This window comes from Acinonyx jubatus, chromosome D2 (assembly GCF_027475565.1).
Source record: "Acinonyx jubatus isolate Ajub_Pintada_27869175 chromosome D2, VMU_Ajub_asm_v1.0, whole genome shotgun sequence".
Taxonomy (NCBI): domain Eukaryota; kingdom Metazoa; phylum Chordata; class Mammalia; order Carnivora; family Felidae; genus Acinonyx; species Acinonyx jubatus.
In genome coordinates, this window is record NC_069393.1 from 75549497 (window position 1) to 75621585 (window position 72089).

Below are 72089 nucleotides of genomic sequence, written 5' to 3' on the forward strand. Positions count from 1 at the left end.
ACTGAAATATATGAAAAGATAGAAACTCTAGGATGGAAATTCTAGAACAATAAAATAGCCAAAACTAATAACTTAATAGAGGGCTGTAGCAGAAGAGTAGACGTAACTGAAAAGAGAATCAGAAGACTCAGAAATACAGTAGAAAATGGCCAGGACTGAAGAAGAGAGAGAAAGGGTATTGAAAAGTACAGAAAACAATATAAAAGCCATATAGGACATAATGAAAGGTCTAAAATATGTGCATTTGGTGCCCCAGAAGAGAAGAAAGGGAACGAGGCAGAAGCAATATTTGAAGAGAAAATGGCTGGGCATTTTCCAAAACTAAAAAATAATACCAAGCCACAGATTCAAAAGAGACTATGAATGAACCCAAGTAGAATAGATACAAAGAAAAATCACACCTGCAAGAAAATACAATAAACACATTACAACAAAATAGCTAACACCAAAGACTAACACAAAATCTTAAAGCAGACAGAGGGGGGGAAAGGCACATTCTCTATGTTGCTAAATACACAAATACCAAATGCCCCAGCACTCTCATTTCCAGGTATATACACAAAAGAATTGCACTACTCTCTCCAAAGCCTTAGGTAAGAATACTGAGGGAAGCACTCCCTGCAGCAGCCAAAAACAGCAAGCGACCCAAACGACCCATCAGCGACAGAACAAATTATGGTAATGTCCTATAACGGAATACTATACAGCGATTAACAGTGAAAACTGCTCCACTTACAATATAGATGAAACTCACAGATACAACATTAAGCAAAGGAAAGAAGAAACAAAGAGTACCTAATAGATGATTCTGTTTTTATTACAGTTTTTTCAATAGGTAAAACTAATCTGACTTACTAATCTAGAGGTCGGAGTTGTGGTTAACTCTGGGCAGCCATTTTTTGGTCTTAGAATGGCACAAAAATTGTGCTAGAACGCCACAGATAGTCTATATCTGGAGCTTTGTGGCAGTTACATACGTGTGTATGTACATAAAAATGAATTCAGTCAGAAGCTTAAGATCTGGGCTCTTTACTGTATGTAATTTATACCTCAGTAAAAAAAAAAAATGTAAAAACTGAAAACACAACTGAAGACAAAATAAGGATGTTTCTAGAATAACAAAAATTAAGAAAACTAATCGCTCACAGACCTGTATTAAAGAAAATACTAAAAAGAATTGTTTTTGTTCTGCTTTGTTTTGGGGCAGAAGAAAAATGACCCCAGATGGAAACTCAGTAATGAAGGAAGAAATGAAGAAAAATAGAAAGGACCATTTACGTTACACGGATAAATATAAATATAATGATAATAATAAATACTTTTGAAAAGTAACGTGTAGAATTTAAATGAATGACAATAGTAAAAATGAGGAAAGGGGGTAGATTTTTAATATTTATTTGAGAGAGCGAGGAATACAGAATCTGAAGCAGGCTTCAGGCTCTGAGCTGTCAGCACAGAGCCCGACGTGGGGCTTGAACTCATGAGCCACAAGATCATGACCTGAGCTGAAATCGGATGCTCACCCGACTGAGTCTCCCAGGCACCCCAAGGATGGATTTTTTTTTAAATTTTTAATGTTTATTTATTTTTGAGAGAGGACAGAGCATGAGCAGGGGAGGGGCAGAAAGAGAGGGAGACACAGAACCCGAAGCAGGTTCCAGGCTCTGAGCTGTCAGCACAGAGCCCGATGCAGGGCTCAAACTCATGAGCTGTGAGATCACGACCTGAGCTGAAGTCGGATGCTTAACCTACTGAGCGAGCCACCCAGGCGCTGCCCCGCCTCTGCTTCCCACACATAGATTTTTAAGTGTTCAAAGATCTTAGCATTATCTGGAGGGGAGAAAGTATTAATTTAAATTAGACTCTAGTTAACAAGAATGCATGCTGTAATATCTGTATTAGCCACTAAAAGAATACACAAGTTATAGCTAACAAAGAAGGAAACATGGTATGATTTTTTTAACTTTAAAAAAACACTTAAAACAAATGGGAAAGTACAAAGTAAAGATAGGTAGCGATCAAAACACATCAATAATCACATTTATTGAAAATGTTTTACATATTTTCATTAAAAACATATATCTTTACATATCATACATAATATATATTATTATAGTATATATATGCATTATCTTATAAGAGACAAACATTAAATACAAGGACATAGAAAAGTTTATAGTAAATGCTGGGAAAAAAATACTAAATGTACTACGTAAAAGTCAGTCAAAGAAAGTAGTATGTTAATATTATATAAGATAGACTTTGGGGCGCCTGGGTGGCTCAGTTGGTTGAGTGTCTGACTTCGGCTCAGGTCATGATCTCACAGTTTGTGAGTTCGAGCCCCACGTCAGGCTCTGTGCTGTCAGCTAGGAGCCTGGAGCCTGGAGCCTGCTTTGGATTCTGTGTCTCCTTCTCTCTCTGCCCCTCCCCCACTTGTGCTCTGTATCTGTCTCTCAAAAATAAATGTTGCCAAAAAAAATTAAAAAAAGAAAAGATAGACTTTAAGAAACATCATTAAAGAGGGCTATTCCATAATGATAAAAGCACCAAACCAAAAGGCAGATACAACAATTATAAATGTGTATGCATCTAATTATATGGCTTCAAATAAATAAAGCAAAAGTCAATAGACCTAAAGGGAGACATATTCAAATTCATAATTAGAGTTGATTCTAATAGAGACTATAATTGAGACTCTATCAAATCTTTCTCCATAACAGACAGAACTCTGAGACAAAACAGCAGTAAGAACATAAGAGACCTTAACAAAATAATGAACTTGACTATTCAGATGCAGATATAAATACAGAGATAGAGAACGTATATATATTAATGGATATATAGAACACTAAGCCCCAAAATGGAATATTTTACTGCAATGAAAAGATATTGCTACATTCACATAATGAAGACATTTCACCACCAGAATGAAATTATACACTAAAGGAAGATCTACTATACGAACCCCAATAATACAGAACGTGCAGAAGCAGGCAAAATCCATTGATGGCGATAACGGTCAGAATAATTGAACTTTGGAGGATATGCCTGGGATGATGCCAAAGGCAGCCTTCTGAGGGGTCATTAATATTCCAGTTCTTGAGCTAGGTAATAATTATAGTGGTGCTGATTACCTGGATGTAAAAGTTGATCAAACTCTGCATGTAGGATTTATCCACTTCTCTTCATATACCCCACTTCAGCAAAAAGTGTGCTAGAACTACCTTACGGTCCAGTAATTGGACAAGTAGGTATTTATCCAAAGAATACAAAAACACAGATTCGAAAGGGTACATGCACCCCAATGTTTATAGCGGCATTATTAATAATAGTCAAACTATAGAGAAAGCCCAAATTTCCACCAGCTGATGATAAAGATGTACCGTGTGTGATGGGTGATGGGTATTAAAAAGGGCACTTGTGATGAGCCCTGGATGAATGGGCTGGACCACTGATGAGAAGTGTTTGTCCGAGGTCTCAAGACACCTCTGTTTTAGAGAGAGCTTCACAAAGGAAATCCAGTTGAAAAACTAATTATCTTGGGACACTTGAAGTTTCAATTCACAGTAAGTTGTTTCTCCTCCAAGGGAATTTTCACTTAAAACAAAAATTAGCAGAGGGGAGAAACACTTCACCCGAAGGCTCTCATAACTAATATTGAATTTCTAGTCAGAATGTGAAAGAATAATCTCACCCATTTGAGGTGAAAGTCTGGCCCATACCAGACTTTACCGGAAAGTATACAGCACGTGAAAACAGGCATACACATATCATCATCGTGTTTTTGTAACGTTCAAGTAATTTTTAACAATTCCCCTACACACATACCCCCACTAAAATGGCCACACAAACCAAAGACCACTAAAGTATAACGACTGAAAGACATGGCTTTTGGAGCCAGTCTTCCTGGGTTTTCCAATCCCAACATCTCCACTTAGAAAGACATACTTGGGGCGCCTGGGTGGCTCAGTCGGTTGAGCGTCTGACTCAGGCTCGGTCATGATCTTGCGGTTCGTGAGTTCGAGTCCCGCGTCAGGCTCTGTGCTGACAGCTCAAAACCTGGAGCCTGCTTCAGATTCTGTGTCCCCCCTCTCTCTCCGCCTACCCCTACTTGTGCTCTGTCTCTGTCTTTCAAAAATGAATAAATAAACATAAAGAAAATTTTTTTTTTTAAAGAGAGAGATACTTTATGCAAGTTACTTCTCTGGACCTCCATTTCATCGTGTGTAAATGGAGCTAATACTGCTCCTTCTCTTTAAAGAGCTGCTATGATGATTTAACGAGAGTCAGCCTGTAGAGACTTAAATCAGGGCTTGGCCCATGAAAAGCTCTAAGTGGCAACTACTCTATCACTATTAACTCTACATCCAGTCTGGGAAGAACAGATTTGTCCAATGCATCAACTGGAATCAGCTTTTCACTAGTGCTCCGTCATCAGAATGATTACTGGTGTTCAGGATGGTAAATATAAAGCATTATAACCACCTTGTATAATTTTCAAGTTAAAAATGAAATTCTGTGCGGCCGACTTTTAACGTCCTGTGAATTTTATTGGGTCCGACCCTGAGTATTCAGAATCTCGACGGGGTACATACAGTAATTCCGTTAACCAGACCCCGTAATTCAACAGAACACCAACAGCCAACCATATTGACTACCAGCGTGTTAATGGTGGAAAGAGAACATGAGACTCTCCTTATTATCTGACACTGTGATGATGTCCGCACCATTTAGGAATCCCAAACGTGGATTATTGAAAATGCTCTCATGAGGGAACAAAGGAAGTTCTAGACTGTTGGTAAAAGCACTAGAAATACGTCATGTCATTCCCATGACCACAGCCACCATATCATCACATGCTAACCACGTGAACGAATATCTGACTCAACTAAGTGACTCCCCACCACAAGATTCGCCTTTTAAAAATACTCTAAACATACGCCTTCTCTCATCAAATATTACCTACCGCCAACAGCGCTTTACATTTCTTTTTCAATGCTTCCTGTTTTGTTTTAAAGTCATTGTTTTCTTGGGTTTGAAGCTACTCATTATATTTCCCATTACAGTTTACAATAATTCACTTGTGCCATTAACACCTGCTGTATTGTAGACGTGTTAACTACCTGGTCTTCTCTCATTATGTTGAACTTGCAAATGATTAAATCCTAGAAATGGCCAACTTTTCAAGATTAAGTTGAACCATCTGAACTCAGTTGCTTTACGCACGTGAGAGCACCGACCATGTAAATCTCAGGCTACGCTTTGTAAGCTTGGAAGGCAGTTGTCTTCTCCTAATTTGGAACTATGTTGGTCTGTTTCACAGGCAAGCAAAATCTCCTCATATTTCATGGTTGTTAATTTGTCCATTTAATAAAGATGTGTATTTTAACCATCATCGTCTAAAAATACACATTTTTGAGTTAAGGCATCCTGGGCACAAATTCAGTGTGCCTCTGTCCAGTGCTATGTTAGAGTTTCATTAAGCCATAATTCAAAGTAAAAGAGAAATGTGGGACCATGAACTAAAAGATTTAATTAAACCGACATTAAAAGAAAGTTTTTATTGTTTATTGGTTATTGTTGCCATTTCCATTTTACAGATTCAGAAACTGAGGCATCGAGGTGGAGACACAGAACCAGGGATGTGAACCCAGGTAGTCTGACCTCAGAGCTCACGCTTTTTTTTTCTTTTTTTAATTTTTTAATGTTTATTTATTTTTGAGAGAGAGAGAGAGCGCACAAGCAGGGAGGGGCAGAGAGAGCACAGAATCCGAAGCGAGCTCCAGGCTCTGAGCCGTCAGCACAGAGCCCGACGCGGGGCTCGAACCCAGGAACCGCGAGATCATGACCTGAGCCGAAGTCGGACGCTCCACCGGCTGAGCCACCAGATGCCCCTCAGAGCTCACGCTTTTAAGCCAACATGCTCTACTGGGCAAACAATTCCAATTTGTGGCAAAAGCTATAAAGAAAAGTTAAGATGTAATCGTTTCTATTACTGTGGCTGTCTATTGGGCCACTGGCGGGGGCGGAATCTATTCCAGAAACAGTGGTCAGGAAAGGCATCTGTAACCTAAAAAATGGTGCGGGGAAGAGCAAAAGGAGGAACATTCTAAGAGGGGCAGCACGTGCGACGGCCCTCAGGCCAGTGTGACTGCAGCACAGAAGGGTGGAGTCATGCAAAGAGGTCGAAGAGGCAGGCCAAAGTCCAACGAGGCACATGGCCTCGAAGCCCTTGTTAAGGAGACGCCTGCCTCGTATGTGTCCCCAGAACCTGACACACAGAAGGTGCTCAAAGATGGATGAACCCTTACGTTCAGCTACAGTTAAACCGTTTAAAGGCTGAATCACTTATGGTGGAGGCTGGGGACTACGCAAGAGGACCAGACCCATTTAAGACCAGACAGCCAGTTGGCTTTGATTAGCCCACACATCTGCAAGGAGCCCATCCTCGTGTGAACCGGGATCAACGCTGAGTCAGTCGTGTACTCAACATCTGGTTTCCTTCCAGCTCAAAACAGGAACTTTCCATTGCCGCTGGTCACCAGCATCCTTTCTAGTCCCCAAAGGACCTCAGCAAACCCGGCACACTAATTGGATCAAGTCAGGAATCAAGGTTCCAATTAGACCAGGTCGCTCTTCTTCGTGACAGCTCCCAACAGGCACGTCCAAGAAGTGGTTCAGCCCTAGACCCAGGACCCATGGGACAAGATTTCCTTATTGTGCCAAAGTCAGTCCAGGGTCCGGTTGGATTTTCATCCAGATACACGCGGGGATTGCTATCCCGAAAGCCTCCGGGGCCTGATGATATAATTCATGGTATATATCCCCACACTCAGGCCAAAACCAAACTGCCTGGGCCCTTCAGATATTGCTCCGCTGACGGTGACCATGAGCCAGCCTTCGGCCAAGTCAGACTACACATTCTTGGCCTTGAATGTGCACAGCCCTCTTGCTCTTGAAGCCTTCGTCACGGTTTTGAGCCTTCCTTTTGGATCCTTCTTCCTCCTACCCCGGGCTCCCTCCAAGTGCCTGAAACATTCCAGATCTGGGCAAACAAGGGCCTTGTGGCCCCAGCACAGTCCGGCATCATGCGCCCCCCCCCACAGAATGACCCCAACTCTCTGTGACCATCACCCCACTCGTCACCTGTCTTCAACATCTCGTGTGCAACGCGTGGGTGGCAAGTCTGGGGTGCCCCGGACGGCTCTGCGAGAGTAACACAACACCTTCTTCTGGGGCCCCGTTCTCTCCTAGTCACCGGAGAGGTGGGAGTGGGGAGTTTTGAGGCCATCGTCCTGATTTATGAGCCTTGTCTCTGAAGCTGATGGTTAACTGCTGTAGCACTGGCATAGTAAAGCCAAACTTAAATAAGCAATCACAGAGCACGTGGATGGTCTTCACGCACACCCTGGAAGGGGGCTCCCGGAGGCGTTGTTGAAAGGGCCCAAGAGAACTGGGGGCCCGGCCAGGTGCCGGGGGCTGTTCCCAGGGTGACGTCAGGAGCCCTCGACGCAGTACAAAGCACCACGGTCACAGGTGGGTTTGGCCTGGCCTCCGGAAAGCAGGTTCAGAAGGATTCACGCTCAGATCCTCTCAACCTATTTAAATACACGCTGGTGCCATTAGAATTCTTTTTGTTTGTTAGCAACTTGTTGCACGTAGATTCTCATTCAGCCCCTGCCTTCCTCCAACTGCCTCACGTGTCTGTTCACAGGACAGAGGGGTGATATCTATACGTTATTTTAAACTGGTTCAGCGGGGAAAACCCTTCATTGTGCCTTTATTGTTCTCAGGAACTAGGTGAATTGGTCTCAGAAACAGGCGTCAGCACCAAAAAGAGATTTTAGAGCTTCTTTAAAAATGCAGCTCTGACACGGAGAATTTATTGCTTTGATTAAGCAAGCACAGTCTTGTTGGCTCTGCTGTGGTCTTTCCTTCTATCAAGAAAGGGCCAAGAAAGCTCAGTGTATGTTGTAGCATTCTTTATTGATTTCCATAATTGATGTCTGAGAATCTCATTTCATCGCTAGGTACTTTAACTCCTGCGTTTTAAAACACGGATCACTGGCTTCTTTGTGTTGAGAAAATGTTGCCCTCTTCACTACAATGAAGGCACATTCCTGGCTCCCTAAAAACCCTTAATGACTTAATAGCATTTAAAACCACCCTACTGAGTCTTTAATTATATCAAGCTACTGTAGTGGCGAAATTAACTAAATTGTAACTCCTGCAGGAATGACCTAGGTGACAAGTGGGGTGAGTTTCCAACATCTGGCCAGCTTTTCCAGCAATTTATGATGGATGGGGGTTTATTAATAAAAAACAGCTGAATGGTGGGGGACTTGCTTTTGGTGTTTACTTTGTGTCCTAGATGTATGACAACACCTGAACCCTTCTCATCATGATTAAATAAGGGAAGTTTTATTTTTTTTCCCCCTCGGTAAAGTTCAGATTTGCAAATAAAATTTATCTGGCCTCCCTTAATAATTTATCTACCCAGGGCTTTAACTGGCTAATAAGCCCCATGCTGGTGTAACTAGTATGCAGTTCGAAGGCTCTCTTCCACAAAATGTGGCAAGACAATTTTTAATTCAGGGTTCCCTCCCTCGTGTGTTGCTGTCAGTGACGGAAGCACACAAAAGAGCAGTAAGTTATTAAGAATATATTTTAGGGGCGCCTGGGTGGCGCAGTCGGTTAAGCGTCCGACTTCAGCCAGGTCACGATCTCGCGGTCCATGAGTTCGAGCCCCGCGTCAGGCTCTGGGCTGATGGCTCAGAGCCTGGAGCCTGTTTCCGATTCTGTGTCTCCCTCTCTCTCTGCCCCTCCCCCGTTCATGCTCTGTCTCTCTCTGTCCCAAAAATAAAAAATAAAAAACGTTGAAAAAAAATTAAAAAAAAAAAGAATGTATTTTAGAGGAAAACAATCGTGCTGGGCATTTGAATGTGAAAATATAATAATTCGGCAAGACGAATCTTTGTATCAAACAAGGTCGTGTACGGGAAGTAAAATAGCATAAACTGCTTGGAATATAATAAACTTAACACACATAGAACATATTCATCAGAGGAATAATAAAGTACGAGATTACCTATGTTGTTTGGATTTTTTTCAAAGATGCCAAGATGGTAAGTCTGGTGATATTTGGGTTTTCTTTTTTTTTTTTTTTTCTTCTCATCGTTAGATAGAGAATAGTTCTTACGTACTTAAATACCCCAAAGCCAAATTGCTCACGCAATGGCATTTCGTTTCAGATATTTAATTTTTTTTTAATGTTTATTTTTGAGAGAGAGAGAGAGAGAGAGAGGGAGGGAGGGAGGGGCAGAGAGAGAGAGAGAGAGAGGGAGACACAGAATCGGAAGCAGGCTCCAGGCTCTGAGCTGTCAGCACAGAGCCTGACTCGGGGCTCAAACCCATGAACCGTGAGATCATGACCTGGGCCGAAGTTGTCCCCTTAACGGACTGAGCCACCCAGGCGCCCCTCGTTTAACATGTCTTAAGAGCCACTCCCATGAGCATGTCTACAATCAATAACTTCATGCATCAGATAAGAAGAATGGAGAGGAAAACGGACACCTATCGCAGGCAAGCTTGTGGTCGCCAGCGAGGCCCAGATGTTTCAATGATCTCAGGATGATTTCAGTGACATGCCTTCTTGTGGATGCACCTAAACCCAAACAGCAGAAACAAGTGCAAACCGCTTGAGCTCACTGCCGGCCGTATAAGGTCAAGTCCAGATCCCTCCGCTCTTGCCAACACGTCAACAGAACATTTAGTCTGGCTCCTTGCATGCAAGCTACAGAGGGCCATTAAAGTAATTAATTATACAGATAATCCAGCTTTTTAAAAACTCCACTTGCCCCAATTATTTGGCTAGAACAAGAAAATTTAGGTGGAATTGCAGGGGCGGGGGGTGGATTATTTTGTTATTTTATTCCTTTGGTGCCCTGAACGCTTCTCACAAGGGCTTGAAGAGCCGGGAACACGCAGGCCCCAGGAATGCCCGTGGCCGGCTCTCTTATCTGGAATTTATTTTCTTAAGTACTCTAACAAGGGTAGCAAGTGTGAACATCTGTCTCAACATAGAGTCACAGACTTTATTTTCACCAGGAAACATTTGCCTTCCAAATACTAATGGGTTGAACTCGCTATTTAGTTTCTGTCGGCCCATCACGCTGCACCACGAGGAGACAGGATTTGCTGGGCTTGGGGAACATGAAGGAGCCACTTGGCTTATTTTGGTGAGGTGACCGTTTGTGGGGCCACGCAGGTCGGCCTGGGAATGGACCGTGACGGAGGTAGAGGAGGGCCATGCCCACTGACGTATCGCTCCGCTCCTGCTGCGAGGGGATGGCAGGCGGCCTCTGCTTGATCCCTCAGGATAAGGAAGACATTGCTGAAGTCAGTTGAGGACGATGGTCCTGGGGGTGCGTTTCTCTGGAGGAAGCCAGCAGCACTGCGCCTGGATCGGTGGTAAATTTTGCCAAGTCCCCTCGCAGGATTAAAGGCTGAAATCGTGACTTTTTGTAACAAACAGAGCCAGTGGCTTTAAAAAATAATAATAACAACAGAATTGAAAAAGAGTCAAGGGGTGCCTGGGTGGCTCAGTTGGTTGAGCGTCCGACTTTGGCTCAGGTCATGATCTCGCGGTCTGTGGGTTCCAGCCCCACGTCAGGCTCTCCATAAACACATACATTAAAAAAAACAAACAGTCAATGAACAGATGCTTTCTGCCCAGTCATCTATCAGGGCTGTGCACGCACCAGACAGGATGGCAGGCACTAGGACAGTGATGCTCAGACTTCAATGTGCAGAATCATCTAGAAGCCTTCTTTAAGGGCAACCTCTCCAGGCTCAGAAATCAGGATCTGCAGGGTGAGGCTCCAGGTGATTCTCAGATAGGTGGTCTCCAGACCACACATTGACTTCTACAAGGCTTTGGAGATGAAAGATGAATTTGCTTTTATTTGTTTACGTCTGTCTCCTCTAGACTGTAAGATCCTCTAGACCAGGGGTTGGCACATTTTTTCTATAAAGGGCCAGATAGTAAATATTTTAGGCTTTGTGGGCCAAGAGGCCACATGTTCTGCCATTGGAGTGTGAAAGCAGCCACAGACAATAATACATAAGCGAGTGAGTGTGGCGGTGGCGTGGCCATGGCCCAGAGAACAGGCAGCATGCTGGATCCGGCCCAAGGCCATAGTTTGCCAACCACGCCGTAGTGCAGGGCCCCGATTTCACTAGACTTGGTACCCCACACCCAGCACAGTGCTTGCCAGAAGGGACGGCCATGGCTGACAAACATCGGGCGCGTGAGTTACTTGGCCATGGTTCTTGACGCAGGAATATGTATTCTGGTCCGGAAGACACCTGGCAACATAATACGTTACCTCGGTAGCAGAAGAGCCGTAAGAGATTAGTGGGAATATTGAGGCGGAAGAAATTTCAGGAGTAGGGGTACCAGAAATGGCAAATAAAAATACAGGACGCACGGTTCATTCTGAGAGCCAGACAAACAATCGCTAAGTTATTTGGGCCATGTACTGAACAATTATTTGTTGTGTTTCTGAAATTCAGATTTAACTGGGCGTTCTACATTTTATCTGACAAGGAACCAGGGGACGTCTATAGCGGGGCTGATATCTGAGCAAAGTCGAACAAGGAGGTGGGAAAGAAGGGCAAGACGTTCAAACGACAGGTTGTAACGCGCAACACAGCACAAGGTTCTGGCCGCCATTGCTTGTCTAAAGAGGAAGTGTGGGGGCGCCTGGGCGGCTCAGTAGGTGAAGCCTCCGACTTCAGCTCAGGTCATGATCTCACGGTTCGTGGGTTCGAGCCCCACGTCGGGCTCTGTGCCGACAGCTCGGAGCCTAGAGCCTGCTTCCGATTCTGTGTCTCCCTCTCTCTCTGCCCTGCCTCTGTCTCTCAAAAATGAATAAAAATCTTTTTAAAAAAAAAATTAAAGATGAAATGTGGCTGCAGAGGGTGAAATTGCTGGAGGTGCCCAGCATCCCACGTTAGAGGCTTTGATCCCAGGACAAGGGGTCAGACTCAGTCTTGTAGATGACAGGGAGGGAACTGAGATTTTTAAGCACAGGGGTGACTGTTTTCAGTGGCTCCTATTTAAAGGTACAAGTGTGCTCCCTGGGTTTTGCTACTAGATTAAATCCCGGGCGTCCTTGGACCTGGTCTCTCTCTTCTAGGCCATGTTGGTTACATTTTGTTCATTATGAATTTGATGATTAAAACACACACACACACACACACACACACACACACAGACACTCACACTCCTACACACTAACTTACACTTACTCAAACACACACAACAAACAGTGGCAATATAGTGGGGGGGGGGGTTTAAGTTTATTTATTTGAGAGAGAAAGCGTGTGCATTTGTGGGAGGGGCAGAGAGAGAGAATTCCAAGCAGGCTCCACACTGTTAGCGCAGAGCCCAACGCAGGGCTCAAACTCATGAACCGTGAGATCAGGACCTGAGCTGAAATTAAGAGTCGGATGCTTAATGGACTGAGCTCCCCAGGCGCCCTGGCAATATAGTGCTTTTAATCAAAGAGAAAAAAATGTGACATCAGCGAGACCATTGTCACCAATCAGAGATAAGGGCTCAGGTTCCATGCAGCAGACTGTGGGCCTCCCTGGAGCCCTCTTCTGTCTACATTGCTTATTGGACATGGCCTGAGGACCACGCCATGGACTGGAGGCCAGAGGCCAGCTCCAGAATGCCAACCTGCTTCTGTGTCTGTCTGTTTTATGGTTTCTGCCCAATTGGAAGCCTGGCTCAGCCCCCATCTTCACGGGGCAGTCAGAACACATGGTGCAAGAGATCCTCTGATCACTAACATGATTGGGGGAGAAACAAAGTCAACCATTGGCTGCCTTCAGTCAAGAGGAGTCTGAAAACAGGCCCACTCTGGTCCCATGATGCTCCTGCCTGACAACCTGTCAGCATGAGCTTGGCTGAGAAGAGAATGAGGGGCAGAATTCCAAGGTGATGAAGGGGTGCCTTTGGGGGATGTTTCTGAGATAGACTCTCTAGGGTTTTGTGACTAACTAGACAGTGACAGGGGAGCAGAGAAGGAGAGAGAGGTGTGCTGAGCAAGTATGAAGTTTCTAGATTCAATTTAGTGATAGCACTGGCACAACCTAGAAAATACAAAAGGAGGCTCAAGTTTGAGGGTGGGGAAATTGCGCAAGTCGATTTTGGAAATGTTCCTCCCGCAGAGCTTTTCTAATCCAGAGAAGACATTCAGAATATACATAGTTGGACATATGGTTCCAAAACTTGGAAGAGAGAGAGATTTGGGAGCTGTCACTCTAGTTGTGGCCCCAGACGTCATGCGGGTGGGTCAGAGCCCACAGTGGGGCGAGAACAGGGAGAGAAGAGAAGGGGCCCCCAGTGATGCTGGGAAGAACCTTGGCCCTTATGAAATAATCAGAGAAGGAGGAGAACAAAAGTCATGGAGACATACAAGACAGACAAGACAGATAAGACAAGGCAGAGTGGTTTAAAAATCTTTCCAAGGTGACAGTTTTGTCCTGGGCCATAACTAAGGAGAAAGGGTCGAGGTAAAGAGAAAGAGCCAGGTTTAGGAGCAAAGCAACCACCGGTGACCGTAGCAAAGCTCCTATGTGGACGTGGCGGGGACCCAAGGGGACCTCAGCCCTGTCCTGCTCAGCATTTTGATTAATGCCACAAATGAGCACATTGCTTCATTTATTCCAATACTCATCGAGCGCATACTCTGTGCCGGGCACGTCCTAGACGAAAGCTTAGTAAATCAGTGAATGAGATCAAGCTGGAAGGGGCCTAGGTTAATTCTGATGGGGGGAAGCTACAACCATCAGCCTCTCTGATACATTGAGCCAGGACTACGTTAGCCTATTGGCAAGCCAAACTGGGTGCTTTCATGGCCTGATGAATTAGCAAATGATAATAAATGCTAACGCAGTCTACTTCCAGGAAGCTGCCCGTCTGAATTAGAAGGAAGTCGGAGAAGTAATTATTTTAACGGCAAGTCGTTTCGTAACTCTCAAGTACTAAAATAATTCATACTTTGCTGGCATCCCTGCCACACAGGAGTCCTTTAGGAAACTCTTTATGGAAAACGCAATCTGATTTCTAACTAATATATCAATTGGATAGCAATAAATTTTGCCTCGGTGCTGCCGAAGCATTTGCTTTTTCGCGGATTAAGTATTCTCTCCGAAATGTCGGTTACAGTGTTCATGTGCTTTGTAGTCGAGTATCCAGAAAAAAAACAACAAGATCTTTAGAGCCAGGCTGACAGGGTTCAAATCCCAGCTTGGCTGCTGTACCAGGGATGCGATTCAAGCAAGACTGCCCAATATTGGAGCTTCAGGTTCCCGCATGGTAAAGTGGGTACAGGAATATCGGTCTCAGAGGGTTCTTAAAATTAATTATATAGTAACCGGCATATAATCCACACTGAATGTTCTCATAACGAATGTCAGCTGTTGTTAGTCTCAGACACTAAGGCAAGGGGCCTCAGCCCCGGTCTTTCTAAAGTTCGAAAGATATTCAGTACAGGACTCCAGGCGCTAAAAGAAAAATGACCCGGACACGGAAGGATGCTTCATTGCCATAAAACTCAGCCGCAGATAGCAGCCAAAGAGAATTTGCATCAGTTACTAGAGCCTTGGCTGGATTGGCCTGTGTCCCTCCCTCGCCTATGGGGAGCCACCTGGTGCACGAACGGCCCGTGGAAGACACAGGTGTAGTAAGTCTTGCCAGGAGTCACAGCCAAAGTCACAGGGAGACACTGAGCACTGCCCAAGGAGATGAGGTCAACCAACCCTGCCTCCTTCTGCAGCCAAAGCTCTTCTCCCTTTGAAGGAGCTGGGGGAGGTTCCAACAGCCAGGTCCCCCAAAAGCGATGAGGTAGCCTTGGCCCAGGATCCAAAGTCAAAGCGGCAAGAGAGCCACCACCCACGGGCATCACAAGGCCGAACCTGTCTCACCAAAGACATGTTGCATCCTTCCCTGGCTAAGGAAATAGGAAGACTGGGAAGAAAAACGTACAATTCACTTTTGGTTTTAAAGAAAGGCAGCCAAAATTCTATTGAGCAGGATCTTGGGGCATTCTGGCACCAATTTTTAAATTTTTATTTTTCTAATCATCTTAACGTATGCACGGGGCATCCAAAATGTGCAGGGGATGGTGTTGGGCTCGGTGAGTAAAAGAGGGAGAGAAAGATAAGAAGGTCACAACCTCTTATGGGAAGGGGCTTCCCATCTGGTTGGGAGATGGGATAAAACACATGAAGAGAGCATAAGGAACCCACAGGCAGTGGCTAGACATGAGACCAGCATTCCGAGTTTTTATGTTAATCCAGTCCCTGAGGAGGGAAAAGCAGGCTCTAAAACAAAGTGGTCCTGACTCAACCACGGCCCCATGCCTGCCGTATGCGGGGAAGAGGGGTGGTCACCTTGGCCATGACCGTTCCTGGTAGTTCTGGTTGCCATGGAGAAGATGACACAAATCCAGGGTGCCACACTCAGCAACTTCCCGCATTTGGGGGAGTCTGCGGGAAGGCTGAGGTAGGAGCAGAAGGCTACTGATCCAAAGCTGGGAGCACAATCGAAAATTATCCTCGCTTTGAGGTGCCCGGGTGGTTCAGTTGGTTAAGCATCTGACTCGGTTTCGGCTCAAGTCGTGATCTCACGGTTTCGTGGGGGGGAGCCCCACGTCGGGCTCCTCCACACTGACGGTGCAGAACCTGCTTGGGGTTCTCGGTCTCCTTCTCTCTCTGCCCCTCCCCCACTGGCACTGTCTCTGTCTCGCTCAAAATAAATAGACTTAAAAAAAATTTAAAGTTATCGTCGCTTTGATTTGCTTTTAGTGACAATGGGTGTATTTGTTTTTTATCTCAACCAATGACAAAAGAGGACACGAGGGGTTTGTTTTTTGTTTTTTACTTAGCGGAGGTGGCACGGTTTTAAAAAGGCAGGGGAATGGCCGTATTCACTTAAGAACCCTCTGAGGCAGAAAGCAAGTCATGGGGCCCCTGGGTGTCTCAGTCAGTTAAGCATCGGACTCTTGATTTCAGCTCAGGTCGTGATCTCATGGTCATGGGATTGAGCCCCACATCAGTGGAGCCCACTTGAGGTTCTCTCTCTCCCTCTGCCCCTCCTGCACATGTGTGCACTCTCATTAATAAGGAAGGAAGGAAGGAAGGAAGGAAAAGAGAGAGAGAGAGGAGGGAAGGAAGGAAGGAAAAGAGAGAGAGAGGAAGGAAGGAAAAGAGAGAGAGAGGAAGGAAGGAAGGAAGGAAGGAAGGAAGGAAGGAAGGAAGGAAGGAAGGAAGGAAGGAAAGAAAGAAAGAAAGAAAGAAAGAAAGAAAGAAAGAAAGAAAGAAAGAAAGAAAGAAAGAAAGAAAGACGGACTGTAGGAAAACCTGGGCCTTCAATGAATATCAACTGACTGAAGGTATAAACAAGTGAGGAAATTTGACGCACAGATTTCAGGTGTCCCGTCTGTTCTATCCAGAGGAAAGGGCACATGAGGAAAGAGGGTCCTATCTGTGGGTTTGCCTCTGAAAATGCAACATACAAGGAGGAGACAGGAGAACAGGGGCCCCCCCGACAAGCCAATCACAGCTTTCCTCAGATTCCCACCTACGCCCAGGTTCCAAGAGTGTCTTAGAGCTGCGTCATGAAGCCCATGCCGTGACAGGTGACAACAGAGGCACAGGAAAGGCCGTGGGGAAGTAACAGGGAGTCGGAGTCATGTGTGAGTCGTCCAGGGGTGGAGAGATCACCAGGAGCACCGAGCAGAGGTAAGTCCAGCAGGATAAGGTGAGTCCAGAAGGGGTGGAGTGCAAAGCGGGACAGAACAGAGAGGAAGTCTGCTCCTCGGAGATTCGGAGCCTACGAACACCACACGCCTCGACTTTGCGGTAACGGAATTGAAAACAAACTCTTTCTTCCACTTAGGGAGTTGGGACCCTGAGCAAAAACAACACGGACTGTGATCAAAACCAATGTCTAAACACCACTTGAGAAGGGGGTTGTGCTCAGCACACGCGTTCCCAGGACCTAGAGAGCTCCCAGACATCATGCAGTCCCACTGGAGAGGCAGCCCCCACGCTCACTCACAAGGTCTCCTTGGAAACTCCCGAGCTCGGCAAAGGCCCCCCGTTGGCTGGACGACGCAGACCGTGGACAGCCTCCTCGTACGTCCCCCCCCAGGTTCGTGATCTGCAGCAGCTGGAGGACGAGGTGCACGTGGAGGAGGAGCTGGAATGACCTTGGAAACGCTGCCCGGCACGAGGCGTTGGCCTTGAGCACGCCAGCAGAGCAGTGTGCTAACCACACGGCCGCAGAAAGCCAAGGAGGGTGTTGGTGCAGGGCCGAAAGGGCCTGATGGGACAGTAAACAGGAAGCGATCCCCAAACCAAGCAGCCTATCAAACTACCCGAGGAGCTCGCTAAAAACACAGACTCCAGGTTTCATCGGGGGATTCCGCTGCTGCGTGGCCCATGGGGCACAGGACGTATTTGCATCGGCCCTAGGGGGCTGGTCCTCACGAGGCCAGTTCTGCACCGAGAATGGGAAGGACTGGGGTGAAGGGAGGGGGGCACTGGCAGGTCGGACAGGAGGATCTTGCAGGTTTGGGGGCAACAGCTCTCCATTGGGAAGGGAGAGGCTGAGCCTGGGTGCCACTGTGAGCCCCTCCCCCTTAATGCTTTATGACCCAAAGCTGTAACCAGCACCTGAGCTCCTCGCCGGCGGCGGTGACAGAAAGAAACAGAAGGAATTGGAAAACCCTTAGAGGGGAACATCTACCAGACTTGGCAATGTTTCCGGTACATGAAGGTGGCAGGTGCTTTACCCCCAGTCTTCCACCGCTCCCTAGCAAGAAGAGTGACAAAACTGTTCGGAGAAATGGGACAGTAAGAGGAGGGGCTGGTTGAGGATGAGGACAGCTATTCAGTTGGAAGCCAATACATCTGAGGGGTCTGCAGAGTAGAGCCCAGTGTAGAGGTTACAGCAAAGACTCTAAAGTGGCCTCTGCCTGCATTCATGATCCTGGCTTTGACCTACCTCACTGGGCCACTCTGGGCAGCCTCCTTCGTTGCTTTATGCCTCAGTTTCCCTATGTAGAAAATGGACATAATGGGAGTGACTGCTTCACGGGTTATTGTAAAAACTAAAGGACTAAGATCTGGCACGTATTAGGTTTTGTCACCAGACCTTCAGACAGGAACGTCCAGTGATTGAAGACGTTAGTCTGGGGCCGAGGAGGTTGGGCAGGACTGGAAACACAGACCTTATTTTATTCGCTTTTTCAATCCTGTCATCTGTCCCATGAGGTGGCAACTTGCAGCTAAGTGACCCATGCCAGAGGGACGAGATGCCTTTCGTCGTATGGACGCAGACACGGTCGCAAAGGTGATGGCCGTTATGCCCACGGTTCAGCCCCAGCCCGAAGCCAGCCAACCCAGCACCACCCACTTGAGAAACGGGGCAGACTCTGGCAGCGTAGACAGCGGGAGACTGGGTCACGTCCCGTGTCGGCCACCACCTGCCTCCGCGGCTTTCTGTCATCTGCTACACCAAGGACGGCACTACTTGTGTTCAAACACGTTTTCCAGCCTCTCAATTTGTATTGTTCCAAAATCAAAATTGTGCATATTGTGAAGGAAGAAGTCCCCTGGCTTGACTTCCCCAATGCTGGCACGACTTGGATGGGGAACACGATTCTCAGCCTGAGCAGCAAATCATCACAAAATAGATTAAGCATGAAAGGAGGGACTGATAGGTGGGGATCTTCTGACTGGCAGTCAAGATACGAATCCAAAACATGATAGGACAAAAAGCTAGTTTCTATTCACATTTGGCCAGAGATGCGAAAAATTAAAAGGGCCACCCACTTGGTCTATAGCATAGAAAGTGAAGAGCTGACACATCTCAGCTGTGCTCCGAGGCACATAGGTGCACACTTGAGGCAGGCTGCAGCATGGGGACTGTGACGAAGTCAGCTACAAACCCCTCTTACCTACTAACCTCCCGTGGACCAAAATGGATGCAGAGTCCCCCAAAGAGTCCTCTCTGATGGTGAATCAAGAACATGGGGTGGGGGGGTACATGGGTGCCTCAGTCAGTCGAGAATCTGACTTCAGCTTAGGTGGTGATCTCACAGTTTGTGAGTTCGAGCCCTGAGTCAGGCTCACTGCTGTCAGTGCAGAGCCCACTTCAGATCCTCTGTCCCCCTCTCTTTCTGCCCCTCGCTTGCTTGCACTCTCCCCAAAATAAATAAACAAACAATTTTAAAAAAAGAATAGAGGGAGACAAACTACAGATGTAAATTCCTTCTACAATTTGCCGAGTCGTAATGTACATGTAATGTACAGCATAGTGACTGTGGCTAACAATACTGTATTGTCTATGAGAGTAACTAAAGAGAGTAGTTCTTGAAAGTCTCATCACAAGGAAAAAAATGTGTAACTATGTGAGGTGGTAGATGTTTACTAACCACGGTGATCATTTCACAATATACATCGTGTTGTACATTTCAAACTAATACAATGTTGGATGTCAGTTTTATCTCAATAAAATGGGAGAAAAAGTGGTCGTCTTGCAAATTGCTATTTCTTTTATGCTCTCTACTTTAAAAAATTTTTTATTTATTTATTATTATTTTTTTTAATGTTTATTTATTTTTGAGACAGAGAGAGACAGAGCATGAACGGGGGAGGGTCAGAGAGAGGGAGACACAGAATCTGAAACAGGCTCCAGGCTCTGAGCTGTCAGCACAGAGCCCGACGCGGAGCTCGAACTCACGGACCACGAGATCATGACCTGAGCTGAAGTCAGCCACTTAACCAACTGAGCCACCCAGGCGCCCCATAATGTTTATTTATTTTTGAGAGAGACAGAGACAGAATGCGAGTCGGTTAGGGGCAGAGAGAGAGGGAGACACAGAATCAGAAGCAGGCTCCAGGCTCTGAGCTGTCAGCACAGAGCCCGACGCGGGGCTTGAACCCGTAAACCATGAGATCGTGACCTGAGCCAAAGTCAGAGGCCCAACCAACTGAGCCTCCCAGGCGCCCCATTCTTTACTATTTTTTATTTTTTTAATTTTTTTTTCAAAAAAATTTTGTTAATGTTTTTACTTATTTTTGAGACAGAGAGAGAGCACGAGCAGGGGAGGGGCAGAGAGAGGGGGAGACACAGAAGCTGAAGCGGGCTCCAGGCTCTGAGCTGTCAACACAGAGCCCGACACAGGGCTCGAACTCACAAGCCGTGAGATCATGACCTGAGCTGAAGTCGGACGCTCAACCGACTGAGCCACCCAGGCGCCCCCTAGGTTCTCTGCTTTTTACAGGAAACTTTCAAAATTGAAATATTCCATGAAACCTGGATTAACTGAAGAGCAACTAACCAGAACCCCCAATTTGCTGGAATTTGTACACTGTCTGCATCTAAGTAAGTAGCAATGGTAAGAAAATGCTCGGGAAATTTGCGGCCTCGGCATGTACTTGACTGAAAGGGTGGTCACATCTCCTTCTCTTCCGCTCTCTGGTTTTCTTTTCACAAACTACAAGGAAAAGAAACCAGGATTGAATTCAAATGGACATGAATTCAACTCCCAGGTACAAATCATCAATGGTTGTCAGAGTAATCTAATAATCTAACCCTGCCAGAACACTGTATTTTTCATTTGTAAAAATGTAACGACACCTACTTCCTAGGATTATGTTGACAATTATAATGGAGTTGCATTTTCATTTGGGGTAGGGGGAATCAGGCCACAAAATTAGCACATTGAATCATATTTTCCTTGAAAACTCACTGAATTGCCCACCAGTGTCCAATAGAGGTACGATGACAGCTACATAAGTAATTTACAATTTTCTGTTTGCTGCATTCACAATATAAAAAGAAAGAGGTGAAATTCATTTCTATAATACAGTTTGCTTAACCTAACACAGAATCAATGTAAAAAAAAATTGCTAGTGAGATATTTTACTTTTTTGTACTAAGTCCAAAATCCAGTGTGAATTTCACACGTATTGTACATCTTGACTCAGACTAGCCACTTTCTGAGGGCCCAGGAGCTGCCTAAAGTATCGGACGGTGCAGCTCTAGACCATCTGTGTGTCTCCTGCGGCTTAGGCCACATCCCCGTATGGCACCCTGACCAGGATTTTCTCCAGTGTTGAGACAGATCCCCATTTCTTCAACTGAGAACCATGACAAAGTAGATGGTCTGCATTGAGGGCCCCAGGGTCCAAGGAGGAAAGAAAGAGAGAGCACAAGAAGAAGAGGGGCAGAGGGAGAGAGACAGAAATCCCAAGCAGGCTCCACGCTCCGCACGGAGCCCAACGTAGGGCTCGATCCCACACCCCGGGCTCACGACCTGAGCCAAAATCAAGAGTCAGACGCTCAACGATCTGAACCACCCAGGCACCCCCAGGAAATGATCTTTAAGCATCAGAATCACTGAGCAAGATGTGCTCACTTCCAAGCCACACGTCGGGACATGCCGGGAGGGACAGGCTCTCCTTGACCACCTCATACGTGCTATAGATCCCCGAGATTTGACTGTTGGTGTGCTCAGCACATGGAGTTGAAACTACAAGTGATATGCATATATATGCCTTCACTTCCTATGTGGACAAAATTCCAGCTCAGGGACATTTGTTGAGCTCCTACTGTGTGGCAGAATCTAGAAAACACAAAGGCGTCTGCCTAAGTTCAGATTTTCACATAGTTACTAGTTTTGTAACCTGCAACAGATCATTTCATTTCTTACGCCTCAGTTTCCTCATCGGCAAAACGAAGATAACAAAAGTTCTCTACTCCTAGGGTTGTTTTTGAACCTTAAATAAGATACTCCTAACCAAGCACAGGGCAGAAAACATGCTTAACTCAATTTCCCATTCTTCAGGGTGATTAGTGCTGGGTAGTGCAATAAACGTTTGCTTACAGTGGGAAGGTGGGAAGGAGGGCCGGCTCACTTTGCGTGTGTTACGGAGGTAAAGAGCTCCGGATCCCAAGACTTCCACCCCACCCAACCATCACCACCCGCAATTTCTGAAACGACCATAGTGGGTATCACCCCTTCCACTCGTGTCATTCTCTCTCGAGTTAAAAAGCAAAGGAGGAAAGTCAGCTAAAACATAAACGTCTCAGTACAAATGTCTTTTGTTCACTTTCCTCCTGCCTCGAGCTGCCCCAAGAATCAGCAGTGCTCACACAGTGGGAAGGGGCCTCAGAGGCCAGGGAGTGGTCCACCTTGGCTTATACACCGTTTCACAGGCCACGGTCAGCCCCCAGAATGCTTAGACATTTTGATTCTAGAGAGCCAATGGAAGTGGTTTTGTTTGACTGGAGATGTGGTTGAGCAAGAATACTCACATGTCAGCAAGGTTTCACACAGACCAGCAGTTTTGGTGACTTTGGACAACTTTCTAATCTGTTTGTCAAAGTGTTTCCCTTCCGAGAAACCTTTTTTTTTTTTCTTTTTAACAACAAAGAAGCGGAAAGTTAACCTGGGACAAAAGCATTTTATGAAACACTTGACAAAAAAAAAAAAAAAAAAAAAGAAAGAAAGAAAGAAAGAAAATAAGTCCAGGCCTGCAGGATCTTGCCGATGGCTTACCGAGCAGTGTGGGAAGAAGCTGTGTGTTTGCACTGGCTCCATAGCCCTCCTACAGGTAGGGGTGCTTGCTTCCTGCTTCCTACAATTCCAACGCTGTCTTTAAGAGAGGCCCCAAGAAATGAGGTGCCAAATAAAGAGAACATTTTGTTGGAAGGAAGGCACTGGGTCTCCTTTCTGATCTCTTCCCCCCGCTGTGAAGAGTGGAGTAGGAAACTTCACATCTGGTATGAAGAGCCACCCCTCCAGGGGCGCCTGGGTGGCTCCGTCAGTTGAGCGTCTCTTGATTTCAGCTCAGGCCATGATCTCGAGGTCCGTGGGATCGAGCCCCACGTCGGGCTCTGCTAGACAGTGTGGAGCATGCTTGGGATTCTCTCTCTTCCTCTCTCTGTCCTCCTCACCCACTTGTACATGTGCTCTCGCTCTCTCTCTTTCAAAATAAATAAATTATATATATACATAAATCTACCCACCTACCTACCTACGTACCTACCTACCTATTAGAAAGAGCGACCTTCCAGGTCAGCATTTCTCCACCGGGCACTATTGACTTGGGACAGAATATTCCTTTGTCGTGGGGGCAGGGAGCTGTCCTGTGCAGCGTAGAATGCATAGCAGCAACTCCTGGCCTCTATCCGCTAACTATAGTTGCCCACTCCCCACCAGTTACGACCACCAAAAGGTCTCCAGACATTGCCCACTGTCCCCTCGGGGACAAAACTGTCCCCACTTGAGGCCCACTGGTCTAGGTCTGGAGCAAGCTGCCATTCAGCCCAACTTCTGGACCACAATGGCCAGGGACAACTTTCTACATTCTGAACCAGATGGAGAATCACTTAGCTGGACCCTTACTCTCCATGACATCTTTTTTCCCCCACTTCCAGCAAAAGGACAGTAGAGCAACAGAGAATATAAAATGCAGCCTGGCAATGGGGTTTCTGAGCCGGATTTGGCCTTCCTAGCTTCAAAGATCATGAAACCTCTCATTTGTACTCCACAAAGCAGCAATTTCTCACAAGGATACGTTCCTTTGACTCTCTTTTAAAAGTCAAGTACAACTTGGCAACCACAGAGTACAGAAAATATAGGCTTTCTGCAAGAAGCAATTATTCAAAACCCAAAGACTAAAAAAAAAAAAAAAAAAAAAAAAAAAATGAGCATGTCAGGTCGTGTCAGTTACAACACAGAAGACAACTGGATTCCTTCATTTATGAGCAGCGGAATGGTCTGGGTTTGTTTTTTCTTGCTGACTTTGATTATTTCTTAGAGGTATAACCCAAGCTGTCTAAAACTGTTGACACTGGGTTGCTGACCTTTTCATGTAAAAACAAGAAGGTCCACGTTTAGCATTTAGGCTTTTGCTTTAAATGTTCACCAATCATTACATCCATAATTAGAACTTGTGGGGTAATATACCCAAATCTGCCCTCCTGGATCATTTACAGGGTCTGTAGAAGCCACAAAAAAAAAAAAAAAAAAAAAAAAAATGAACACTTCAGCAATGTTAAGATTTTTCTGGGCTGGCACAGGAAAACTCAGCTCATGGAATATAAATCAGCAACCCTAGATCTAATTTCCACCCTCACATGTAGCGTGATTATACAAGTGAGCTGTGCGAGCGTCAAGTCAGAAATGGAGGTTTGTTTGCCAGAAGGAAGCCAAACCTTCAATTCTGTGGTTAATGCCACCTAGGGATATAATTACACAAGCTAATATCGTCTTTCTACTAACGAAGAGGAAAAGGAATCCTCATGGCCAACGTTCATGTGAATTAACCATTTTAAGCTTAATACCAAGGCTAATCTCAAATTCCTAAGGTATTCATGTTCAGACATTTAAAAGTGAAAAAAGGAAGCCTCTGACAGTAACATTAACACACTTATCGTAGATCTTCAATTTATCAAATGTCAATTTCAGCAATGTTCCCCAAACACTGCCTCCCATGTTGTTAAAGGGGCTTTGCATGAAACCAACCAACTTCATTATAACCTTCACATACGCGGCAGAATTCAGGCAGAGGTCAAACATGCGGTGAACTGACGGGTCCCCTCGTTGGGTCACAGGGAAGCATCGCTGGTACCTTGAACTGAAGGCAGACGCCAAGATTATTTTTATCAGAAGGCCCAAACAGGATATTTATTTGGAGAGCTTGTGGGTGTGCGGGGTACGGTCTTTGCTTTCTGACGCAAAGACGCATTCCTAAAAACTCAATTGGGCATTTGGCATGATAGGAAGCTTTATAAATGGATCACACCAAACCTTGCAGATCCCTCCTACAACATCACTACCACACAAGTCAGTACGCTTCACGACTGAAGACTGTTCTGAATGGGCAAATTATTACGAAAAAAAAAAAAAAACCCATCCTCATTAAAACTTCCTTAGTCTGAGGCACTCCTCTCTTCCATTTTGCTCTCTGACGCTCGATCAGGGTCACTCCCATCACCCACGCGGACACGGGCAGGCCTAAGCACAACCCTGCCCACCTCTAGGGTGAACTGCAAAGACATATGGCAGTTTCTTAAAAAGCTGGCCATGCAGTCCCCATATGACTCAGCGATTTCACCCCTAGGCACGTATCCAAGAGAAATGAACACAGACATCCACCCGAGACTTGCACGTGAATACGTATGGACTCTCGTGAACACTCACGAATATTTACACTGCTCGTAATAGCCCCCAAAGTGAAAGCGGCCCAAATGTCCATCAACTGATGAATGGAGAAAGAAAATGCGGCATATCGATACAACGGACGATTACTCAGCTATAAAGAGGGGCAAAGGCTGGACGCGTGCCACGACGTGGGTTTAACGTCAGAGACCCACGGCAAGTGAAAGAAGAAGGTCACCAAAGGCCACGTCGTGTAGGAGTCCATTTACGTGAGATGTTCAAAAGTTATCGGGTTCAGGTTTAAACAACTTTCCCCAAATAGAAGTAATTCACTCCTCATACTTAAGTCTAGCACCATGGCTAACATTGGTTTTTTAACTTACCTCTTTAAATGCATCACTTCTTGTACCGAGACAAGACCTGAAGCACCTCTAGCAGACTCCACCAAGCGAAATACAGCAGGGATGCCCAATATGAAACTCCAAATATTGCAACAAAAAATAAAAAACAAAAATAAGCCTCTTTTTAAAGAGATACTGGCACCCTTAACTTCCGCCTTCTCAAATGTTTGCTTCAAGTTCCACTGCTCCCTAAACTTCTCAACCTGGAGCTCTTTTTCAAGTATGGTGAGAGGCAGCAAGATGTCAAGCATTTCAAAGTCTCGCTGAATTATCAAAGAACCAAAAATAAATCCCAAATTGCTTTTTAAGTGTGAAATGTGGGCTTTTTCCACTCTCGGCTGAAAAATGGCTGCAGAGATCGTACTCAGAGGCTCCAAGCTATAAATCTCCCTCAAGCTAGGACTGGGTATGGACATTTTTAGCCTTGGAGAATATTCTTGTCAGCAATAAGACTGCAGGAACTGGAGTCCTGATGGCCACCTCAGAGTCACCTTGGCTGCAGAGGTCGTTGTTGGAAACCGGGGCGGGGGTGCGGGGTGGGGGGTGGGGTGGAGGGGTAATGGAAGGTCATTATCAAAGAAACACAAAAAGGAGAAAAGTACAAAGAATCCAATCAAATCCAACCAAAGCAGTGTATGCATCAAGTGCCATAAAATGTCCTTTGGCTCAATGACCCTGTTTTCAGGAATTTATACTAAAGAAAAACAAACCACTGCAAGATGATTTGTTTCAGCAAAAGACCGGGACCAACCTCAACAAGCAACAATAGGGATTGGTTAATTAAATTATGCTACATCCTTTGATGAAACGTTATGTCTCCATAAAAACTGACCATAAAAGACACGGAAATGCACTTGTGATACAATGTTAATGGGGAAAGGGTAAAAATATATGTACGTTATAATAAGCATGCAAGCAAATATATGTATATTAAAAAGCAGAAGGGTCCACATGAAAGCAGAAATCATTGTGCTCACCTGGTGGGCCTAATCATTTTTTCTTCCTCCGTGTTCCAAAGTTGTTGAGATATCATCACACAGTTCTTAGGAAAAAAATTAAGTCAATCATACAAATTTTAAGTGAAACAACTCCATTCGTCAACTTACACGGAAACCACCAACTACCCTATTGTCTGTCCCAGTTATGTTAAAACGACAGCCGTCACAGACCCCCATCCCCCACGGTCAAGATGCAGAGAAAGGAGATAACAATGTTTTCACAGAGTCAAAACGTGGTTCCATTATAACCTTGGTGATGAGAATAATTTTCTGTGCCATAAAGGCAACACAAGAAGATCGTTCTGCTTTCTGAACTCCACACGTGTACTGTTAATCTCCTCAGTAAATTTCTGTTCCATCTCTTGGAAGGAAATCGTATGTGAGGGAGGTCAGAAGCTCCTCCCCTTGACTATGGAGCCTCACCTGGTAACCCCCACCTGACAAACTGGTTGGACCTCAAGCACCCTCTGGGGATGACAGAGGGTGGGAGCCAACAAGCCCACCACTCAGAATCCTTATACTCACATCTCACACACAAGGACTCTGTCTATGATGGTTAATTTTATTCGTCAGCCTTTCTACACCGTAATACCGAGCTATTTGGTCAAGCATTATCCTAGGTGTTTCTGTGAAGGTATTTTGTAGATGAGATTAACATTTAAATCGGTAGACTTTGAGGAAGGCTGATTAACGTGGTGGGCCTCACCCAATCAGTAGAAGACGTTAATAGAAAAAAGACCTAAGGAAGAGGGCTTCTGTCAGCAGGCGACCTTCAGACTGGAGCCACAGCATCAGCTCTTTCCTGGGTCTCCAGTCTGCGGCATCCCCCAGAGATTTTGGCCTCGCACGACTCTACAATCACGCCAGCCCGTTCTTTTAGGAGGGTATTTGTTAAATGAGGGAGGGAGGAGAAGACTATTCTTGGGCCCTGGAATGGAGTCCCCTTAGGCCAACCGTTCAGATCCCTCTGGGAAAGTCATGTAGATGAAAACACGCACAAAATTATCAGCTGCTGACTCACAGAGCTCCTGCCTGTATACGAATGTTGTATACATATTTTACATGCTTTAAATGTCTGTTCAGGGGCGCCTGGGTGGCGCAGTCGGTGAAGCGTCCGACGTCAGCCAGGTCACGATCTCGCGGTCCGGGAGTTCGAGCCCCGCGTCGGGCTCTGGGCGGACGGCTCGGAGCCCGGAGCCCGCTTCCGATGCTGTGGCTCCCTCTCTCTCTGCCCCTCCCCCGTTCATGCTCTGTCTCTCTCTGTCCCAAACATAAATAAACGTTGAAAAAAAAAATTTTTAAATGTCTGTTCAGAAGTTGTTTTGGCACTCCAGCCCCCCACACCTGGTTTGCCCAAAGGTCCTTAACTGAGCACACCTGAGGACACCAGCCATGCCACGTGCACTGCTCTCCAGGGAGGTCACAACCGGTAAGTTTGCAAATGACTTACTGATTCGATTTCCGCTTTCCATATAAACATCTGGAGCATAAAACAACATACCCATTGCTTCCCTGATGTGAGATTAATATTTAGTCTGCCACAGAGAAGACTGCCTTTTTTAGGGTCTTTTCTGACCAGCCCTATTACTCTGTAAGATGTTCAACACTTTTTCATTGTCAAGATATAGACTAGCTTATCTTTGAGTTACTATTTAATTTTCTGCCTCTAATTTTTGAGGATTCTAGTCCTGCGGTTCAACCCAAATGGCACATTTTGGGTATTAAATGTTTTTACCCTTACGCAATTTTTCTTTGAATAGTAAACTCAAGATGGCTGATTTTAATTTTTTTTAACGTTTATTTATTTTTGAGAGAGAGGCAGAGAGAGAGGGAGACACAGAATCCGAAGCAGTCTCCAGGCTCTGAGCTGGCAGCCACAGAGCCCGATGGGGGGCTCGAACCCACAAACTGTGAGATCATGACCTGAGCCGAAGTTGGATGCTCAACAAACTAAGCCACCCAGGTGCCCTGAAGATGCCTTATTTTCACACATATTCTAACACTAAAAATTGAGTTAAGTTAGCAAAGTGTATTCAAAACATACTGACTACTGATTTAACTGATTTTTCAACTAGGGGTTTAATACCTTTTTGCTGAAGTGGATAATTTCTGTCTTGAGTGATGAGACTATCTAAATGTTTTACTAACCTAAAACCTGCTTACCAACAGGTACTCACACCTTGGACCCCAGGAGGGCAGCCCTGACAAGAAAATAATAAAGCCCCATTTGAGGCTCAGGATTGAACAAAGAAGGTCCAGAATCATCTCCTTTGGAAGGCTTGCTCTTGGGTGGAGCCCATCAGAGCAGTCTGATTTAAGGTCACATTACATTTATGCTTTGAGGAAGTTGTCTCCGGATGAATGACATTAGAAAAACCACGAGTGCATTAACTCCTCGGGAACATAAATCCTACAACACGGACCAACAAGACGGCATCATTGCAAAATGCCCAAAATCCATTTGCACCCTCACAGTTGGCCTTGTGTCACTTCCCTCTCAGGTAGCTGAAATTATGTCCATGAACCCACCCTCCTTAAGCCATATCTGCTATTAGATCAGGGGTTCCTAATCCTAACTACAATCATCACATTGCATTCCTCTGGGGCTGCTTCCAGAAGGCCAGGACTCCTGAGCCTCGCCCCAAACTAAGTAAGTCAGAATTGATAGGGACGGGACCTGATTCTAAGGTACAGTCAGGTGGGATCGTGCAAAGACCCACAAGATAGAGGGGTTTTCTAACAAAGACCTTGATAATCAGTTGAAGCAAAACTTCTCCTCGGAAGGCTGCCCCCAGATCATCCGGGACCACAGGCTTCACTGCCCAACTGAGAGGCCCTGAGCTCCCAAGTTTCATCCACTGTACCCTAAAGGTTCTTTTCTAAAATGGCAAACCTTCCAAAGAACTCTCCAGAGTTTCACGTGTGCAACAGTTGAAACTATGTTGTGTTGGTTTTGTGTGTGTGTGTGTGTGTGTGTGTGTGTGTCTTTTCCTGAAAACACATGTGTCCTTTTGTTTCACGGTCTCACTTGGCACGAAGTACCCAGTTCACTTGCCCATCAGATTAGCTCAAATTACATGCTTTTACTGCTCCTACAAGCTAATGCAAGAGACCTACAATTAACTGTGGGCTGGTTTAAACCCTAAATGGAACTAATGTCTGCCCCGACCCAATGCCTCGGGACCTGCTTCCCCCCCGCTGTAAATTGCTATTTTTGTAGGCTGCCTTCCAGAAGTTGAGCCCCAAAACAAGTTGGAACTGTAAGCCTCCTAGATTCTACTCACAATAATTATCGAATCTTTGCCACTTGCGCTCTCTTTGAAAGCTCAGCAAAATGCGCGACGTTGTCCTTGCAAAGGAAGACAGAATTGTCACCCATAATGTAATCTCACTCGCACACCAGTAGAAGTGAGAGGAAACCACCAAACGCCTCTGCCTTCCCCCCCCCCCCCCCCGCCCCGGTAGGTCCTTGCATTTCAAGATATAGGCAGACCCAGCAGCGCCGGTCTCTGTATCTGCTACTCCAAGAGCTAATTCATTTCTAGGGAGAAAGACATCTTTTTGGCACTCAAGTTGAAAACACCAGGAATGTTAGAAAATTCCAGCACTACCAGTTCCAAAACGACAGAGAACACAAATGCGTTCCGGTTAAACTCTGCAAATTTCAGGAAGAGAGAAAGATGAATGGAAAACAAGCATGATTCTCACTTATGGGCTTTCATGGAAAAGTAGCAAAATATCGGTATTACATTACCTTTCATTTCCATCAGCAATGAGTTACACTGTGTCAGTGCCCGAGAGGGACAATCAGATAAAATCCTACCAAGTGCCTGTGGAATTTGCTGCTCCCGGCATCAGGGCTGAGAAAGCAAGAGTGACTTAAGCAGAGCCAATTCTGCTTTTGGAGGTGGGAGCCTGGGGAGAAAGCATCTATGTAACTCATCAGTAGGGTTGCAAGCTTCATTTCTCCCAAGATCACATTTCTCCCAACCGCCATCATAAAGGAAGCAGTGGAGGCTTTCAATAATGGGAACTGGAAGAGGAAAACAGGGTGCTGAACTTATGCCTTTGCTCGCCTGACTCTGAAGCCACGTCTTCTGGAATGACTTTGATGGAACAAGTCATATCCATTACCTCACCTGAGAGACTCTTAGCCTGACGCTCTTAATGGTCAAGTTGGACTGCCATTTCCTGGAGCCCTACTTTTGTCCTTGAATGAGTCATACTGGACGTATGGTATGATGTTGGATAACACAGAAAGTCAAGAGCTCCATTCGGTGTTCCTTGTGTTACTTGAAAAGTAACCATTCCTCTCTCATTTTAGGATTGAAACATACCTTCCTAACCACACTTGCCCAGGAAGCATGATCTGTGTCTTAAATAATCTTGTCTCCTTCACGTATATGTAACTGTTTTCAAATACACGCGTATATCATAACAGCAGCATACAAATTCATTTAGAAGTGTTCTAAATTTAGAGCACCATTGACGTGCATATCATCCACATTGGATACGCAATGTACTGGTCTGGGGGCACCTGCCAAATTCACTATTCACAATTTCACTATTGTTCACTATGGTGTGAACTCACTTTCAGAGCCCCATAAATACCTAAGAATATGAAAAACAAAATCCAAAATGCTACAACCTTATCACCCAGTTCCACATATTGGTAATGATAAATCACAATGATTGTGATGATATCAAGAAGAACATATCAGGGCACCTGGGTGGCTCAGTCGGTTAAGCGGCCGACTTCGGTTCAGGTCATGATCTCGAGGTCCATGGGTTCAAGCCCCGCGTCGGGCTCTGTGCTGACAGCTCAGAGCCTGGAGCCTGTTTCAGATTCTGTGTCTCCCTCTCTCTGACCCTCCCCTGTTCATGCTCTGTCTCTCTCTGTCTCAAAAAATAAATAAACGTTAAAAAAAAAAAAAAGAACATATCAAAATAACCATGACTTGCCCAATGTTCCCAGAGCCTGGCCACATATTTGCCGTCTATATCGGCTGGTTTTCTTCTTATAATTCCCTTCAAGCAGTTGGCCAATTGATCCTGCACTCCTTTACAATCTTTTCAGAAACGTCTCCTTCAAGCCAGGCACTGGCCCAAAGCACTGCTCTCAACCTACCTCTTCCAGAAACTTCCCACATTTCAAATTCTGTTCCTCCTTGCACCTCTGACATTTTCAAGTTTAGTTGCAGATTTGTTCACGGTACAATGTTTAAGCGTTCTGGATCTTTATTTATGAGCCCTTCCCCTTCTTGCCCAGGTATGGAATATGGAGTATGCCCCCAAGTTGCCTGTGAAGACATGGTTAACCAGAGCCTGCACGTGTGTGTGTGTGTGTGTGTGTGTGTGTGCACGCGCGCGCGTGTGCACACGCACATCCAGGTACACATCAGAGACCTGTCAGCAGGTAATTATCTTCTATGCTGATGGCTCTGAATTGCTGGGTGCCTTCCAGCTATGTTCACTCTTCAAGCTTCACTTCCCATCCTCTCCTCCCAGCTGTTTCTGACTCTAGGAGCCCTGGGGCAGGAGACCTGCTCAGCCCTTTCAGTCTTGCCTCTTCTTGCCTCTATACAGAATTGCTGCCCTAAGCTACGCAATTTCCAGAGCAAACATGTAAGATACTTTACAACCCAGCCCAGTCCAGGAGCAGAAAGTTCTCTTTCTGTAAAGTCAGTCCAAGTGTTGTCTTATTGATTTGTATTTTATTGGCCAAACAGGGCTTGTCCAGACACGGCGAGGCTATTTTTGTCCACACTGTCACTTGGCGAGCCTGGCAGGCGATGTAACCTGGGCCTGTGTGGTCTCCAACATGGGCACTGGGATGCGGTGAGCTCCGTCACCTCTGGGCTCCTCCCCACCCCTCTCATCTACCCTGTGTTGCCCTGCTCAAATGGAGGAACACTCCTGGTGGGTGGGAAGACAGGTCACGTGGCTGGAATCCCTAGGAAGAGAGGACTGTTTCCATGTGTACTTCCTGAGTGAACGGTGGGAAAAGGGACAAGCTAGCAGAGGGGGTTAAGTGGTTCTGCAGAGCTGGTCTGACACCCGGGGGGCTCCCTGGGGTGGAAAGACCACTCTTCCCACAGCTGAGCAAATTGTGTCAAGGTTTGGGGCCCTCAGCGCTATTCTGCAGTCCCTCTGCATTTGCCTGATGGCTTAATGCCTCCAAAATTTGACCTTGTTATGGGAAAATTGTTCTCATTTGGCACTTTGGGGATAATGTGTAATTTCAAAACCAGGGTGTGAGCACATTGTAACTATTTTGAAATCCCATCTGCTAAAATTCATTCAAAAACTTTTTTTTTTTTTTTTTTTTTTGGTGACTCCTACTCTGTCTCTTCTCCTCCCACCCAGTCCCCAACTAAGGAACCAAATGAGCATCCCTCGTTCCTGCTTTCGGCAATCCTTGCTAAAAAGCTCAATGTGTCTTCAGGATAAATACTCCCCTGGGGCTACTTGCTAGAGAAACAAACCCCAGCCTGAAAATACCAAGGCTTTCCTCTTTTCTTATGTAAATAAATCTCCAGATGGCTCATTTGTAAGGCTGTGTTTACTAATTCTTGTTTTCTTTCTAGACAATTTGTCCCCAGTACCCATTTTAGCATTGAAACTGGAGGTAATGCTTACAATTTCATTTAGTGAAAAGTCTATCCCAAGACGTGGTCTACGGGGGCAGAGCGGTAACAATGCCCCCCCCCCCCCCCCCCCCCGCACACACACCCTCAGGAAGCACTAACATTCCTCGTGCTGCTCCCGCTGTTGTCACACAGCACATATATTCCACGAGAGTCGGAAGAGAATAAGTAATTTCAGACTTACTAGAATATCAGAGCTGGAAGGGACCACAGGCTCATCTAGTCCAAGAGTGGAAATTTGCACCACGCATACCCCTCTTTCTCTCTCTCATCTGTTCGTGGCAGACCTCGCCAATCACTCGTGGTATCCTTTCCAACCGATCTCAGGGGCGATCTCAGCAACGTCTTCGACACGCGTCACCAGGTCGCTCTGAATTAGTTACAGCGAACGCACAGGGGAATATGCACTTGCCATAGCTGAGCTCTTCGCGTTACAGATGAGGAGCCTGGGACCCGGGGACGGAATAGTATCACCCAGTGTCTCACAGCTAGTTGAGAGCATTGGCTCTCCACCTGGAAAATTCAAACACGAGTCTGTGGTACTGGATGGGGAAGGGGAAAAAAATGCCTCTTTATTTTCACTATCCCTAACTGTAATTTAGCATCTCATTCACTTAGGAAGGAAAGCAACAAACCATAGTAGTATTAGCATATCTGACTCTACCACTAATGGCAATCAGTGATATTTTCATGTAACGTTCACTCATTACAGATTTCCTAAAATATCACGTGTGCTCAACTGCTAACGCTAAATTATAGGAGTTATTAGACCTTCAGCTAGATTTTGTACATTAATGCATTGATTAAGATGCACATATATTACCATCCCACAAATTTGGTTTTTTAATGTTTTGAGGACTGTATTTTAATGTATTTGGCTTCCTTTGTAATTTATATATATATATATATATATATATATATATATATATATATATATATATATATATATCATTTTCTATATTTAAAGCATTGGGCTGAGAAGGGGTCCAAAGTCTTCATCAGACCGTCGAAAAGGTCCATGCCCCCAAAAAGAGGTAAGACGCCTGGTGAAGAGAAAAGTCAGGTGTCCTGACCGCTTATCCTCACGTTCTTCCCACATACACAAAAAAGCTCTTACCATGAACTCCTGCCACCTTTGACTGACAGTATATTTATTGCCATATTAAAAAGAGATTTTTTTTTCCATTGAAACAAGCTGCGGATGCTCAAGAGAGAGAGAGAACAAAGATACATAAAGTAAAAATTACAAGTTCTTAAGCTCCACTCCCCCACGATAACTACCGTTAACAGTCTGGTATATGGCTTTCCAGACACATACACACTCATTATGTAATAAAAATGGAATCACACAACTCATGCAGTTCTACAGCTGGCTTTTTTCACCTAACAAAGTAAAAGAATAGGGAGCAATATCATAGCTATCTTTTCTTTACATAGAGTTGTCCCATTCTTTTTAGCAACTACAAAGTCTTCTCCTGCACAAATGTACCCCAATTCGTTTCACAACCCCCCCCCCATAAAGGAGATTCATTATCCAAATTTTTCTTGGCAAAAGATAACAGAGGGAAGAGTTGTCGTTTGAACGTGAGGAGATTAGAAACTTGGCTTTAATGGCCATTAAAGTGCTCCTCTGCAACGGGGTCGACAGTGACGAAGTCAGTGGCTAACATGGTCACTGCTCAAAAACCCACAGCCTCAGCTCTTTGGACTAAGGAAGGGTTCCTTCCTGGGACGGGCTGGTCTTCTATACAGATGTGCCCCTTTCAGGAGGGTGAGTGCGGAGAGGGGTGGAACAGAGCAGGGGAGATCCCATTCCCCCGGCCTGGGGGCTCGCTGGGGAGAGAGGCTCAGTACAAGAGTAGAAACCAGGCTCCGGGCCCGCCAAGGTCTCGGGAACACCGTGTGGGGATATCTATAGTTCATGGGGTTGGTCTCAGCCAGATCCCAGGACACAGGTGGCTCGGACACCGACCCCTGGCAGTGCAATGCTTCTTAACCCCTGCCCCCACTGTGGCCTCCATTCTGTTCCTCCCCTGGCCTTCTGTGACCCTCCCACAAACACACCGTGTACTTCATATTCACAGCTGACCTGGAGGGCAGCCATCTTGGCAGCTACAGCTCTGGAGAACAAGTGTCATCAATTCCCTTAGGGCGGATGATGGGGAAAAAAGAAGGAAAACACTTTAGTCATAATCGGTGAAAATATGACCCGGTTGATATCGCTGTCCCAACACTATTGTTACAGTAAAAGCAGAAATCTCAGGTAAGGCCGGTTCAAGATCAGAGGCTCCAAACAGAAGGCGGAAAACTTGTTCTCAGAAAGCAAAACAAGGAGACAGCAAGGCAGCCTGGGGCACCCAGAGAGACCCAGGAGAAGCCAGCTCTCACCTCCTGTTAGAGCAACCAGGTGCAGGGAGCACGGGGCCAAGAGTCCCCGCGGCCCAGATCCGCTGTGACTCCGGGAGGTGACTTCTGAGCTGGACCTTTGTTTCCCCAGCTACAAAATCAAGGGCTGGACAGGTGAACACTTTTAACTGGACCCCATTTCCTCTGTGCTTATCACTAGTCCCACCCACCTGTCTGATCCCATATCCCAGGTAAAGCGGGGCAGGGACAGACCCACCTCTGCCTGGTTTCTTTGCCTGGACCTGGACCACCTTTTCTTTTCTTCTTTTTTTTTTTTTTCCTCTTTGTGCTTCTCTAGTTCTCAGTATTAAGCTGCCACTTCTCATCCCTAACTCAAGGTAAGAATGTCTTTTCCCCCTGCATATAGGCTTTTCTCCATCACATCTTGCTGTCTCCATTCTGCCTGGGGTTTCAGCAATTTCAAATTCTCTGGCTTCGAGTCAGCTCCGCTATCGGAACCAATGCGGCTCCAGACTCTTCCACCCCCATTCAGTGCAGGAAATGAAACAAAGCCGGGCTTGTTCCCAGTTCGATAGGCTGCGAGTCTAGGGAACGGGGGCTTCAAATCTTTTCACGATTTTGTTTTGGCACCACAGCGTCTGCGTTTAATTCTGCGTCTCCTGCCAGACTCTGGAAGCCGAAGCGATAACATCAAGAGACGAGGGCGCAGCACCGGCATCTTCTGCCTCGCAGCTGGGGGCCACCGGGGCATGCGCAGACCAGACGCGGACACGCACAGACACGCGCGCGCACGCTGCCACGTGTGTTCCCATCAATATGCCACCACGCGGGCATACACACACACACGTGCGCACACACACACACTCATACACACACGTGCATGCGTGCACACTGCCAGGTACATTCCCACCACCGCGTGTGCATGCGCGCGCACACACACACATACACACACTCATACACACAGACGCACACTGCCAGGTACATTCCCAACAAAGTTCCACCGTGTGTGTATACAGACACGACGTGCACACACAGAGAAGCACACTTCCACAAACACAGTCATGCACGCAAGCCATGAACACACACACAGAGGCACACGCTCACCTGTGCACACTCACCCACCCACAAATGCATATGTTCACCCCCAACACATATATGGACGTACATATGCACACACTCCCACAAACGTAGTTACATGGGCACAGACGGACACATATACTCACATACGGATACACACGTGCACACACTTATTTATACACTCATACACCTGCACACACACAGGGGCTAAGAAGGAAGGAGGCTGCAGGCTGCACAACAGGGAGGCAGGGATATCCAAGGATGAGCTGTCACAGCGACTCCCCCACCCACCAGGACCTGAGAGATAAGTTTCTGCACACAAGGCTCCAGAAGGGCCCATTATAAAGTTCAACCAATTAAGCAGACCGTTTCCATGGCCACGTTTACTTTTCTCAGCTCTAAAGTTCAGCAGCTCCTCTGTCCTGACAGATGTGAGTGCAGGTTGTGGCCAATGTGTGGCACACTGGAAGACTCACACATCTATAGATCACTCTCCGCAGATAACCCGCCAATGTCTTTTGTTTAAATGAGACACAGGAATGAGATGGCATCAGCTGACCTTGAGCTTCCCACCAATCAGCAAGGGCCCCCACGCAAGGCTGTCCTGGGGACTGCAAACTCATCGCTCATGCAACCACTCAGGAGACCCCTCCTGATGGCCAGCCAGGACCAAAGACACACTGGGCCCTGGTGGCACCTTGGTGAACAGCTGTGGGAGGGGGAGGTAGACATGAACCAATAATCATGCCAAGGGATGGAAAATTACAGCTGTAAAAGGAGCTCTGGTCCCCTCGAGGGGGGAGATTGGGTAAGAGCACCCGGTCCCACCCAGCTGTGTGGGTCTGGGGCCAAGTGAGGCAGGTAACGGGCCCACAGAGGGGCCTCATTGCTGTTGCCATTGAACTCTCTAATACCCAGGACCCCAGAGAGCAGCACACTCAGACCATCGAAAGACTCACGATCAACACATTCACCCACCGCCGGGGATGTGCATAGCTGCAGACGTTTTGGCATGGTTTTGGCAGGAGAAACTGATAAAGGAGAAATAGGTGTGAGGAACAAACCAGATAGTGAACCTGCCATGTGTACCTTGCACCCAGCACCTACTAACAAATGTAACTGGCACTATTTCATATCACCCCTCAGAATCCTATTTATGCTTGGCTGTGGCTCTCCAGCAAAGAAGTTTGTATCCCTCCGAGAGAAAAGACCCTGCAGTGGGGGAGGAGAGGCCAGACGTCCCAGGGAGGGCTCAGGGGTGGGGCAGGGTGGCCTGGGTGAAAACTCAGCCCTGAGTGACTGGGGAAAGGAGAAGCCAGGATTGATTCAAATCTCCTCTTCTCTGTGACGTTTCAGACCCATTTTGAAAATGGGTTATACAGAAATATGGACAGGAGAGTATTAGAGTAAACATGTTGAATGGTGTTATGAAACAGGGCAGAGTCAGGACTCTCTTCTAAACACCGCCCTCTGAAAGCAGTTCATATCTCCCCTGCAGCTGGTAGCCCATGACTACTGGGTAAGAGGGGCAACCACTGGCTCTGGGGCATTGGTGGCCAGTAATATAGCCTCTCCCGCCCTCCACCGAGCTTGTCTAGCCGGATGCACAGGGCCCTGCTCTGATCCCTTGTCTGCCCTGTTTCCTTATGGAGGCAGAGACCTGTCCTGATCTCAGGTCACTGATGCTTACTGGCAGGAAAGCAGGGGGTTTGAAATTTTATCTGTTTGTCCATGAAAAGCTGGATAATATACTGACCCTGAATTCTGAAAATCTTCGATTAAATCCCACTCTGTCACTTACTAGCAGAAGATCTTGGGCAAGTCATTAACCACTGTTAGCCTTTGGTTTCCTTATCCATAAAACGGGGAGAATAGTAAGACCTACCCCATGGAGTTTCTCTGAGAATTAAATGAGCCCATGCCTACGAATAGCACACCATCGGACACATGAGAAACTCTGTGAATGTTTGTTTATTTATACTCCACCTTTTTCCAGAATACGAGCGTGTGTGTGTGTGTGTGTGTGTGTGTGTGTGTGCGCACGCACGCGCGCTGAGCAGGGTGGGTAGAAGGGAACAGGGATGGATAAATAAAGCTGATTCAGGCATCCCATAATGAATCCCACAATAACACAGGGCAGGCCACCAACAAAGTTGTTGCATGTTCTTCCTACGGCCACCCCCTAAGGACATACTAGTTGTTCGGCAGACGTGTTACATTTCTTACTGGTAAGATCAGACAGAAATTCCTCCTAGGGACACTTTTTTTTTTTTAATTATAAACATATTCCAATCAGTGTCTTACCATCAAAATGGATTTCAAACAATCTCTTATAATGGTCATTTAAAGCTTATTAATCACTGTAAGTTATGTTGACACCCAAGTGAAAAGTCTTCTGTGATGCTTTTAGAATCCCATTTTCATTTAACATTAATTAAAGGCCACTAACCGTAAAGTATTAATAAAATCAAATTCCCAAAAGGAGCTCCCGGCTGACGGGCTTCAGTTCTTGACAAGTTATGGGACCCCGAGGGAAACACAGGCCATAGTGAAATGTTGACCATGGAAATGTAATCAGCCCAACTGTGATAAAAAGAGGGCGTCTCTCAGGAAGATAACAGATACTTTCAGTAATAAATGTTATGATCGTCATTAACCTATCTCTAGCAGCTAATGGCTATTATGGTTATTTAGCAAAAGACTTTCAAATCAAACAGCCTTACTAACATGCTATATAGTTGTTTAGTGGCTTATTTGATTATCTTATGAATATCACACCCAGGATACATATTGCAGGGATAGGGGTGGGGAGGAGGGGGTTGGTCCTGGTGGTGTCAGAACATTGAAGTATGAGGGCAGAGACCAAAGCCAATCTCTGATGATCAGAAAACAGAGAGAAAGACCTAGGTCACCCTCACAGTGTGGATGTTCCTACGAAGTCAAGTGAAGTCAATTGCTCTGGTGTTTCTTTAATCTTGCCTTGTTTCATCTGGCTATACCAGATGCTCCAGCCCAGCAGCATGGTACCTCACTAATGGATAGAAGATGGAGCTCACCTTCTCTGGTAACTCCATATTCAAGACTGCCCCATGAAGCCACCACGGCCAAATTCATGGCCTGAAAGGCCCTGGGGGAGTGTGTAGGCACACAGTTAAGAGCATCTGTGCAATTCTTCCCTGTTCTCCTGAAAGAGCTTCAAAACATTTGCCAAGCTGCCTTTTCCCTTCTCCTTTGGACAGTTGAGTTGAGCGAGGAAATTTAAAATGTCTATTTCCGGAACTAAAAGCTATGATTTTACACCTTAAAAGACTTTTGCTTTAGCCCATTTTCATCAGAAATACTAATGACATTGAAACAGAAGCTATAATTTAAAAAGCTATCCGTCCAGATTCGAACCTCATCTTTGGCATCGCTAGACGGTGTTCTTTGGGCATAAGGAAAGGTCTTCCATTGTCTTTGTGGCATAAAGTTTCCTTGAAAACCTGTTCGCAAAATATTTTTGAGTGTCCATCCCAAATGAAAACATCTTTTGTGATAGAGGTGCCCCAAAGACTAGGTCTCCCTCCAACAACTTGATGACCTCTTATTTCACCTGACCCCAGCCCCGTAAGAGTTCCTGGGAAATGTATCTTTAGGACCATCTCTAGATCTGTGGAGGAGAGAAGGAGGGATTCAGATATCCCTCAACCACATGTCTTTATATAGGATAAATCTGAGTAATGCATAGGGAGCATAGGGATTTTCGCTGGACAAGGATCAGATCCATCCACTACCTCCAGAAGAAGGAAGGATGTCCAGAGACACTAATTTCATCCATGAAAGTGTCCGGATGCATGAATACTACCTTCCCAATCACTGCAGTTACTTTTCGGTCAGGGACCCCCCCCCCAAAGCACATCTCCCCAAAACAGATCCCAAGACCCCCAAGAGAATACCGATGCCCTTCATCTTTAACAAACTGTTCTGTCCACTTAGATGGACAAGGAGATCTGTCTACCATTTTGACTGCGAGCTTGCAGGGTGAGCAAGCAACAACAAAAATGAAGAGCCAATGGGCAACCCCATCTGCCAACAGAAGTGATGACAGGCCAGCCCCAGGCCCCCACCAAGTCACTTGAGATGGGACTCTATGGTCATGTGACCCGTGTCTTCACAAACCCGTCAGAACCTATCCAACCAAGTGACTGCTGTTCTCGAGGGGAACACCTTAAAAGGAATTATAATTGTTCTTTTCCTCAAAGCCACTTAGAAATCCATCCTTAGAAATTAGTCACCTTCTAAGTCACTTGGTCAAAGTAAATCTTGAAGATTAAATGAGAGGATTCGATAAGGTAGGTCTAACACATGCCTACCATGGGGCTAAGTATATAGCAGGCACATAATAAATGTTAACTATTATCATGACTATTACTCTTGCAAACTCTTAAGATGTGGTTGGATGCCCTTTTACAAGGAAGTATAAGCCTCAGTGGGTAGAGGACTGATAGCCTCTAAATCATTTCTTTTATTCCCATGAGGCACTGGGAGCACATGATGCAAATTAAGGAATAAACCACAGTCTTGGGTTAAATCATGTTTCTGTGGTAAAAAATGATGACAAGGCAAGCGTGGATCAATGTCTTCAGGAGTGCAATAGAAATTACAAATTTTCTTCTGAGATCTACCCAGGTCTACCATGAGGGCTAAGAGTAACCATTTGGCCTCGTTCTCTTCATCTCTCCAAAATAAGAAGTAGAATTACTGTGGCAGAGATAATTCTCTATGCTCACCAAATCTATTTCTTCTTCCTGGCCACACAGGAAGACTGCATTTGCAACATCCTTTGCAGTTTGGTTGGGACCACAAAATTTCTGGTGCCATCTTCTTTGTGTTCTCCCTCTCTCTCTCTCTCTCTTTTTCCACCCCCACCCCCACCCCCAAGCCATAAACATGGACTCTGAAGTGAAAGCCAATGATGGAGGAAAGCTGTGTCACAGTGTGGAGAAGAGGCTTTCCTCCCAGCAGAGCCTCCAGGAACATCTATGTTAGACTTTGGATGAGTAAGCCATACAATTTTATTGTGTTAAGCCACTGAGATTTGGACTGCTGTTAGTGTAGATATGCTGATTAATATAATTACCCTTTCACTAAAGCTCTAGATAACTTTCTGTTTAAGAGAAACCATCTCAGGGGCGCCTGGGTGGCTCAGTCAGTTAAGTGTCTGACTCTTGATTTCGGCTCAGGTCATGATCTCACGGTTCATGGGTTTGAGCCCCGCATCCAACTCCACACTGACAGTGTGGAACCTGCTTGGGATTCCCCCCTACCCCATACCCCTCCCTCTTCCTCCTCTTCCTCCTCCTCCTCCTCCTCCTCCTCCTCTTCTTCTTCCTCTCTCTCTCTTAAAATAGATAAACTTAAAAAAAGAGAGAGAAACCATCTTGGATATGAAAGACCCAGAACAAGAAGCAAAGTTAGCTAAGACCCAGGTAAAGATACTCAGGACTTTTCTCCATCCAAAGCAACTGGAACCCTAAACTTCAACTCAAAACAAATTCTGCTTTGTGCAGAAAGGTTGGATACATAGAGAATGATGAATAACTTTGTAGATGATCTATTTCCTACTTCCGAACGAATTTTGCAAGTAATAAAGATACCAATCGTAGACGCTTAGTTTTCAAGCTAGAAATGAACCTTAGATCACAGAAAGAACTGGACTTTCAGAACTAGGGGAGGGTTGGTAAGTTGAGGCCAATTTGAGATGGGAACATTGAAGCCAAGAGAAGGTTATGTGGCACACGTAAAGTCACTCACCAGTTTGCAAAGTGGCCAGAATCCTTGTCTTCCGATTCTAATCTGTTCTACCCTCCCCCTTTATAGTCTCAAGAAGTAAAGCCTACATTCTTAAGTGTGAGTGAAACATGAGACTCGGGTCTATTTATTTCTAGTGCAGGCCCCAGGTGGCTCCAGGGATTCTTCATGAACCGCCCCTTTGAAAACCCATTTACTGGTTGATTCTGTACTGTCAGGACTTGACTGAAGCCAAACAAAAATCACTAAGTAAAGTGATGAGGGAAACAAACAAAAGGTAATAGCTTCTCCAAAGAAGCTGCCCACCTTGTGCTTAGAATTTCACTGCTGAAGGGGCCTTGATTTGACACAGAACAAACAAGAACCATCTTCCAATAAAGGGAAGGACGGTATTCTTTCATCGATGCTTAGGACAGTTCAAATACTGACTGAAGTCAGAAAAGACATCTTCCAAACTCTCGATGTAAATATTTAACCTGTTGTTAAGTAAACGAATGGTCAAGTAAGAAAGCATTTTTTTTTTCGGTTGCAAGTTCACAATTAACAACTAATGTGGATGTTTGGCCCTGTTCCTCCAGGGAAGAGGCTCCATGTCAGAACAAGCAGCACAGACTGGAAACAAAAAGCAGAGAAAAAGTCCAAGCTGTACACACACACACACACACACACACACACACACACACACACACACACACCCTTTGTAAATGGGGAAAAGGAGACGTAATTGGAGAGGCATGACACGGTCCTTCCTGGTCCTTGACTATCTCCTTAACAGAGGCGAAATCCAACCCAACTGAACGTTGAGTCTTTCTGATCAGGACTGCAAACCTCTGAAAGGCAGTCTCTTTCTGCATAACTCAGATTGCTGGGTGTAGTAGGTGAAATGGTGGCCTCCCCCCAAAAAGATATGCCCACATCTCAATCTCTAGAACCTGTGAATGTTATTCAGAAAAAAAATCTTTGCAGATGTAATTTGGTTAAGGATCTCGAGATGAGAGCACCCTGGATTACACAGGTGGGCCCTAAGCCCAATGCCAGGTGTCCTCTGAGAGGCAGAAGAGGAGACAGAGAGAGGTGAAGGTCGTGTGAAGGTGGAGATTCAAGTTTTACAGTGAGAAGCCAAAGAATTCTTGGGTGACCAGAACCTGGAAGAGGCAAGGAGGGCTTCTTCACTGGAGTCTTCAGAGGGAAAGAGACCCTGCCGACAACTTGATTTTGGACTCCTGGCCTCCAGGAGAGGGACAGAACCAATTTCTGTTGTGTTAAGCCATCTACTATGGTAATTTGTCATGGCGGCCCGAGAAAACGAATACAGGGGGCTGCTGGGGAAGAGGGTCCGAGGAATATCCGTGAACCTCCTCAAATCCAACTAGGAAGTCACTGCTGCTCTTAGCAGAGTCTCCAGGAGACGCTCCACTATGACTTATCTATTCATTCACTCAGCAAACATATGCTGATCAAGATGTCTCTGTACCCTCAGCTGGCCCATAGTTTGGCAGAGAAGGCAGGGTGGCACCAAAATAATGAGAATGGTGTGAGTACACAACAAAGGCGATACAACATGTATGGGTGCCTCCAAAAGGAGCTTGCCCATTTGTCACCTAAATTCCTTAAGGAATGGACAGTTCTTCCAATCCAAGAATACCAGTGCAGTGAGCAACATGCCTACTCCATATTTCTTCCCTTCTCTTCTCTCCCTCCTTAAAGCTGGGTAGGGAAGGAGCAAGTGGAGGGTGGCAAGGACGATTGTGAAGCAATCTCCATAGAGGGAGCAAGACTCAGATTCCCTCAAAATTCTCTCCCCAAGCCTCAGGTTGAAACCACAACTGCCATTGACGTGGGGGCCAGGTGCTAATACCTGCAATGTCATAAGGGGAAGCAGGGCTCGGTCTAATAACATCTAGAACTCAAGTGCCTACCGGAAGCAAGGGCCTGCATGAGAAAGTCCTCCATCAGAGTTCCGTATCACAGTCCTCAAGTAAATATGAGGGCAAACAGGAAAAATAAATCCCACAGAAAACCCACACTTTCCACTGGTTTTCCTCAGATTGGGAAATGAAAGACTACTTATAATCTGCCGAAAATAAACTGTTCAAAGAATTTGCAGACTCTGAGCACGGAAGATCAAATGTTGCAATCGAAGGGAATGAGGATGTTTAATCTATGACCGGAAGACAAAGATCTACACTGCAGAACAATCCGAATCCACCGGGTCTGGGCTTCTGTGACAGGAAACCACCGCCTTTCACATCAGAAATGTTCATTCAGAAATCCAAAGTCTTGGTTTTTCATGGCTCCGGTCCTTAAAAAACAGTGGCAGGGGCCGAACCAGCAGGGGCAGAAGGGCTGAAGAAGTGAGAGTTGAGAGGGCATGGATGAGACACGGGTAGATGCCTCCGTGACATCCAGAGTCAAGTTCAAGTAGGGTCCGGGGTCAGCAACCCAAAATGAAATCGCACAACTGGTCAGCAGCCTTTGTCTGAAACCACTTCTGGGGAAGAGGCAATCTCCCTGGAAATGTTTATAACACATACTGGCTCCGTTCTTTTCTGCTCTCCAAGGAGGACTGAATCCATTTTGCTCAACACAGCATTTTTAGACAATGTGGGTTTTATGGTTTTTGTGAAACAGAGGGAGGAATGAATTGCAAAACCAAATATAACTGGAAATGTCTTTGTAATGTTAAAATAAAATAAATGAAAACAGTTCAGACCAGGGAATGCCCTCCAAGTGTGGAAACCCAAACACAACCACTTTCTGCTGAAATATAGGGGAAGGAGCAGAAGTAAATCCAAAGAGACTGAGATCCAAAACTTAAACCCAATAAACTCTGTGGTAGAAATTAAATACAAATTATTAAAATCTTACCAATTCTAGAGGCTAGGAGTAAAAAAAAAAAAAAAAAAGCTATTGTTCTTTCAAACTTTTAAGGACAAGCATCAAATTTGGAATTTAAAAGTTTCCAACTGTTTTGTGACTACAGATATTTGTGTTGTGACAAGCAATCATATCTGAGCCATCTTGTCTCCAGTAGCAAAAGAACCAAATGAGCTGCAAATGCTTTGTAAATCCCTCACTAAGCGGGATATGGAGCTGTCTGAATTGTTATACCAAGGCAAGGGGAGGTATAAAATGTGAGCATTCTATATTTGCTCAACGTATCTAAATGTCCTGAAGGTAAATGGCTGAGTCAATATAGAATAGCCACTTAATAGAATAACATACAGCCCTTTGGAAGATCATTATAAAGCCTGTATTGCCATATACAGACTGCTTATTGTACAATGTCAAGTGGAAAGCAAGATTAAACATGCACATGTGCTATTAGTGAGAGCACATTAAAATCTATAGGAAAGGAACCACACCAAAATGTTACCAGGCACTCTCTCCGGGTGCTAAGATTAGGTGAGACTTTTTCTTCTTTATTTTCTGAATTTAATAATGTAATTATAATGAGATAGATAGTTGCATGGATGGCTGGGTGGGTGGATGGGTGGGTGGATGGATGGATGGATGGATGGATGAGTAGGGAGAGAGAGAGAGAAGCTTTTAGAAGCTTTGAGAAAAGAAAATATAATTCTAAATTACTCTATTAGATACCACCTTTCTAGTAAAGATGCCAAGTGAGAAGTTGCAACAGGATGAAAATGAGAACTCCTTTCTTATCCTGAAGTCTTCTCTGTGACTCCCTGGAGATAAGTTTTGGGAAAATTGAGTCTCGTTTTGGACAATTTGGCATTGACGTGCCTGTGAGACTCAATGCCAATTGAGAAGTTGAGTCTGTAAGTCTCTATCTAAGAGGATTCTTTTTACTTTAAATATGATGACCAGGGGATCCAGGTGACAAACATATTTTCAAGCTTCATCACCTCGAACAGCGTACAGCCTTGTGGTCAATAGGTGCACAAGAGAGAGAATTCCGATTGGCTCAGCTTGGTCACATGCTCATCTCCTGGCCAAGACAAGGCAGGGCACCTCAGCAGAAGGTCCCTCCATTCTTGTGTATGTTGTAGACGGATGTCCACCTAAGAGAGGGAACAGACCCCGGGGCAGGGAAAAGAATCAAGACCCCCTCGTGTTCCAAAGCTAAGGCCAGATGCTCCACACACAGTGTTTTATACAGATGTGGTGCAGAAAGAAAACGAGAACAAGAGTAATAATTGGCTCCACGGAGGCTTATCTAGGTGAGGCCATGTGCATGACCCCCCCGTACGTGGATCGACCTGTCTGAGAAAGACTTGGAGCCCACACATCACACACACAATTCATGTGTCCACAGTTTTCGAACCCCAGACAAGAAATTAGTACCAAAGACAGTGACTTTGCAGTCATGTTTATAAGCCATGAATTCGAAATTAAATGAGCCAAATAGTAGGGTGGGGGCGGGGGGAGCTCAACCCTTTGAAGGTAAATGCCTTGCAGAGTGAAATTAGTAACAGAACGGGTCCCCTGGTACCACAAGGTTGCTGTGTCGCCTTGTTTTCTAACTCTACTGTGAACACAATGAAAGTCGTATTTTTTGTTTTTGTTTTGTTTTAAGAAAACAAATATTTTTTTCCTCTCCCGATACGACACAGAGAAACCTCTGGGGCAAAGTAAAATAAAACCTCATTATTCCAGATTCCACTCATTCCAGAATCCTAATAATTGGGGCTTTGGCTGCATTGAAGCCTGCCTTTGTAGGCTCTTCGAGAAGTGGTTTCGGGGAGCAAATCAATAACGCAAATAAGATGGCAAGGAGATGTCTTCAAGCTCCTGGAGGAAGGCTTCAGTGAGCAGTTTGTATGCAAATAACAGCGGCTTGTTACAGAGGCATCTTAGCACTCATGAAAGGAGAACCGGCTTGTTAGCAGCTAGTTCACATTTCCAAGGGCCCCTGTATCTCCTCTAAAACCCTCTACAAGAGACTCGTAAAAACTGAGAACGAACTGAGGGTTGATGGGGGGGTGGATGATGGGCACTGAGGAGGGCACCTGTTGGGATGAGCCCTGGGGGTTGTATGGAAACCAATCTGACAATCGATTTCATGTTTTAAAAAAAGAAAATAAATATAAAACTAAATAAATAAAACCCTCTGCAATTCCAGTCTTCCGCTCACTCTGGTGTGTTTTCGCTTCGTTACTCTCACCAAGTGATGTGCGGCCATGCGCTCCGGTGCCGAAAGGTAAAGGGTGAAGAACTTTTTTGCCAGCCAGCCTTAAAAAAAAAAAAAAAAAAAAAAAAGTCACAGCTGCCGAAGCATCAAAGTGAGACAATAAGAAATGGCGAGCGGTCAATGCCAGCAAATATCTGGATCAGCAGGTCTTGGGAGAAATATAAATCCGTATAATCCGGTGACAAAGAGAGTAAATTGCCAATAACGCGCTTTCATCTGGAATCTCATCTGACCATGGGAGAACAGGTGCGAGGCACCCATGGCGAAGACGGGATGTGCGCAACTCCTGGGCTCGCCTCTCTACTTGCTGGAAGGGGCGCTGCCCTCTTCACCAATCGCCTAATGAAGCCGATGAGAGCCTCACGTCTACTTGGTTGAATTTCGTTGTTCCCCCTTCAGGGGAATGGGACTCACACGGACCGTGAGCAGAGACGATGGGTGTCACTTCCAAGTCAAGGCGGTTAATAGGCGATGTGTTTCATCCACCGCTGGGGTGTCTTTGAAGACCCCGTGACGGCTTAGGACAAGACGACGAGATCTTAGACCTCTGAGTGACCAGGTGGAAGAGAGACGCCTTCAGTACAGGTTAGCCTGTTCTGACACACCAGCGATTACTGTTTCTGTCTCATAGATGAAGAGGCAGATTCGCAGGGGATCTACGACACGTTGAACATCATACCCATAGCAAGTAGCACGGCCCAGAACAGAACTCGAGACTTCTGAGTCCATGTTCTTTCCCCGAAGACGCAGACGGTGTTGCCTGCATGCACAAATTAATGACCAGCGAGTATTCAACGACCATCTGTTTCATTAACGTGCGATTTCAGAAAAGCCACTTCCACTCCCAATTTGTCTGTATAATCCAGGGCCTCTTAACTTCCTCACTTGCAGGCATTAGAGAATAGGCTATCCACCAGAGATGCCTAGAACATGCCATGAACCTCCACTGTGTTTCATTCTCTTTTGCAAAGGCTTCTTCATAAAATCAAAAGAGTATTGTTAGGAGTGAGTGGTGAGAACAGTCTTGGGAACAAAGAAAAAAAGTAAATATAAGTCCAATTTTTCATTCTGCCAAATTCAAACAAACATCATTTTAATGACCTGGCAGCCCCCACAAATTCAGCAGCCACCAGCTAAATAAAAAGCCCATTCATTTAAGAAAAGAAGTGTCAACACAGGCATTTCACGTAAGTCAGGTCTCAACAGCAGAGTGACCCTGTGTGTGGTGACAGGCATATGTGGGCTGGGATTAGCTAAGCAGCATCACCAAAGTAAATGCAAGGACAATCTAGAAACTATTCCTCCATCCCTGACCCCACTCACATACCGTCTCAGGGACCGATCTTGATATCAATATGGGGAACTTTATTGGGATTTTCAGGGTCCCACAAGTTATCAGTCTGCGAGAATGTCTCCACCAGTGTTCATAAGTAATAAACTTATGGTACCAACTTTTTTGGTAAAAAAATATAAGTTGGCACAAGACCATCCAGAACAATCCAGCATATGCCTCGTAAAACTACAAAGTTCCTACAAGAAAACTTAGGAATACATCTTTATGACCTTGGAATAGGCAGAGATGATTTAGAGGGGACCCAGAAAGTACTAAACATCAAAGAAAAATACAATTACGGAACAAAGTCAAAATTTTGCATTTCTGCTTGTCAACAGACACTGTTGAGGAAATGAATAGGCAGGCCACAGACTGGCAGAAAGCATTTGTAACACTTAGATCTGATAAAAAGGACTTGATTCTGGAATATGTAAAGAATTCATACAATCCAATAATAAAAAGACAAACAACTCAATAAAAACTGAGCGAAAGATTTGAACAGACCTTAACCAAGAAACATTCGACCAGAAAATATTCAAATAGCTAATAAGCGCATGAAAGGGTATTCGACATCATTTGTCATCAGGGAAATGTAAATTAAAACTACAATGAAATACTACTCCATGCTCACCAGAATGGCTAAAATGAGTAAGACAGAAAACACCAGATATTGGCAAGGGTACGGAGCTATCAGATCTCTAATACATTGCTGGTGGGAGTATAAAATGTTACAACCACTTTTGTTGTATAGTTAAATATATAGCTATCCTATGACCCAGCAGTCTCCTAGAGAAACTTTTTTTTTTTTTTAAGAAACTTCTAAGAGAAGTGAAAACATATGTCCACAAAAAGAACTTGTCCGTAGCAGCTTTACTCATAATAACTACATGCTGGAAACCACTCAAGTGTCAATCAGTCGCGGAACGGATAAACACATTGTGGTAGACGCATACGGGGGAATACTATATGCCAATAAAAAGGTGCTAATTGCAGAGACACGAAATAATATGGATGTACTTCCGGAACATTATGCCGAGAGAAAGAAGCCACATTCAAAGACGATTCCATCTACACGGCGTTTTCAACGCGAGAAAATTAATATGCAGTGATAGAAATCAAGCCAGTGATCGCTTCTGGAGCTGGGGGGGGGGGGTCGGGGGTCAGGGGTTGATTGGGAAGGGGTACAAGGATGCTTCTGAGACACTGGAAAATATTCTCTATCTTGCAAGGGGTGTGGATTATATGCATTTATCAAAACGGATAGGAGTACTTAAAATCTGTAAATTTCCACTACATGTACATAATCTTTTGAGTTTTAAAAAAGCAGAGAGAAAAAAAGGATCCCTTCTATTTTAGGCCAAGGCTAAGAACAGCCCTCTAAGAGAACTCTAGAAACGAAGGAAACCAAGGCCTCACCCAGATCAGGGGAGGTGACAGGCTGTTTCTCAACTAATTTGCAGTCTTGGACCAGGGCAAGATGAAATTCGCCAACCCACCCATCACAGTGACTGCACACTTTTGAGGACACCATTTAGACTAAGGCCAGTGCCAGACACGTCCTGTGTGCCTCTTCAAACCTTCCGGTTGAGCTCTTACTCCAGGCACCTTTGTGATGACCCATCCTGAGCAGGCTCAGGCCAGCTTCCCCGAGGACAGCCTGATGGTGCCACACCTCACCCTTTTTACTCCGCCATGAAGCTTCTCTGAGACCCTGGGGTAGAACGCAGAACACGGGGGTATATCCAGGAGGGGCAGATGAGTTACGCTGGTGCAAGCTGGTGGACCAGTGCATCCCTCTGTATTTGTGTGGGGCACTTCCTAAGCTCCTTGCAAGGTCCCTTGGGATGCAGCGCCAGTTACCCCCACAGTGGTAATGGATCCCTTTACTGACTTGCCCTCCTTCCCTTCGTCACTCCCTCCTTCTTTCACTCCCGCTGCCTAGGGTCACTTTTCAAATAAACCATCTGCGTGCAAATCTTTGTGTAAGGCTCTGCCTTCAGGGGAACGAAGGTTAGACAAGGCTTGTGAATACATATGTACAGAAATAGGCATCTACACGTATAAATGCTTCCTTGGGTGCGGAAACCTTGTGTAACACAGACCCCTATTCAACTGGCTGCTTGCCTGGAATGCTGTCCCTGGTATAAACTAAAAAAGAGACCGATGGCCTCCTGCTAACAGAGTCAGCTCTTGCTAAATACACACCTTGAGAGGAAACATAGCAAGAGTCCTTACCCAACATCTACATCGTAACCACTCCCTTCTACGTAAATAGTGAACCCATCCCTGGGCCGAATTCAACCCTGGGAGTGTGAGGTCACTGGAGTTGTGCCATGGATCCTGATGCCACTGACAAATCACTAGATGATCTATGGGATATTATAGCTTCCAGGGGGCACCCATCTTGTCAGAGACAAAAACTCGAAACTTAAGGTTTTCATTTTCGAATGGTTCGCTTTCTCACGCACAGTGAATTATAGCGAAGTATCAAACCAATATTGGAAGATTACAAACATGTGGCAGGCACTGGCTGTTTCTGGTTGTACCTCTTGTTGGGTTCCATGGTCTGGCCAGTCCTCAACCACCACAAAAGAGGGTGCTTTTTATTTACGCATTTATCTAATACCACCTTGTTACACAAAAAGAGAGGGTACCCTTTTTTTTTTAATTGTTTTTAATGTTCATTTATTTTTGAGAGAGAGAAAGAAAGTGTGAGCGGGGAAGGGGCAGAGAGAGACAGGGAGACACAGAATCCGAAGCAGGCTCCAGGCTCTGAGCTGACAGCAGAGAGCCCAACGCGGGGCTCGGACTCACGAACCGCGAGATCATGACCTGAGTGAAAGTCGGAAACTCAACCGACTGAACCACCCAGGCACCCCAAGAGAGGGTACTTTTGAGGGGCAGAGGAGGATTTGGGTCCGGTGGGCTCACATATCCCTTCTTCATTCATTTTTTTTTATATATATGGTGCAGATCATGTGGCCCCAGGAAAATATTTTCAAGTAAGGAATTTCTTTGTATTTCTGTCTTTCTTTGGGGAAGTAACTCACCCTTCTGTTTTTCCTTTGTCTTTTTTTTTCTTTCTTTCTTTTTTTTTTTTTTTTTGGCTTTAAAGGAAACTAGTTAATGAAAGACAGAGTGCAAATATGACAAAACCTCTTCAGCGCAGATAGTTCATTAGAATCAAATGGCTTGTTACAACAGGCTTTCAGCTAAATTGCTTAGTGTATGTTTTATTAAAAAAAAAAAAAAAAAAACCTTTACAAGGCATCTGCCAACGCTTAACCAGAGTGGCGGGGTTGGTGTGTTGGTTTTCCTCTGCTGGGAAGATTCTAGAAAGTGGTAATGGGATGTGAAGACAATTACATAGAAGCATGTTGATGAAGGCTGGAAAAACAAATGAGGAGCTATTAAATCTGCTGGAATTGGGGCCAAGCTCTCACCGTGCAGAGACGCACAGGCTTGGGCTCCGTCGAGGCTCGGTGCCATCGAGGCCGTGAAGGATCCGTCAGCCGCCATCGCAACCACCACCACTGCTGTCGACCCCACGCGGCCACCCCCAGACACAGATGGCTTCGGAAGCAGAGGGAAGCCCCACAAGCACGGTGTTCGACAGAGGCGCAGCGTGGACTGGGGAAGGGATGAAACGCGCCCTGATTTTGATCGGGTTTTCACAAGTTTACAGATGAGCCTAAAAGAGACTCTGGGTTTCTCTACCCAGAGAAAGGCGGCATAGATGTCTGCTGAAGGGGGGAGTCTGCCATGAAATGCATGAAACGTTGCTCAGGACTGACGCTGTCCCATCTGAAACAGGAAGACGTGATCGCAAGCATGGCATCCTGGCCCATCCCTGCAGGTATCAGCTGGTTCCTCGCTTCCTTGGGTTTGCTCATCAGGCCCTCCGCTGCGAGAGGCCCCTCTTTCTCGCATTGTCCCCAGGTCAACAGCGCCTCATCGGCCGTGACCCAGCTCCTGGCTCATCTTCTCTAGGAAGTTTTCCACTCAAGCTGTTCCACTTGGAACCAGACTCGTCCCCTTCCTCTGTGTCTTCCTACCGTACCCTGTCCACCCTCCCGTCTCACGCCCTGCGAGTACTAGAAAGCAAATTCCTGGGACGCTGGAAGCTGCCTGACTCCTTTCTGCATCCTCACCGCTTAACATCGAGCACACGGTACGTGTTATGACTAAAGAAATTGATGTTATTTGAGGCAATTTGATTTCTTGACTTGAGAAAGTGAAAACATATTGGAAAACATTCGGACATATTCAGTGCTACAGTCATCTACGGGCTCCAGAAGATCTCACACAAAGCCCTGATAGAGCCAGGGAGGAAACACACTCTGTGGGATGGTGGAGGGTCCCCTGCTCAAGCTGGTGTCAAACCAGCCCCTTGCACCTCTGCTCAGTCCCTGATCAAAACACACCCTCGATTTCCAGAAGAAAAACCCAGTTGGGGCAGATGAATGGGGAAGATGAGAGAAAGCATTTGGATGGTACACAGGGGAGGCTCTTAAAGTCTGCACTTCTGTAACTTCCGCAAATATTCCTTCCAGAAGAGTCTTTGAGAGGGAAAGTGCACTTTGATCTTAAACACGACCTCTTTGGAATCCCCAGGGTGGTGTTCGAACCCACCAAGTTGCTAAGAAGCCACGGAGCCACAGGCCCCTTAGTCTAATATGTCCGCTCCCTGCTGCCTCCTTAACCAGACGGCTACACGACAGAGCTCCAAGACTGAAAACCTACCCTGAGCAAAAGTCAGAGGAAAATAGGGACAGAACCGGCCCAGAGAAAAGAACGTAACGTAGAAATACTTCTGCTCCTACAGGGAGAAGAAGCAGTCGTTTTGCCGCATTCAAAAAGACGGTTTCCTGCAACTGGTCGCAGAGATAAAGCCAAACACACCAGACCTCTTGGTTATCCCCCTGGTCTAACACACTCCCGATGACAACGCGAGCCGATTTCGGAGCAGGTGAGGGGATTTGGGCCGCACGCTCCCCAGGGGAGGGAAGGCTAACTCAGCTGGAAAAAGGTTGAGGCATACAGTTCGGTAAGCAGAGTGCAAACAAGCGGGGATCATTTTAACTCCCCATACAGCTGGACTGACCACACAACTGTCCCCTCATATCGCGCTCGTAACTGAGAAGCCACAATTATCCTTTTGAGCACATTTACGAGGAGGCATGGGGAGCCCCAGGCATTATGGGTGAGACCATTTAGAGCAGGTGGATTAGGTCCATGAGCGAGGATTGTCACATGTGCTTCCCTGCAGGGAAGGAGAGAGGAAGCCAGAAGGCCAGCTCCACAGCAGCCCGTACTATAAAAGGGACGGGGCAGAGAAGAGGCAGGGATGAAAAGGAGATGAAAATGGAAATAATAATGGAGGGAGCCAAACAACAATCACTGACTTCTTTAGAAATGCCAACAGCTTCCAAAGACTGATGAGTCTTTGAGCCACAGAGGTAACTCTAAAGGGAGGCAAAAGTCTTGTTTCTTTTTGTATTTCCCCTGCACAGGGTGAGTTACCCCAAACTCAGGCTGCCTCTCCCCTTCCTCTCCAGTTTCTAAGCCTCAGGCAGTGACACCTGCACGCTTATCTACAGCTCAATCCTACACTGAACTATAGCCTCAGAATCGGACATGATTCCTGACGCTTCTGACATGTTTTGGATCATTAAGATAGATAACGAATCATTTACATTCTGCAAATTCCTTTAAAACTTTTCCAAAGAAATCATTTGAGTATGCCTCCCCCACCCCCAGATCTGGAGGCAAGACGACTCCTGTCTCCGTGTGTCCCCAGTCGCTCCCTCCAGTTTGAATGGAGGACGACAAACAAGCAAATTCTCTGCTGCTTTCGCCATTACATGATTTTACTGCTTGTTCCCACTTAAAAACCCTGGGACGTGAAAATCTCCACACATTTCACCTTGCTCATAAATGCGTGAATGAATGTGTGTGTGTGTGTGTGTGTGTGTGTGTGTGTGTGTGAATTTTGAACTTGGCGGGGGTGGGAGGGTTGGGGGGGTGGGAACTGATAAACCAAAGCACTGGCTTATTTTCCAGGACCTGAAGACTTCCACTTAAGCCATTCTCAGAGCGTGACAAAAGATTCTGGCAATTTCTACCAATGAAGCTAGACGTTAGATGTCTAGGAAAGCCAGACATGTAACAACTCAGGTGACAAGACAGGAGCTAAATGCTTAGTGTTCCCAGGGAATCCTACTTTGAGGAAACAAGTCCCTGATGCTATGGAAGAGACCAGCAAGCAAGCAAGACTCATTTGTCCCTCGTCCACTTGTACTTTGTTCCTTCGCACATTCATTTGTACACCGCTTTGTTGGAATACGTCCATTCCATGAAGCTAGAAATGTCTGCATTCGCATCCAAAACAACAACATAATCTTTCATAAGTTGTTTCCTCCTTTACGCAGGAGAGAAAAGCGAAGTCTTAAGTCCAGCAGAAAATTTCAGCCCCCTTCCCTTTTGACCTCGTGGATACCAGTGGTTCTCAAAATAGGCTCCCTGGACCAGCCGTGTCAGCGTCACCTGGGAACTTGTTAGAAATGCAGATTCCCTGGGGCGCCTGCGTGGCTCAGTTAGGTGTCCGACTTCGGCTCAGGTCATGATCTCAGCTCATGGGTTTGAGCCCCACATCAGGCTCTGTGCTGACAGCTCGGAGCCTGAAACCTGCCGCGGATTCTGTGTCTCCCTCTCTCTCTCTGCCCCTCCCCTGCTCGCTTGCACACGCTCTCTCTCTCTCTCTCTCTCTCAAAAATAAACATTGAAGATTTTTTTAAAAAAAGAAATGCAGATTCCCAGGACCCTACTCTCCCCCCCCCCCCCCCGCCCCAACACACACACACCAGTCATGCCTGACTGATGCGGAGACTCTGGGCACACACAACGCACGTTTCCATAAATTCTGCCAGTGAGACTCGTTCAAGCATGAGAGCCACTGCTCTCCTTTATCCGTCTTCCTTCTTTGGAACATCCACTGCTTACAGGCTGACCCCTCACTGCAATGAGGCCGAAGAGGGGTGGCCCCATAACGTGCTCTTAGGTAAATGCTAACGGTTGGGTTTCCCCCCTGGTCTGTTGCTGGGTATGCTATATTCTCCCCACTTATTTGATGGGCACACGTGAAACCCAGAACAACATTTCTCTATAAAGAGTGTCGGCATCTTGCACTGACTTCTTAGAAACTTTCAGCCGTTTCAGGCAACAATCCCCCACGTGGCCTTAACACCCCGAACTCTGGTGAATGTTACGATTGTTTTGCAGACAGGAAGTGACTGCAGCATTAACACTATCCAGAAGTGAGTGGTGATAAACTCTGGCACCCCTACAAAAAAGAAAAACCAGGCTCAGAGACGCAGGAACGTAAAGAATACATTTCACGGTTGAGAGGAAAAACCCACACGAACTCAAAACAAAACCGGTTCAGATAAACCTTGTTCCTTGCCATCTATAAACAGAGCGAGTTCAAGGGAGAATCTTTTGGCCCCCAAAAGAACTGTGGAATGAGATAAGATGTTTTCTCCTTCGTTTTAATGTGTGGCTTGCCTTAGCGCCCCATTATAAAGGCATTTCAAATATCCATTAATGATTTAATTGACTGAGGCCCCCCTCTTCCCTGACGACCCTATTGGGTTTATCTGGGCAGAACTTCCTGCTATTATCTTAAGTCTCTGGCAGCTTAATGAAGGCTGTAGGTCAGCAAACACTTTTTTTTTTTTTTTTCAAAATTGGAGGATAAACTTACAAGGGGTAAACACTCCTTCAGATGTTAGAGGACACTCCTGCCCCAACTTGACTTGAATGTCTGACACGCTGCTCCAAGAAGTCCACGTGGCCCCGGGCCGTTAAATCATGTTCACGTAGGACATTCCTCTTTGGGCTGGGAATACAATCCAGTTAATGAATTTACCTTCTTCACGTATCACGTACTGGTCAGAATACCCACCACGAAAACCTTTGTGCTGAATACTTTCAAGTCTGTATCATTTTGAATTCCTACAGGAAAGTCAGCAACTGGTTTTGGTCTTTCGTTCGTTCGTTCGTTCTTTCTTCCAAAAAGGAACACTCACTTCCAATCTGTTGTGACACATCTGAACTGTGAGACCTGGCTGTGGCAGGAGCAGTGACTAGAATTCTCTGTAACCCAGCTAAACTCCTTTTGACGGGTTCAGGGGAATCGGTGTGTTTGTGTTGGCTTCCTGGGCCTTCAAGGCTCAAAGACTTAGCCGACTCAGGCACAGGTCGGCAGCCGGAGAAGGCATTAGTCTCCCCCACGTATCTACCCTGCAGGCTTCATGGTCAAGAACTATGGCAGGGAGTTCAAGTGATTACTTGCTTTAGGAAAGCAAAAGCCAACAACCCAAGAATCAACGACCCCGAGGAAAGGTCAATAGGCCTCAGTGCTATAATGGATGTAACAAATATTTAAAGAAGGATAATATAAAAATGCATTTGCTCATTTTGATTTATTTCCAATGACTTGGCTTTCACTCTGCTGAGTGGTTTGCAAATTCAAACTTGATTTCTGCTGACTTGTTTAGCCACACCACCTCTCTTTTCCTTCCTTCTGTGTGCCTTTCAATCATATTTCACGGTCCCTTCCAAATGGACCACAAAGTATAGCACCAGAGATATTCTCAGTCTATCAAGTAACTACATATTAAGTGGTTTTATGAAGCGGGGAATCTGAGCCAAGATTCTGTAGGATGCCGAGGAAAAAGCCAGGGCTCTTGGAAGACTGGTCCAGGCCACAGTGAATGGTCAGACTCAGTTCATTCCCAACCAGAGTAGACAGAGGAAAACAAGCCAGGAAGGACAGTGACCGGGGAGGTGCTGCCCTGTTCTCCCTCCGACCCACCCAATCTACGTGAACCCTAAACCACAGCTGAGGACCGTCCTGGTGCTTGCTGGGAAATGATCCCAGTGCCTTCTTTGGGTCAAGTGAAGTATGCGGGGGGAGGTGGAGATGCCAGGTGGGAGATCCACACAGACTGGCACTTGTCCCCACCTCCATATGAGTTCCCACACACCCTGTCTGGAAACCGAAGCGCACGGTGCCTCTCTCCCAACAATCTCCCACGAAGCTTCCCCGGGCTCTCCAGCCCCTCTCTGAGATTCTCAGCCCCACCCTCACCATCACACCCGCTGCCCCCTCTCTTGTCCCCCCCACCGCCTAGAACAGCACCTCATCCACACTAGGTATTTAGCGAGTGCTTGCTAAGTGAATGAAGAAAGTCCTGTCTGGTAGGTGAGGAAACTGAGGCTTAGGGAGGCCACCCAACTGGTCATTCAATTTACTCAAGGTCATCCAACTGATCAGAGGCAAAGCTGCCTTGCAAACACAGCTATGTTTTTATAAGTACATGGAGACAGAGATGTGCTCGTGATCAAGGGAACTGGAAGCTATAAAGACTCCTGATTCTTCTGCCCAGGGTCCATGTAGCACAGGTGTGCTTACTGAAGGCCCTGGCCTCTGTGACCCCTGCACTTGTCCTGCCGAGAAATAGGAATATTAATACTTTCGGTAGACGGAGAATTCGACCTTAATGGCATGTTTCTACAACTCCAGAGAGTGGTCACCTGTTGAGAGACATCACCTGCCGCTACTCATCCTATTTGAATGACGGAGACTGAGTCGACACCCAACCTAGAGGAAGCACACTGGGGACCCCAGATGAACCATATACACCACCGTAAATCCCAAGTGCGCGCGTAATAACAAAATGAGTTATTATTAGGAAATCTGCTAAATGCCTAGAATTACAACCTTCCCCGGTGTTATCGCCCTTAGAAATGTTGCTATAACAAAAATTGATTAGGGAGAGAAATAAAGAGTGCTTGGGGAACGATTAATGCGCTTAGATTCAGGAACATTTATTGAACAAAGGATATTTTCCAGATGCTCTGTGTTTTCATAGAAATAATAACCGAAACCTATCTCCTGGAGGATGTGGGAATCACTATAAAGAGGAAGTCCCTCGTGAGAGGGACCAAATGAAGGTGGGAAAACATTACGGCCAAGAGTTTTCTCGAAAGAAGACCAATACACCGGGATAGTTATAACCTAAACTTAAGGCAGGAGTTAGATGAGCTGGCCCATCAGGGGCCTCATATTTGTTTTTGGTTTTTGGTTTTGTTTTGTTTTGTTTTACCTTGGGAGGGGATAAAGGCCGCTTCAGAAGAGAAGGCCCCCGACGTTCAATTAATCTGCTTTGTACCAGGTTACAAATAAAACGTAAGGAATCTAACAGACTCTTAATGAAAAAAATAAATCTTGAGAAGTTATTATCTGGGAAACCTGGACATTGTCTGAGGACCTGGTTGCCTGTAACAGCCCGCATTCGTCTGGAGGGATTGCCAGAGGATCAGATATCAGACCATAAAGTTGCTAATATAACCGATGCAGCTTGATGGGAGGGAAAACATCAATCAATTAGGAAGTCTGTGTGGGGTGGGAGGTGCCTGTTGGAAAGCCTTGATTCTGAAAACAGAAGGTCTCCGCGGAATTTTTCTACAGGCTACAGTGGAAGGCCAAGTGAAACCAGGTGCGGGGACAGGTGATGAGCGCCAGACCCGGCCTCTCTAAATTCAGGATGTAGACTACCTGTTTCCTCCAAGTTGCGGCGACCGGAAATTTAGTTCCTTTCTTCCAACGGTGACTTCAAAGTTTAAGAACCACCTATTTTAAGCTGTCCACGTTTGGTGGCAAACAAGAGAACCACACACGTGGCCAGGAATACCCACATGTAGTTATTTTGGCGTTTGCTCCCTGGATTTCAGGGGCAGATGGTTGAATTGGTTTTACACTTCAGTTCGTAGGCTGTTATCAGCGTCAATCCAGGCCAGTCTGCACTCTTATTTACTTACTGCCTTTCTTTTCTCTCCCCCTAATTTCTCTCTCCCATTCCCCTCCCCCCACAGACCGCAGCTCTACTACATTTAATATGTATCCTCAAATTTGTAGGTACCGCTGCAACAAACGCAGAACTGTGTTGTGTGTATACAGGCGTATTTTAATTTCCATAAGTGGCAATGGTCTGTGTGCACTCTTTGTCCTTTTTTTAAAGAACTCTCTTAAATGTTTATTTTTGAGAGAGAGAGAGACGGAGCATGAGCAGGAGAGGGGCAGAGAGAGAGGGAGACAGGCTCCAGGCTCTGAGCTGTCAGCACAGAGCCCGACGCAGGGCTCGAACTCACAAACCAGGAGATCGTGACCAGAGCCGAAGTGGGATGCTTAACCGACTGAGCCACCCAGGCCCCTCACTCTTTGTCCTTTTTAAATTCGGTGCAATGTTTTTGAAGCTCCATGCCTGCAGCTGGGAGCACATCAGTTTGGGGCCTCTAACTCCCGCCTAGTGTTTCGTGATCTCCACCCACCACATTTTACTGAACTGTTACTCCTCTAATTGACCCACAACCAACTCCACAAACAGTAAGCATCGGACATGTGCACCTCTGTCTTCCTCTGGGTTCGTGCAAAGGTTTTCCTCTGAGATCACCCACGAGTGGGATTCTGAGCTCTGTGTAAATAGGTACATCATCGGAGTGAGCGCTGGTTCAATTCCTCTTTCGGGTGCCTGACCAGTCCCTTTCCTACCAAGAAGGCATGGGCCTCCTATTCCCCATATCCCACCAACCCTTGCATTATCCAACTAAATTGGTGATAGTTTCTGTCAGTTAAAATGGGATAGGGGCGCCTGGGTGGCTGAGTCGGTTGAGCCTCTGACTTGAGCTCAGGGCATGATCCCGCGGTTCATGAGTTCGAGCCCCGCGTCCGGCTCTGTGCTGACAGCTCGGAGCCCGGAGCCTGTTTCGGATTCTGTGTCTCCCTCTCTCTGTTCCTCCCCGGCTCCCCCCCTAACTCTGTGTTGTCTTTTTTTAAACATAACTCTTTAAGTTGGGTGTAATCAGAACTACCCATTATTCACCTAAAGCTTTGTTCTTCTGAGGTTTTTCTTTCCCCCAGGCCCTAGGTTTTCTCCTATTAGCATTCCAGTTTTACTTTTCCCATTTAGACTTTCCATCCATCCAGGGTCTGTTCTGTATACGGCGTGAGATACAGATCTTTGTTCTCTCTGTATAGTGAGCCAATTTTCTCAACACCTTCTATTAAGTCATTTGTCCTGTCGACCATTGACCTGTAGCCTATCAAACTGTTACATACGTATGTACAGAGAGAGGAATCAGTCCATACGATCTCTCTGTTCAGTTGGCCTACTTCTCTGCTGTTATGCCAATACCACACCGTTATTTCAACGTGTCTTTACTGTGTCTTAATATCTAGTAATGGAAATCTGCATTCTTCCTCTTTTCTAAAGTGACTTAGCTACTCATGAACCTATATTCTTCTGTGTGTAGAACAATATTGGCACATCCCTTAAAAATATCTAACTGGAATTTTGTTTTGGATCCCACTGAAATGTGGGAACTGATACCTTCATAATGTTGAAGCAAAATCCATAAGCAAGGAGTAGCTCTTCAGTTAGTCATTCTCTTAAAATGTTATCCACAGATATTATGTATACTCTATTAATTTCTCGATAATTTAAGATTTTATTGCCATTATGAAGTCATCTTGCTTTCTGTTTTATTTTCTGATTAGTTACTGGTGGTATGGAGGGACACAATTGAGTTTATCTGTGTCTTGCAAATTTCTGTTGCTTCTTATATACTTCTGTTTAGATTATACCATCCACCCGTGGATGACAATTTACCACCCTCCCTCCCAATCATTAGGCTGACATTGTTTTGTTTTGGTTTTATCTTACAGAGTCGTCCAGGACCTTTGATACTATGTTAAACAGCAACAACTTATGTTCCTGATCCTAATGGGGATGAGTCCAGAGTTTCTCTTAGGTCTGTTATCTGCTGTTGGTCAGAGGCGGAAATCTTTTTTTTTTTTTAACGTTTATTTATTTTTGAGACAGAGAGAAACAGAGCATGAGTGGGGGAGGGGCAGAGAGAGAGGGAGACACAGAATCTGAAACAGGCTCTGGGCTCTGAGCTGTCAGCACAGAGCCTGACGCGGGGCTCGAACTCACGGACCGCGAGATCATGACCTGAGCCGAAGTCGGATGCTCAACCGACTGAGCCCCCCAGGCGTCCCTATCGGAGGTATAAGTCTTGCCCACATGAAGGAAGTGCCCTTCTAGACATAAGGTACAAGATATTTTATCATCTACTGATGTTGAATTTAATAAAAAAGCTTTTTTTATATGTGAGATGACCAAGTCATTTTTCTCCATTGGATTAATGTAGTAATACATTTTCTGAGGTTAAGCCATCTTTGCTTTTCTAGGCTAAATTTTTCATGATCACCTATTACTTTCACCCCGTTATATTTCAAGCTGATATTTCACCTTGCATTTTTGTATCTGTGTTCATGTGCCAAATGGCCCACTGTACTGACCCTGACAACATTGGGAGTGACTGATGCTAGTCTCGCAAAATGATTTCTAATGCCGTCACCTTTTTCTATTTCCCAGAGTTGTCTAATTTTTTTGACTTTGGGTAGAACTTACCTATGAAACCACTGGCTCTGGAGCTCTCATGGCAGAAAGACTTGATCACCATTTTACTGTCATTATTGCTTACTGATCTATTCTGGTTTTGTTTTTTCAGTTTCTCTTCACACTATTCTCACATTCTATATTTTTCCATAGAAGTATCTATTTCATGAAGTTTTCACATCTGGTGGGGGGACAGTTGTTCCTAATATTCTTTCATTTCTTTCCTCAGTTGTGTCTACTTTATTTTCCTATTTTTCATTCTGAGCTTCTGTTGTTTGCTTGTTGTCTCCTTATCCTGATCAGTTTAGGCAGAGGACGCCTCTCTTACGGTGTTTTCAAAGTGTCCGATTTTGTTTTTACTAATCTCTATTTGGTATTTCTTAAATTTCTTGTCTTAAATTTCTTATAGCCCTCCTTCTTGTGTTTGTTCTTTTTCCGGCTTCTCCTCTTGAACCCTTAGATCAGTTGTTTCCAGTTTTTCTTGTTTTCAAATAACTGTATCTAAAGCTATCCTTTCCCTTTAATGCACCTTTAGCTATCTGACAAATTTTGAGAGGTAGTTTTTAAATTACTGTTTAATTCTAAGCATTTGATAATTTCCCTTATGATTTCTGTTTTAACCTGAATTCGTTAGAGTCCAGATGGGTAAAGTATTTTAAATTTATTTTGACATTGGTTTCTCATTTTATTACATTTTTTATATTTATTTATTTTGAGAGAAGAGAGAGCACACAAGCAACAGCACACAAGTGGGGGAAGGGCAGAGAGAGGGAGAAAGAGAATCCCAAGCAGGCTCCACTCTGTCAGTGCAGAGCCCAATGTGGGGCTCCAACTCATGGGCCATGAGATCATGACCTGAGCCGAAATCAACAGGTGCCCCTCATTTTATTACATTTTGATCAGAAAACACATTCTGCACTAAAGAGCATTCTTTGGAATCAGAAGCTTCCTTGGTGGCCTAGTAAACTAGTGAACATTTTCTTGTGAATGATCCAGTCTCCAAAAAAAAAAAAAAAAGCGTACCTTTACTTTTTGGTGGGTATAGAATTTCACACATGTCTCTTACTTTCCCATCTTAATGTCTCATTCAGATCTTTTACGCCTTTGCTTATCTTCAGTCTGCTTTATCAGTTTGAGAGGGCTGTTTTAAAATTACTGTCAACAACTGTTTGACTTAACTCGTTTTTTCCCATAGTTTTATTAGTCGCCATTTTGTATATTTTAAGATGATGCTACTGGGTGAATTTAACTTCATGAAATTCACGCTCTATCATTGCACTTATAAATACGTCACATCCCGCTTTGCCCTTCATGCTTTTTGCCTTTAATCCTATTTCATCAGATATAAATATTGTTATTCCAGCTTTCTTTTGGTTCGCATTTTTCTAGTATTTGAATGTATATATATATATTTCACATATATATGAAAAATATATTTTAATCTTTTTGTCATTAGTCTCACCAGATTCTTTCCTTTCAGTAATCTCTTGCTGACAAGATATTGCCACATTTTAGGTTCTGTATCCAGTCTGAGTATTTCTTTTGATTGGTGAGTTAATATTTACTGCAATTGTGTTTTGCTACATCAAGATTTATATCTGCCATCTTGTTTTACTTTTTTCCCAATTACTGTACTTTCTTTGGGTTTTCCTTCCCCTTTCCTGCCTTCCCCTGGAGAGAGCAAACTCTTTGTTTGAAGGTGATCCATTCTATTTCCGTCTTCTTTTTTTTTTTTTTTTTAATTTTTTTTTTTCAACGTTTATTTATTTTTGGGACAGAGAGAGACAGAGCATGAACGGGGGAGGGGCAGAGAGAGAGGGAGACACAGAATCGGAAACAGGCTCCAGGCTCCGAGCCATCAGCCCAGAGCCCGACGCGGGGCTCGAACTCACGGACCGCGAGATCGTGACCTGGCTGAAGTCGGACGCTTAACCGACTGCGCCACCCAGGCGCCCCTCTATTTCCGTCTTCTGATAGCTGCTCCTAATTTTTTAGGATTCACAGTCCTATTTTCCCTTCTCCATTTCTTTAAGTTATCCACACGTACGTCTTTTAGTGAACAAAACAAGTGCCTTGGCGTGCCTTCACTGGCCACTGTTCTCACTGTTCTCACGGCTCTAGCCCATCAGCTGGAGGTCCGCCATGTCTCGGATTTCAGTTCCGGGTTGTTACGCCTGTTACGATGATAGTTCTGGGGACATGCTTCAGTCTGTCTTCTGGAGGTTGAGGACTTCAAAGATGCTTCTCCAGGCTCTTCCTTCTTTACTTAAAGAAATTTGAGAGTGGGCTGCATTCTCCTGGTAAAATGTGGCATAGATGTTGACTCACAGGCAATTAACAAAAATAAACTTTACCACATGAATGAACATCAAATCATCACAAACAACACTTTAGCCTTGGAAACTTCGTGGGCGAGAAGGGAATGTTTCACCATTCCCAGGAAACGAGCGATCTGCCTCATTGCTTGATGATAGCCGAAGGGTGCTGCTGGACCCAAAACTCAAACCACACTCCTCTAAACAGTAGGGCACGTGTGTCCATAAAGAGTTCTAAGTAGAAGGTACACATTAAGCAAATATGCACCGAGCCAAGATATGCCCACAGCATATAATTTCACACACAGACGCTGCGTTACAGACATACCTCACTGGTAGTTATATGCGTGGTTCTACCCAGACACACACACTCTAAACCCTACTCTCGGAAATACTGTAATCAAACCAAACTACCCAATATTCATTCTTTTACCCTAACAGTCAATATTAGTGCTAGCGCTGTGACTTAACAGCAAACAACAGCTATTCTGCTCAAAGAGAACATCTAACTCGAAGATCTGTAAACTCTTCTGAGGCTGCAACTCCGTACATCTTCACGTCAGCCAACTCGGTTAGCCCAGTCCTTTCCTTCCATGGGTTCTTTAAATTTTTTCCTAAATCCTTACAGAACTGGAATGTCCCTTGGCTTCCCAAGCCTTTGGATATAAATGAGACTATATTAAATTAATGCCCAGACTCTTCTGGCTCCAAAATTTTAGCTGCTTCTCTGTAGGAGATGAGCCTTCCGCCTTGGTCTTCCCCAGTCGCTGTTGGGAGACCACAGGAACGCCTCACTTATTTCCACACCCCAGCCTCCCTGTTGGCACCCGCTGCCTAGCCCCCCGCTGTGGGATGAGGCACGTAATCCTTCCTCCTCCGCTGCCGGGATGATGTCGCGCTCACTTGGGTAGGACTCCACTGCGTATCTACCCATAGAGGGTGACGAGGTGGATGCGTCTCTCTATCCCCGTGGTGTTCCATCGCCATCAAGACGCCCACGCGAAACTACTTTTCTATCCAGAATCTTGCAAAGTCTTTTGTTCAAAAACCTCCGTCAGTTCTTGACTTGCAACCCTCTCTCTCCCCAGAGCTCAGAACTCTGGGTCCATGAAGGAGGGCTGGGAAACAGGGGTAGGTCACTACCATCTCCGTCTCTCCTCCCAGAGACACAGATGTACAAATATCTTCACACCAAACCCTGGTTCTACAACCCTCTGCAGCATGGGTAGATATTAAGTTATTATAGGTAGGAGAGTAGATCATGGGAAGAGACACGGGCGAGGCACAGTTCAGACACAACCGAACCCTGAATTTGGGTTTAGACCAAAATTTCGTTGGAACACCTTCTATGCTGATGACTTTTGGGGCACCTTCCTCTCCCTGAAAACATTCTGGGTGTTTTAAGACATTCATTTCATTCTGAAAGTATTTTTGAAGCCTTGTCATCAAAGTCAATTCATCCTATGAATTATTTATATGTAGATTCATCAATAATAGCTTTTCCCCCCCCTTTGGTATTTCAAAGTTGCGGTAATGATTCAGACTGTTAACCAGTATTCTGGCTCACTTCCTCCCAGGTGCACGGTGAAATTGTCCTTCCCTGCCTTCCTGAAGTTAGGTATGGCCTTCAGGACCCGCGACGTTGAGGCCACTACCTTGCACAACTCCAGGGAGTACCATTAATGCTGCATTCTATGAGACTACCCTCTGTGTGCTATGTTCCGCCCCCTGGAACTAGGCAGCACTCTGGCACTGAATAAATGCATGTATTTCCTGAGTTCTCTACCAAGTTTCATTCATGAATGGGAGCATTCTTATTAGGATATGATAGTTTTGTGCCTGCAGAAAGAATATATTATGTATTACTGTATTTTTTACTTTTTTTAACGCTTATTTTTGAGAGAGACAGAGTGTGAGCCAGAGAGGGGCAGAGAGAAAGGGAAACAGAATCTGAAACAGGCTCCAGGCTCTGAGCTGTCAGCACAGAACCCAACACAGGGCTCGAACTCACAAACTATGAGATCGTGACCCGAGCCGAAGTCGGACGCTTAACTGACTGAGCCACCCAGGTCGTCCCTTTATTTTTTCATTTTTGAGAAAGTTCTTTCTTCACAGTGCCATCAAGGTATTGACTTTATTATAAGGCAGTAGTTCTCAATGGGGGCAAGGCATAGGGGGAATCTTGCCCCTCAGGGGACAGCTGGAGATCTGGGGCAGCATTTTTGGTGGTTGGAAGGGCTTTGGCGCTGGTAACCAGTGCACAGAGGTCAGGGTGCTGATCAACATCATACAATACACGGGAAGGTGCCCGCAAAAAAAGGATTAATCCTGCCCCAAATGTCAAGCGGGCCACTGTTGCGAAAACTTGCTTTAACACAAGCCTGAAGGAAAATACCGCCGTCCTTGTATCGATAACTCTCATTTTGTGCTGACTCAACACTCTCCTTCATTGAGAGTAGAAAAGAGAAAAATTTAAAGATGGTATAGAGCTCGAAAAGACGTAGCATAGCTCTCCACTCCTTCCAAGCAGATAGCCCACCGTGGCTTCCTTTCTAAGAGCACGATATGAAAAGAGGGGAAAGAGAGGCTTTCAGTGGAATAACCTGGAAAATACCACCCCGGCCAGGCAGTCAAGTTGAACTCCAAGAGTAACTCCAAGAGTTACTCCAAGAGTAACTCCAAGAGTATGTGCCCTGGATATGATGTGATTAAACGGCACTTTGCCTCCCCAAACCCAGTGCCTTAGTCTTATCATGAGAAAAACAAACATCCCAAAAGTCCCGACTGATGGACATTCCATAAAATGCCTAACCAGTACCCCTCAAGACTGTCACAAGTCATAAGAAATAAGGGAGCCCTGAGAAGCTGTCACAGCGGAATGGAGTCGAATAACAATGAAATATAATGTAGTGCCTCAATGGAATTCTCAGATGGATAAAGCATATTAAAGACAAAGAAGAGGGGCGCCTGGGTGGCGCAGTTGGTTAAGCGTCCGACTTCAGCCAGGTCACGATCTCACGGTCCGTGAGTTCGAGCCCCACGTCGGGCTCTGGGCTGATGGCTCAGAGCCTGGAGCCTGTTTCCGATTCTGTGTCTCCCTCTCTCTCTGCCCCCCCCCCCCCATTCATGCTCTGTCTCTCTCTGTCCCAAAAATAAATAAACGTTGAAAAAAAAATTTTTTTTTTAATTAAAAAAAAAAAAAGACAAAGAAGATCAGAATAAAATACGGACTTGTTTAATTATAATGTATCAGTATCGATTCATCCATTTTGACAAATATGCCACACTAACGTCACATGTTCACGGTAGGGGACACTGGGTATGGAGTACATAAGAACTCTATAATCTTTGCAATTTTTCTATAAATCTAAAATTACTCTATTTTTTTAATCTTTTTTAATGTTTATTTTTGACAGAGAGAGAGACAGAGCACGAGCGGGGGAGGGGCAGAGAGAGAGGGAGACACAGAATCCGCAGCAGGCTCCGGGCTCTGAGCTGTCAGCACAGAGCCCGACGCGGGGCTCGAACTCACAGACCGCGAGATCATGACCTGAGTGGAAGTCGGACGCTCAACCGACTGAGCCACCCAGGCGCCCCAATCTAAAATGAGATTCTAAAGTGAGATGTTTATTTTTTTGAAGATGAAATAAGGAATGTAGAACGATAAAGAATGTCCCAGAAGTTTCAAAGGTTAAAAATGAAATTGCTCGTAAAGAGACATTACAGCACCACGTAACGAACTGGACCGGTGATCATTCATCACGTCTGATTCACAGCAACGCTCTGAAGACCAACCTGTCACCGACTGAACAATTTTTTGGCCACATAGTACGTGCAACGCGTAATAAAAGCGTGCCACAAGAAGATATTAATCTGCTCAAAGACACAAGAGCCACACACGATACAGCTGAGCAGGGCAAAGTAACTTCCGATAACGTGAGCAGTGGTGTTCAAACTGTGTTCTGTGGAACCCAAGCGCCCCACTAAAGCCTGGCCTCGATAGGCTTACGTAGATTTTAACCATTTTTAAAACTGTCGTAAAAAACCAACACAATCTTGCAACTCTCTCCCTAACCCAACACACAAGGGATCCATTAATGAAGGTGCGGGGTGGTTCACTTCATGTGTCAACTTGACCGGGTCTCAAGGCGCCCTGATATTTGGCTCAACGTGATTTCTGGTGGGTTGGCGGATGAAATGAGCGTTTGATCCGGTGGATTCACTAAAGCGATCTGCCCTCCCCGCGAGAGTGGGCACCAGCAAATCCATGGAGGGACTCAATGGAACAAAGAGGAAGAGGAAGACAGACTTTGGCCCTTTCTGCCTGATTGCTTAAGCTGAGACATTGATCTCCCACCCTTGATGCTACTGGTTCTCGGGCCTAGGGAGACAGAGCACCTTCAGGTGGCACCTGTCAGGTCAATGGGAATTCTCAGCCTCCATAAATCCGCGAGCCATTTCCTTATACTGAATCTCTTCATTCATATATATACACACGCTCAGTATATACTTACTTCACATGTCTGTCTCCAATACCTACGTCGTATATGTGTGTATATGCATATCCATATATCGTACTGGTCTTGTTTCACTGGAGAATGCTGGTACAAAGGGGGCTTACGTTTGGTTCCAAGAATGAAGCTTTTCCTGCCATCCCCGAACACACCTTTAGAACATCTTATGAAGCACCATCAACTAGGAGGAATAGAACTTCATGTTGTCCTACAAACTCCCGACTCGGAAGGCCCTCTTCGTGCCGTCCGCAGGTGGAGGCTCCCCCCGTACGGTACTGGGAAGATTACTTTCACTCACTCACACCCAGTCTCATCACAAGTTAAGACCGGGGGAGGAAAGATCCGTGTTATTGGGAGAATTAAATGGCCTAACTGACACAGAGCCCTTAGCATGCCACCTGGCGCATAATAAGTGCTCAATAAACGTCTGGCTTTCTTCCCCATCACTCTACTTCCAGCCTGTCCTGCTCACCAGCCCTGCGAGAAGATGCCTGTTCCCAGACTTCTGTGTGTCACCTCGCTCGCTCCCTCTGCCTGTAGCACACTTGCTTTGTCTTCAAGATGCTACTCAGGTGGGGATGAGGCCACCTTCTGCAAACCTGCCCCTCCGACACCCCAGACAGAAGCAGTCTCTCCACCGTGTTCCCGCAGTGCAGGGACCATGCATCTCTGACAGCCCCCATCCGGCCATAGCGGTTGGTGCCTTTCATTTACTTTTAGGGGGGTAAAATTCGCATAACATGAAATGAACCACTTAAAGCGTGTAATTCCATGGCATTAAGTACATTCATGGCGGTGCAGATTCATCCCCACGAATTCTAGACCTTTTTGCCATTCCAAGAGGAAAGCCTGTACCCGTGGGGCCCACGCCTTCCTCCCTTCAGCTCCTGGTCACAGCTCCTCTTTCTGTCTCTGTGGATTTACGTCCTCTAGATAGTGCTTGTCATGGCGTCATTCAACAGGTGGCTTCAGTGTCTTAGGTCTTTTACCTAATATTTCTGAGATTCATTTGTGTTACAGTATGTATCTGTACTTCGTTCCTTTTTATGACTGAATAATATTCCATTGTACATCTCTTTTTTTTATGAAATGTATTGTCAAATCGGTTTCCATACAACACCCAGTGCTCATCCCAACAGGTGCCCTCAATGCCCATCACCCACTTTCCCCTCCCCGCCACCCCCCATTCCATTGTACATCTCTAGGCCACAGTTTGTTTATCTGTTCATCGGTTCATAGGCATTTGGGGTGTTTCCTTTTTTTTCTTTTTTTGGCTGTCATAAATAGTGCTATGAAAATGCATGCACAAATTTTGGTCCGACACCCTCTTTTCCATTCTTTAAGGCATACACTCAGAAGCGGAATTGCTAGGTCATGGGCTAATTCTAAATTTAGCCTTTTGAGGACCCTCTAAACTGTTTTCCACAGTAGCTGCACTATTTTCCATTCCTGCCCACCATGCATAAGGGGTCCAATTTTTCCACATCCTCACCAACCCTTGTTATTTTCTGTTTGTTTCACTTGTAATCATCCTGGTAGGTTTGACAGGGTGGTAACTCATTATGGTTTTGATCTGTGTTTCTTTAATGACTAAAAATGTTGAGCATCTCTTCATGTCAGTTGACCCTTTGTAGGTCTACCTTGGAGAAATGTTGGTTTGGGGGTTTTTTACAGCGATCTCCCCTTCAGGCTGTGGTGTCAATGATGATAGAGGATGATATTTCTTCTTTGTGTCTTCAATGCAAAGGACACCCCCCGGTACACAGCCAGCATTCCAGAAACAAACAAACAAACAAACAGAAGCTTAAAGAGGAACTGAAGGAAGGAGGGACCTCAACGGGGTGCCTCGATGGCTCAGCTGGTTCCGCGTCCGACTCTTGGTTTCAGCTGAGGTCACGATCTCACGGTTCCTGGGTTTGAGTCCCACGTCGGGCTCTCCACGGACAGCATGGAGCCTGCTTGCAATTCTCTGTCACCCCATCTCTCTCTCTCTCTCTCTCTCTCTGCCCCTCCCCCACTCACTGTCTCTCAAAATAAATAAATAAATTTTAAAAAAGAAGAAGGAGGGACCTCGAGGTGTGAGTAAAGGAAGGCACAAAGAATGCTCCACGACAGTAGAAGATAGAAGAACCAGGGTGAGAAGACGCTGCCCCTGGGCCAAAGACCTTACAGAGAAGATGCGACTTTAGCTGGGACCTAAAACATGAGCAGGACGGGATTCTAGGCCCACAACTCCTCTTTCGTCTGCATTCACCCATTTGTTCTTCCACGCAGCACACAGATCCTGAGTAGTGAGGTCACGCTGGGAGCCTCGCTGGGCTCCTGTTCAAGACGCGGGGAATCTGCCCTCGCCACCTCCTGCCTTCCCCAGGGCCCCTCACCTGTACCTTCTCCCGGGCATGCGATGTTTCTCTCTGCCGAGGCCACTCTTTACCATCCCAAGCCGATGGGCCTCTAACACGCGGAAATGAGACAAGATGAGGGACTCGAAGCACTTCGTCGGCTTACGAGGTCCAGAAAAACATCAGACGTGGGCCTGCTGCAGATTTCTCATTTTATTTTTCCTTGCCTTTGCCCACAATCTGCTTCCCACCCATCCTCCAAAGCCAGTCTCCCAGAGTCGGAGCTGGAACATTTGCCTCAGCCTTTTTTCTTTGACTCTTCAGTGAAAGAGCCTCGGGAATCTTCAAAACTGCTGAAATTCTTATTTGCC

At 45.6% G+C, this 72089-nt stretch overlaps 1 long non-coding RNA gene across 1 annotated transcript; it reads right to left on the minus strand.

Moving 5' to 3' along the window:
• Positions 1-20191: 20191 nt before the first annotated feature.
• Positions 20192-41604, minus strand: LOC128312606 (uncharacterized). The gene is made up of 5 exons (XR_008292093.1): positions 35923-41604; positions 33484-33812; positions 26632-26696; positions 25637-25732; positions 20192-24729 (listed from the first exon to the last, which is right to left on the minus strand). It is a non-coding gene; the product is annotated as an uncharacterized LOC128312606 (long non-coding RNA).
• Between the last annotated feature and the right edge of the window lie 30485 nt (positions 41605-72089).